General features: G+C 41.3%; 1 protein-coding gene and 1 long non-coding RNA gene across 3 annotated transcripts; both read right to left on the minus strand.

Moving 5' to 3' along the window:
* Positions 1 to 18,703: 18,703 nt before the first annotated feature.
* On the minus strand, positions 18,704 to 26,151 carry NPY (neuropeptide Y). Its single transcript, XM_006201810.4, has 4 exons — positions 25,968 to 26,151; positions 24,871 to 25,058; positions 20,759 to 20,839; positions 18,704 to 18,905 (listed from the first exon to the last, which is right to left on the minus strand). Exons 2-4 carry the CDS (start codon positions 25,056 to 25,058, stop codon positions 18,881 to 18,883), a joined length of 294 nt encoding a protein of 97 aa, XP_006201872.1. The 5' UTR covers positions 25,968 to 26,151; the 3' UTR covers positions 18,704 to 18,880.
* A 46-nt stretch (positions 26,152 to 26,197) lies between these two features.
* Positions 26,198 to 36,414, minus strand: LOC140697564 (uncharacterized). Of its 2 annotated transcripts, none has more exons than XR_012074715.1 (3): positions 36,341 to 36,414; positions 33,399 to 33,623; positions 26,198 to 26,264 (listed from the first exon to the last, which is right to left on the minus strand). It is a non-coding gene; the product is annotated as an uncharacterized lncRNA (long non-coding RNA). The 2 variants fall into 2 exon arrangements; XR_012074714.1 differs by lacking the exon at positions 36,341 to 36,414 and adding an exon at positions 35,466 to 35,533.
* Positions 36,415 to 72,089: the final 35,675 nt, after the last annotated feature.

The following is a 72,089-nucleotide window of genomic DNA, read 5'->3' on the forward strand; positions in this document are numbered from 1 at the left end:
TTCTTATAATCAATGAAATACTGTAATGATGATGATGACGATGACAAAAAAAAAATCTAGGATCTTTACATAGAACATTTTCCCCTTTAAGGCCAACCCTCTGTGGTAGATATTATTCTACTCTATTTACAGGTGGGGGAACTGAGTCTCACAAATGTTACATACATTGCTCAGGACCACAGTGGCAGAGCTGGGATTCCCAGTCAAGTTGATGTAATGCCAAAGCTTGTGGTCTGAACCGCTTGCCTACAAGGCTTTTCAGCCCCCTAAAGGTGATGAGAGAGCATGGGGCATTCAATAAACACCTAACAATCTGGCTGACCCCTCTGGTTCCTTCCAGAAATTTCCAAGAACTCCCACCTCAATTTTTGGTCTTCTTCTTTAATGACTTTGTGATCTGCTCCACCTAACAAGCCATCTATGAGAATAAAGACTGATGTGGTCCATGACACCATTTACTCCCATGAAGTGGCAGCTCTCACAGACCCTTCAGTCAATGGCGGACTCTCTCAGACCAGATGGAGCCGGGCATGCTGCTGCCTTCCAAAGTGCCTGCAGTATTTCCAGCTTCCATAATGGCAAAGCTTCATTTCAAACAGCCAGCAGGGAGGTAACTGCCCGCCATGAAATCATGGAGCAATAAGGCAGTAGAAAGACACAGCAAAGCTCCAAATGTGGATCACTGACATCAGCTTCACATATAATGTCTCTGAGTTACACGTAGGGGAGCTTCTGCTCCGGAAGTCACAGTGTGGGTTCCAAGGAGGTAATTAATTAGCACTGAACAGAGTGAGTACATTTCCCCATCACTGATGGTACTCAAGCATCACACTTGAAAACTGTTCTAGTCTCAGTGCTTCTCAGGTCCCCTTGAAGGTCCCCTTGACATCTCCCTTTTCAGAGAAACTGGATACAGCTGTGTTACTCAAATTCAGACCATGGATCAGTAGCCTCAGCCTCTCCTGGGAACTTGTTACAAATGCATATTTTCAGGCCTGATCCCAGCTCTTCTGAGCCAAATTCTGAGGGTGAGTGGGTCTGGCCATCTGTGTTTCACCAAACCTCCAGGTGATCCTTGCCTACACTTAGTTTGTGAAGCAAGGATATTCAGTATCTTGTGAAAATCTGGGGGTCTATCATGACCTCAATGTACTTGCAACTGGGATTTAATTATTGGATCAAGAAGAAAAATAATACATATTTATTTTTGCACATCAAATGTTACAAAGATGTGTAAAATTTATCATTTCTCCTCTCTAGTTCTGATTCTCAGAAGTAACCAAGGTTAACAGTATGGCAAGAATTCATTCCCACCAATTTACATTTATTCACACATACACCAATGTATATATTTATGAGTTTTTCCCCACTTTTTTTGGTTGTTGCAAAAATGAGTTCATATCCCAGTATACACACTGCTTGGCAATCTGCCCTTTTCACTTAATATATGATGGATGACCTTCAACTCAGTACATGGGGTTCTCATTTTTCTCCCTTTGGGAGTTGTTGGATAGTTCAAAGTATAGATGCTTCATATTTTACCCAATCATATCTTTATTGATAGACATTCAGTGTTTTCAGTTTTTCACAGAGGATAAATTAGAGGGCTAATTTAAAGTCATTTAACTGTGAGAATAATTTCTGTCCTCAGATCTAATCATAGGCTGAATTTGAAACTGAAAAGGTAGATACATGGGAGTGTTCTTGTGCATTAAGAAGGGTCTAAAAAGACTGCCTGAGCTACTCAATCTAGGCCCCTGTCTTCAAGCTTTCAACAAGCACTTAACTGCCTTGTGGGCCAGGCATTGTGCCACTTGCTCGGGAAGCATCAGTGGACAAGATAGACATGAACCTGATCCCCATAGGACTCACTCCCTAGTGAGGGAACACATAGGCACAAAAGCCAATTACAATGCAGTGTGATAAGTGTCAACAGAGGTGACAGTTTCCTGGAGAAGATGCTAGGTAAGCTATGACCTATTGATTGAATAGGAGTTAGTCGAATGAAGAAGCAGTTGAAATTCAAAATAGAGGGACCAGAATGGTGAGTTTGGAGGAACTGTGAGTAATATGAGGAGAGGAGAGATAAAGCTAGAGTTACAAGTGGGACCCTAGTCATGAAGCCACTTGAAAGTTTCAACATATTTCTGCCAGGGAAAAAAAGGAGTCCTTTTCAGTACAACAGAAGGGTACCTGCCCCTTCTAAAGTATAAGCATCTCTCATTAGAAATTGGAAGAGCTGCATTAGATGGACAAATGAGGCAGGAAGGAGACCTGGACACTTCAAGATGAATGTTATGCCAGACGTGAACACACAAAATGAGGGACATTCACTAAACCCAGCACGGAGCACTCCAGTCAAGGCGGTGGGTTTAGTTAATGCTGTGGGTGAAATGTGTGCTGATATACCTGTGGATTCTTTCTCTTTGAAAATCCAAAATCTGTAACGTGGGAAAAGTACTTCCTACCAACACTTGCTGGGTGTTAGATTTCAGGGATACAATGAGGTGCAGGTTTTTATTCACCACATTTCATGGGAATATGGCTTTCCTAAGATGGACAGATTCCATGTTCCATGGACCTGTGCCAGGTGTCAGCTGAAGTGTATGGGGAAGAATGAAGAAACTGCCATACCACCATGTCTGTGAGGTACCCTATGAATGGGACAGAAGAGACGGATTTCATCAGCCACCATGAATGACAGAAGGTAAGATGGGTTTCCACAGGAAGTCTTTTGTAAAACCCTTATGCCATCACTTTGCCAACAAGCACAGTAAAAGATCTCTGGTGTTTCTCAAGACTTTTTAATTGGACCACAGTTTGTTTGCATGAGAAACTACTGAGCATGGGCCATGAAAGTGAAAGTTATATCTGGGTTACACATCTGTTATCTTAGTAAACCCCAGCTAGAAATCTTTTCAGTGGCCTTAGGCTAAGTGCTCTGTCCCAGGGCCCAAGAAGCCATGCAGCAAGGAGAACTACACTTATAAATAAGATGTGCTCTGACCATTTCATCCTTATTATCTCCCATCCATGTGACAGCATCCCCAGGTGAATGTCTGTCCCCACCCCAACAGAGGTCGATGATGTGGCCTCAAGCACGGTACACAGTGTGCATGTATTCACAACCCACAGGACAGCTACACACCCTCCCTCCTCTCATCTCTGTCCCCAGAAAAGTGGCCACAGAATTCCCTAACTCTATGCTGCACTTTCCAGACTTCTCAGTACAGCCTCTTAGATCTTTCTTCTATTTAGCTTATGTGCGCTCACTAAATCATTCAAGCAATATAGAAGGGTATACACTATGAGAAGTCACTCCACATCTACCCTTGTCTCAGAAGTGAACAATTTGATGTCTATCTTTCTAGAATCACATACACACACACAAACACACACACACTACACATTGTTTACAACAAAAATAAGACATTACTATTGATCTTTCTTGACTTTATGATAAGGTTATGTTCTGATAAACTCAACATAAGTTGAAAATGTCATAAGTCAAAATGCATTTAATACACCTAACCTACCGAAAATCACAGCTTAGCTTCACATGCTCAGAACACTTCCATTAGCCTACAGTTGGGCAAAATCGTCTAACAGAAAGTGGATTTTATAATAAGGCAATGAATAGCTCACGTAATTTGTTAAATTCTGTACTGCACATGAAAAACAGAATGGCCATATGGGTACAGAATGGTTTTAAAGTGTGTGGGTTTTTTACCCTCACGATTGCGTGGCTGACCCGGAGCTGTGGCGCACTGCACCCCCACCCCCAACCCCAGCCCAGCATCACAAGGGAGCATCTTACTTCACACACTACTGCAGGGAAAGTCACAATTCAAAGTCTGAAGTACAAGTGCTGCTTTCAAACCATTGTAAAGTTGAAAAATCATATGTCAGGGAGCATCTGTATACACTCCAGAGGTGATTGCTTTTTTTTATCTTTCCATGTCAGTACATGTAGAACAACCTTATTCTTTTCATGCTATGCTATGCTAGACATCGTATAGGTCTACCAGAATTTAATTAAACCTCTGTTAATAAACATGTAGCTTATTTTCAACTTTTTCTATGCACAGGTCTATGGAGATGTAGCCATATCACTGTATATGGATGTAAGCTATATTATACGAGAAATTCCTTATAATGGAATTAATGACCCAAAAGGAATGCATTGGAAAACCTTTCCCCACACTCTTGCCCAAACTGGGTATTTCCAATTAATTCTTTTATTTCATGTCTTGCTTAAAGGAAGGATTTTCTCATAACAATGTCATAACAAATTTTCCTATATTTTCTATTATAGTGTATATTTTCAGTGTTTATGGTCTTTTAATCCAGGGGTCAGCAATCTGGATTACTGTCAAATCCAGCCTGCTGCCTGTTTTTATGAATAAAGTTTTATTGGAACAAAGCTACACCTATTGTTTCCATCTTGTTGGTGACTGCTTTTACACTGTAAAGGTAAAGCTGAAGATTAGTTACAGAAATTATATGGCCCATAAAGATGAAAATATTTACCATCCTGCCCTTTCTAGATTGTTGTCCAACTATTACCTAGAATTTATTTCATAGTTTCTTTTTATGAGTCAGGAACTAACTTTATCTTATCAATTGACATAAAATTATTCAATGAATGGTTCACCTTTGCCCTACTGATATGAAATGCTATTTCTGTCATATAACAAATTCCCTACCATCCATGGGTGGGGTTCCTTCAGGCTGTATTCTGTGTCACTGATCAATTTGTCTTCCTGCACAAATACCACACTCTTCATTTCTTTAGTGTTATAAAAATTTCCCCATAGTTTTATAGTTTAAGTTTTTTTTATTTGGTAGGACAAGTCCTTACTTGCCCTTTTTCAAAAAAAGTTTTTATATTCTTTTTGTTTCCTCTTTCAAATAAATTTTAGAATCTGCTTATAAAGATCCTAATGGGGTTTGTAAAAAGTATTTCACTGACTTTAATTTGGGAGAGAATTGACATTTTTATAATATTCTATGGACAGTGACTATTTCCTCATGGCTTTACCCATATTAAACATTATTACCATTTTTCACCTTTGCCAATTGATAGGTGAATTGAGGTTTTCTTCTAATAAGTAAACAACGGATAAAAGTTGGTATTTTTAGCGTATTGTGAAGTTTCCTCAGCTTTTTCTTACAGTATTTTAAGATAAGCCGTTGCTGTAATCGATACAAGTGAGAGACAGGAATTTTACTACACCGCCGGTAATGCCAATTCTTCTGCCGTAGAAAACAGTTTAAGCGATTGGTCAATGGAAAAACATTGATCCCTAAACATAAGCTCGTTAGCAAACATCCTCCCAATTGACTCAACACTGCTGCTACTCCAGAAGGCTCCACCATTTCCTGTTGCCTAAATGAATTTTTAATCAGCTTCATGCAGAGTGAACAAGGACAAATCACCCCCCTCCCGCTGCCGGCAAGGCCCTGGAAGGGCAGCTGAGAGCAGCCGCGTCCACTCGCGCTAACAGCCCTCAGCCCCGCTCTCACCTGCGTTCACCAGCGGCGCAGCAGGGCCGGGACGTCGCAGGCTGGTCCCCGGTACATGGTCTCTGGGACGGAGGCTTGCAGGCACGGAGTCCCTTGGGCAGTGCGCTCGTGGATGGACAGAGGAACTACCGCGCCGTCACCGAAAAGGCCTCCAGCGGGAGTTCCGGCGCTGGCAGGGCCCTTTGGAGTTGTCCCAGGTTAGGGCGAGGGCCTGCGGCTTTCCGTGTCTGTGCTGCGCGGTCGTGGGCGGAGAGCTGACCTCGTGCTAAACAGCTCTCCCTGGCGACGACCGTGCTCACTGAGAGACTCAGCTGAGCGACATTATTCGCCAAATCTCCCAACTCCCGGGGAACTGAGGGCCCCGTCCTGACGTGGGGGTGTGGGCGGCACCCACGTCAGGACGTCAGGGCGTCACGGCGTCAGGACGTCAGGGCGTATGTACGTCGCGCCGCTTCAGGATTTAACCTTTCACACAAGACTCTCAGGTCACGCATACCTAGGTAATATTTCCTTTCTTTGAAGCACATCATCCAGATTCACAAGCCAAATATTAGGGAACATGGCTGTAGAATTACATTTTTACCAAAACCCCAAATTGTATTATTCAAATAAGTTAGAAAAAAAATTCACGTTTTTCTTAAAAAAGAAAACCTTATGTGGTCGATGAACTAACATCACACGGTGTTCCCTGGGCACTTTTTACATACAGTATGTGAAAAACGTTTATAGATTACAAGGGCATTTTGCAATGAGTCAAAAAAACGGATTGTAAAATTACTCATGTAGTCTTCAATAATAAATAAGAGCACCAATAATAATTGTGACTATCATTTGTATAGTGCTTTAGTGTTTACAAAGTGTTTTCATATCAACAACCTGCAGCGTCTTATCAGAGGCAGGAATTGTGAAGACTCTGAGGTTTAGAGTAACTAAACCGGTAACTCCTGCCTCAGTCCAGAGCCTGCTGGCTTGTCCTCGAATGTGTGACAGGGACAATATCATTGATGTACCTCCTGAGGCGTTTCTCCTCTCAGCAATCCCTTTATTAAATGCAGTCCCTTCTGTCATGAATGGTATTTTATGACTCTAGGGAAGGGGAGGGCAAGTTATTCCCAGAACAAATAAGGTAGAAAAAAAGAGGGGATATGATACAGGGGTCCTTTTGCCAGGGAGAGAGCAAAAGATGGATGAGGTAAGACTAGAGCTCAGACGCTACTGCTCTTTGGGGTTAACTTAGTGTGTATGGTGGTGAGGGCTAGGGGTGGAGTAAGAATATAGAAAGTCCAGAAAGAGTAAAGAGGTTGGTAGGATGTCCTTCTCAAACACAGGGTGCAAAGTAGGGGAGAAGTGGTAATCTGGAATGTTTAGGGGTCAAGGGGGTAAGACAGTCCGCATTTTCCCCCCATGCTTCCCTGTGCTCTGAGTGTGGTACAGAGCGGATCTAGAAGTTCTCGGCCTACAGGGAAGGCAGCTGAGCATGCTGGCAGGCACTCAAGTGCTAAGGTGAAGGTAAATGTCCCTCTAGCAGAGGCCTGAGAAGGGGCTGTGCTGTCCGAGCTGCCTGCTGGGATTCACAGTCAGGCCTCAGTGGATCAGAAGCACAGTGAGAGGCAAGTGAAGGTTCAGTCAGACAGGACCCACCATGCGTGGGCCACACTGAGAGCGGGCATCACAAATCACTCCAGCCTAGAACACTTCAAGAGAGGATTCCCTGAGGGCAGAGGCCACTGCTGCCCACACACCACTGAAAATAAATTATAGCTTCTTTAGGGGCAAGAAAAAGTCCCCAGAGATAGATGGCCTTTGAGCTCAGAGTCCTGACTTCAACAACAAGCTTCTCCTTGCACTTAGATTATATTTTAGGAGGAAGAAGGGGAATTTTTGCAGGAGAAAAAGTCCAGATGTAGAGTTCAGAATTTATTATCTACCTAAAATGAGGCAGAGGAAATTGAGAGGCGTTCAACTGGCAAGTCTAACTCTCTTTACTATCAATGGGAAAGATGCACTGCGAGGAAACTCCGTTCCAGTAGGGTAGAATAAAGAAATTCCCATGACTGCTTTTTTTTCTTTTTAAACATCTGAGACACAGTACATGCCATAAATAGATTTCTTTACTGTAGATGACAAAAGCTGTCTACCTTTAACATTCTGGCAAATCCCAATCTTCAAAACTGCAGTGTTAACAATGTGGAAGATCATTTTTAGTTCTCTACTGTAAGCAGTTTCTCTACAGTAAGTTCACTGTACTCCTTTATTATTCATCATATTGTTATGAACAACTACCAACCAGGTCTGCTAGGGACTGATAGCAGGAACAAGATCAGACAATTCCCAACAGCTCAATGATTTCTCAAGTCCCTTCTAACTCCTGATCCTTGTGGAATTCTGACATAGATTTTGTCAGTGGGAGGAATGGCCAGGGAATGGCTGTCTTCTCCACTTGCTACCTCCCTTTACCCATTAACAGCTGAGATGTAGGAGAATAAAGGCTGCATCAAGGGGAGACATTCTACAGTTATACATGGGTTTCTACACCGAAGTCATTCTTTGATAAGATCATATTCAACAGGAGTTGAAAGCAATGACCCCGCTCAGATCTTCCAAACACAGTGACAGCCAACTGTTTTAGAGAGATCCCATAATATGAGACTCAGAGGCTGTGAATCTTCAATAAGCTGAGTACTGTGAGTGATGGACAAGTCAGGGTTTGCATCTTTATTGACCCTTTTTCTCCGTTGGACCCTTAAGTACTCCAGATTTCTAAAGGCCAGACTGACTATGCATGTAAATTAGCTGCTGAAGTCCCTTTTGGTTGAATCATCTCTAATCAATGATGTGACAATGTGCATGTCTATTCTGTCTTGGTGGAAGAGGGGAACTATAATCTATTGAGCACCCACTGTTTTACCAAGTATTTTATGTATTCTCTTCATTTAATTCTAACAGACAAGGTTAGTATTAAGTATTTTCCAGAGGCTGAAAATAAGAGAGAGATTGTGACTTGCTCAAGGTCATGAAGGTAGTAAAGACTGGCGCAGCCCGTTCTTTCTTCTATTTCCTACGTGTTTAGTTGGAGCTGATTTTCTCACTACTCTGTGGTTTCCTTAACTACTTGTGGCATAAATTTATGTGCATCTTTCTTTCTCTTTGATGATAGACTTTCTGATACACTTGTCTAAACATGATTGTGTAACTCTCACTCACACAGGTGCTGAGGGATGGCTGCCCTTTTGTACACACATGGACCATAGCAATGAGGAAACGATCAGCAACTGTGAACTCCAGTTCAGTGACAATCAAGTACTGAGATGACACCAACAAACAAGAAATGATGAATCAAATATATAATTTTTTAAATGCAAAACAGAGCTGACAAAAAGAAGGGAGAATTATCCAGGTACCAGAAATGGAAAGGAAACTAAAAAGCAAAGATCTAAGCAAACGTGCTTATGCCGCATCCTCTTTAAGATCATATTGGGAGTAAGTTCAAGGAATGCAGAAGCCTTGGTTTCAGTAGACTAGGCCTTCAGCCCCAAACTTCACTTGGGTGGCACTGAGATTTCAGCATAAATACAGGGTCCTTAAATAGCCATTTATTGCAGAAATAATAGAGAATGAAAGGATGGAATAGCAAAAAAGATGCCCACTGGCTTAGCTTGCCTGCCAATGCCTAGGCTCTGGATGGGAGAAGAAATCACAGGAAATTAAAACCCTATGTTGACCCTTATGTGAGTTGAAAAGTTAAATTTAGACTACCTCCATAATCCAGGACACACGAAGCTGAGAAATCAACATTAAGTGGTTGGTGATTCACCTGGTAGGTGCAGACACAAAACCACCTTGAAGGAAGAAACATTTCCTAATCCAAGTTTTATGGAGTCTCTATAGGGAATGGGGAAAAAAGAGGAGTAAGAGTGAGAAAATGGAACACACTGGGCAGTAGAGCCTCGAGGACTTGAAATACAAGCCAACAATCTGGAAGAGCACATAACAGAGCTGTATTTAAAACAATTCAAATAATGAGAAACATAAAAATGAATCAAAGCCTTAAGTAAAGAATAAGTGATTGTGAAAAAATAGAAAAATTCAAAACAACAAAATAGAAATTCTAAATATCATTTAAAATGAAAGCCATTAAAATTAAAGCTCAATGGATGGGTTAAGCAGCAGATTAGACTTGCTGGAGAGAAAGTCAGACACTAGAAGGCAGATATAAAGAAGTCATTCAGAACACAGCATCGATAAATAAACAGATGAGAAATAAGAAAGCAATTTTAAAATTTGGAATATAGAATAAGAAGGTTTAGTCAAGAGAATTTCAAGAACAAAAGAAGAGAGAAAATAAGAGAGAAGCAACATTTAAAGAGAGAGTGTCCATGAGCTGATACAAGACCTAAATCCTTAGAGTTAAAAACATGAACTCTTTTGTCTTAACATATCATTGTGAAATTTCAGACTACCATGACAAAGACAGATTCTTAAAAGCAACCCTAGAGGAAAAGGTAGATGGTCTACAGAAGAAAGCGAATTTGAAAGACTACAGATTTCTGAAAATCAACAGGGAGGCTAAGAGTCAGTGGAATTCCTGCTGCAGAGTGTCGGGGAAAAATAACTGGAGATGTAGAATACTGTGTCCAGCTAAAGTGAAGTAAGACATTTTCAGAAAAAGGCTGAAAGAATTTACCATTTCAAGACCCTGTCTAAACAAACTACTGAAGGATAAACTTTAGGAAGAAGGAAATGGAATGCAGAATGAAGAAATATACTGAAAGTAGAAACAGTGAACAAAAAATAGCTGGACAGGGGTACATATAAGTAACCATTGACCACATAAAATAAACAGAAATAATAATGTCTAGTTTGGGAGGACAGACAAGCAAAATGGCTAGAGGTTATTGGAGCTGAACTCATTCTAATGCCATTATTTTGTTCAGAAGAAGGAAAGAAAATATAATACGCAAACTAGTAGAGGAAAAAAGGAGGAGGAAATGACTTATTCCACAGAAGGCAAGAAACAGAAAAAAGGAAGTAAAGAAACAGAACACAGTAAGATGGCAGAAATAAATCAAAACACATGAATAATCATAGTAAATGTAACAGTCAAACTTGCTGGTTAAAAGGGCTTACTGTTTACTTTTTAAATTACTATTTTTTAAATAACAGCTACAACTAGAACTTGAAGGCTCAGAAAGGTTGAAGGTAAATGGAAGAAAGAAGATAGGTAAATACCAAAGTTTAAAAAGCTAGTGTAGCTGGATTAGTATTAGACACACTGGACTCTCAGGGAATGCATTTAGGGAGTAGAGGGGCGTCACTACATAATGATAAAAGAAGCCAGTCTTTTCTGACTCCATAGTCCACCTCAGCAGTTCTCTATGCTGCCTGGCATTTATGACCATGGTGATCATACATAATGAAACAGTAGGTTAGAATTCTACTGAGAGAATAATAATGATTTAAAATCCCCAGAGGTAAATCAAACTGGCCTGGGTTGGAGTTCCAGCCCCACGACTTACCAGCTTTGTTGCCTAGTTTCATTTCACCTTTCTATGCCTCAGTTTCCTTATCTGTAAAATATGTCCAGCCTTACTTTTGTTTCCTATTTTTTATGAGGATTTAAAGAATCAAAGTAAATAAAGGGCCAGTTTATACCAGCTTGTCTACAAATATTAGCTCCCTCACATCCTATTTCTTATCACAAAAAAAAACCTGCAAAACTTATAACTTCAGAAGGCAAATAGCTATTAAAGATTTCAAGTTGAAATCATTTTTCTTATAAAGAGTTAATTATCCATGAAATTAAATATTTATGCATTCACGGAAGCAATGTGTTCATACTGTTAGAATAAGAAAGTGGCTGGTCTAGAAATGAAAAGACATTCTTAATGTCTTCACAGCTGGTGTTTTCCTATCTTGGGAATATTTTTAAATCACCTTTCACAATTATCTAGAGAGAATAGGGTACTGTAAGTTCAGTTAGGAAAAGAACATGCAGTTGAACGTTTGTGTTCAGGCGTGTAAAGGCTGATGACTGGTTGAGATCCTCACTTGTAAGTAGTTTGGCACTCAGAACATATTTTCCCTTAAAACAAGATCACAAATAGGGGATTGTTTCCCAAGTCGGGTGATCCACTGCCCCGGTTTGCCTGGAACTGAAGGGTTTTTTGGAATGAAGGATTTTCAGCGCTAAACCTGGGAAAGTCCTGGGAAAACCAGAATGATGGGGGACCCTTCAAGGCCAGCACCCCGAAGTGATCTGCCTGTGTCAGTCATAGCTGCTGGAGCCCTTCGTGAGAAGCCTGCTCTGTCAAGTGCAGAGTTCGTTCCGTTACACCGCTGGGCTCCACACTTGATCTCTGACAGTCGCCTGAGGCCCCAGGGGCTGAATGTGGGAGAAAAGAGAAATATCTCCTTCCTGTTACACTTCGCCACTTAGACCCCAGTGTAGCCTGTCCTCTGCCTAGAATATCACTTCTTCCAAAAACATGGTACTTTTAGTTTTGTTGCCCAAACGAGCCCCTCATTTTCAAGGTGGAGATGTGAGTATTAACAGAGCATCAGATGCCATCCTATCCCCGCCGCCACCGTCTTCACTCTCTCATCCTGCTTCCCATTTGTATCAACTCAGACAATTGATGCTGACTCCAAAATGGATGTTCAGTCACCAGGTCCCCAGACAGCCCTCTCAGAATCCCACAGGGAGCTTGCTTGGGCACCAGCACAGCCTTTTTTCTAAGGATATAACGAACTTAATAATGACCTTGAGATCCACAGTAGTAAAGAGCAAACTATTGAACAACTGCCATTCACCAGAGTCCACTTCAAATAACACTGCCCTCTCTCTACACACACTAGTGGAAATGATTTCAGCCTCCCCTGTTCTCCTATGGTAATTACTTTATGCTTCTATTTAAACCTCAATTATGATCTGCCTTGTAGTATAGTCACTTAAGCATGTGTCTATCTCCTTCATAAATTGCTAGGTCTTTAAGAGCAGAGAAACTGTCACACTCATCTTTATATAACTCTTAGGATCTAGCAGAGTGCCTGTCACAGAGAGACTATTCAATAAATGTTTCAGGAATTGATAACATCCTTGGGACTCTAGAAACTCATCAGAGATCAGCTGGCTCCATTATAACTTGGTCAATAATTCAGTCTGTTAGGAGGTATGACTATATTAAGTATGTTCTTGCCAACATTGCTTATTCTTGCATGAAATTCACAGGCCAGTTAATTTAGCAGGTCATTATGATTTGAAAAGACTTGCCAGCAATAGAAAAGATGTAGAAATAAGAACAAATAACATTCAAATTATTCTAGGCAAACTTTAACTGAATAATCATTTGAACGATGCTATTCTCCCAAGTAGATGATATTCAAAGAGCAAGGTGTTACTGAGTGAGAAGAAAGAGTAAAATGTGGTTTTTATATTCTACCCAAAGGTTCTCATTTCTACTTTAAATTGCTTCATAATATCATAGTGAAGCAACCAAACTAATGAATCAAGTCAAATTTCAAACAAGTACATTGAACAAATCAAGTTTCAAACTCGATTAACTTTTGGGAAAACAAAGAATCCTGAAATTAGAATTAGTTTGGGAATTAAAGGAATCTGTGTCTTGTAGGTAAAACAGTGTATTTTTTTAAAGGACCAAATCCTTTGCAAGTTTAAATATCAAAATAATTTGCCTAAGGACAAACTAGAGTCACCCCAAATTAGAATCAATACATTAGTAAAATGTGTAATATGTCAATAGGGCATCTTTATAATATGTCGATAAATTAGCAACGCAAGTGGTAACAATTTGTGAGAACTCCAAAATTATCATTAAACTCAAAACCAGGGAAGAATTATTGGTGACCTAAAGGTATTTCAGAGAATATTAGAACCACAATATTCAAGGTTGAAAAGAAAGTTCTTTTTGAACATGATACTAAAGGTAATCTAAGGTGAATCAAATGCCTAAGATGATGAGAAAGAATACTCTATTAACCAGCAACTCTGAGAGCACCAGGAAGTTGTGGGTAATTAAAATCCTATACTTTTGTCAAGGTCCTGCATAGATGGTACCTACATCCCCCAAAGGATGGCGAATAATCCTTTGAGGTTGTTCACCAAGCATTGCATTGGTTCTGGCTCCTCCGGGATCACTCTCAATCATCATAATCAACCCAGACTGAACTGGCTCTCACTACGCACCTACTACGTGTCAGGCAGCAAAGCAGGTATCTGCACAATCACCCTATTCCCATCACTGCAAAGCGTTTCCATCCTGCAGCATTAGAACAAGCTCAAATTGATAGCTATTACTTAGCACGTTAAAAAATGAGCTGGGGTGATATACAATTAATTATGTGTTATTTCACTCCAATTTGAAAAAGAGAAAAAGATCGTGTGATTTCACACTGTGCTAATTAATAGGCAGAAAAAAAAGGCAATAGTTTCATTGTAACAATATCATAATCCTCCTACCCACAAAGCACAATGAAAGAATATTCCACTGAAACATCTCATTCAAAGGGCTGTTTTCCTTTATGATGATGGGAAAGGTATTTGTTGAATTCGGATGACATTGTAACTGATTTCAATGTTCTGCATAGAGGAGAAAAAACTTTCTGTTGGATACATAGTAATAAGTAACCATATAAGCATAATGCATATGTATTAGAAAGAAAGAAGGGAACAATTACTCACCCTCATATTGCTTTCCTGTCATCAGTATGGCATGTGGAGTCTGCACACAGGCCTGGCTTTGGACAGTCATCTTTACATAGTGGGAAGCCTTGTACTATGGTGTGGAAGTCCCAAACCAGTGCTGAGTGTTCCTTCTCCTTATGTCTGCTCCTCTGTCCTGACCCTCGTTTAGGCAGGAGAAAGAGGCTGAAAGGTATTTAGGAAACTAAAATATTGTAAAAAGAGATAGTGACTTGCCTCCTTCCTGAATTAGGGAGCAGAACCAGTCCTAAAACGTTTATTCTTTGAACTTGTAAGTCTGGCCCATAAGATCACGATTAAGATAGCTCAGGCTGAGAAGGTGAGTCCTGATTTGGCTAAATGAAGAATACTGTTAGAGGGGCTGGTTTTTCCCCAGAGCCAAGTCTATAGGAAGAGCAGTTGGGATTGGAGAGGGAGAAAATGCCTAGGAAAAAAGAGGTGGGGGCAGCTATGGGACGTGATTTCATCCTGAACAGGATTTTCCCTTTATAATAGTAACTCAGTGGTTCAAGCCTAGCATGTGATAACTTTCAAGCATAGGAATCAAGAATAATTAAAAACTACTCGAACTATGCATTGCTCTCTCCTACCCGCATGTTCTCTACCTCCTATCTTGCGTTCTTCATCTGGCAGTTGGTGCTCTGCCTTCAAACCTCAGCTCAAGCATCAGCAGCTCCAGGAAGTCTGACCTGCCTCCACTGCTCTACCTGCCTGGGGTGGGTGCCCCTTCACAGCTCCTGAAACACCTCACACCCATTTCCTGTTAGAGAGGGAGGAGATACCTCTGTCCTGAAGTACGGAATAACAGCCAAGTGTACTGAATCCAAAGGGCTTGTTTTAGTCTTGGCCAATAGAGGCTTCTGGACCCTTCCTCCTCTATTCTCTTTACGAGCTCCCTCTGAATGAATTGAAGCTGCTCTTCTGACTGATTCTTGAGGCCACATTGCACTGTGGGCAGGGACACTGTACCAGAAGGTAATAGGCATTCACGAGGGTCCCTTCTCTTCTTCCATCTGCTACTGGATGTGGCAGGCTGGCTCTTCTTGTCTATGTGGTTGTTTGGTTAAGTGGATTTGGGAGGCTGCCCACAGACCTGACTGTTCCTGCCACTCCCTGCCGGGATGCTGAGATCTGGTGTTGGGGCTGGGCTGCTCTAGAAGCTCAGGCCGCAGCCAGGCATCCTGACTCAGTTTAGGGCAGCCTTGCATTTGGCCTCTTTGGATACTTGCCCACCTGGTACTTTGTTCTCTGTTTGGCAATCGATTTTTAAATCTATAGCTCCTTTGTTAGGAGACTGCAAAAGGAGGTATGAGTGGAAAGGAGGCACCTAACACCAAAAACTCTAACTCTCCCTTCTCTGCACTTTCAACAATGCACTGTAATTACCTGCCTTCCTCACTAGATGGTAAACTTCCTGAGAAACTATTATTGAGCTTTATATCCCAGTCCTTAGTGCAGGGTCCAGCTTTGGGTGCTCAAATAATGGTAAGTGTGTGAATGAATGAATGGATGAATGAGTTTAGCCATTCTGGAACCTGCTTTGTCCGGCCAACCCTGTCCACCCTGCAAGTGTGCTCACCCACCTCTGTGTTGAGCTTAGCTGGTCACTCGCCCAGAATGTCCTCAATCCCAGCTCAACATTCACATTCTCCATGAAGCCCTTTCTAGCTAATTCTGACCACACTCACCCCCTTCTCTCTCTCTTTTTTGTTGTTGTTGTTAATGGAGGTACTGGGGCTTGAACCCAGGATCTCGTGCATGCTAAACAGGCACTCTATCACTGAGCTGTATCCCCACCTCTCATTCCCTTTTCTAAATGCCTTTCTCATGGTTTAGTATTTTGTTATTCTCTAATTTGTGCCACGATTATGTTCTTAACTAGGTTATTTACATCCTGATCTTGACTTACTTCTTCCATGAGACATCAGTGGGCAGGGCAAAGTTTGCAAATAGAGCAGCTGCTGTCAAGTTCCCCTAATCTGAATGAGGTGGGGAAAGTTACTTACTTTCCCTGGGCCTCAGTCTCCTCACCTGTGAAAACAGAAGGAATAATCCTCAGCTTGCATATTAAATCCCCAGCTCAAGTATTAAAAGGATCAAGATAAAAACACAGTGGCATCTGTGAAAAACTTATACACAATTTATACCTCTTAGAATGTAGAATAAAGCTAAGATCAGAGGAGAGCTTCATAAATTCTTACAGATTTACTTGATAATGACTATGTTGCTCACAGGCATCTCATTAATGAAGGTTGAATTGTTCTTACTGTAACTAGTTGGATTGTTATCATTATTTGCAATGATAGATGGGTGCTATGATGCCTTTAAACCTATTCCAGGAAGGGTCGTTAGGCTGAAAGTGTTTCTGAAATACTACTAGGGAATTTCGTGGAATATAGTTTTGCAATTTTTTTAAGTTTACTATTATTGAATTTCTTAAATCAAATTCTTGTTTCTTAGGGATGTCTTAGTCCACTTGGACTGCTGTCACAAATTACCATAGACTGAACGGCTTAAAAACAACACAGATTTATTGCTCACAGTACTGGAGGTTAGGAAGTCCAAGATCAGGGCACTGGCAGATTTGGTGTCTGGTGAGAGCCTGCTTCCTGGTTCATAGCCAACCATCTTCTGCTGTGGCCTCATATAATGAAAGGGACAAGGGACTTCTCTGAGGTCCCTTTTATAAGAGTACTAATCCCATTCATGAGGACTCTATTCTCATGACCTCATCACCCCACCTCCAAATACCATCACACTGGGGCTTAGGATTTCAACATATGAATTTGGAGGGACACAAACATTGTCTATGGCAAGGGATTTATAACCAAACACAGGAATCATCAAAACCATCATCCTTATCCATTCCCTTCTATTACTTACAAGTAACATTATCTTAACTTGAATTTTGATCCCAGTATAGACTTACATGGAAAGCTGGGCAGAATTGTCCCCATTTCATGAGTGAGAACTCAGGAGTTTAATGAATTTGAAGGTCAGAGAACCTGGGAGCCGCTGAGTCAGGGCCACACAGCTCACGTGTTGTGAAGCTTCAGTCCTTTTTCTAGCAATACGAGGGGAAGAAGCGAGAAATCGGGGCCTGAGTTCAAAGCAAAATGTAGGCTGTTTAATGGTTAGCCTTTCAGGCATTTAGATGTGGTGGAATAAGAGGTTTAAATTTTTGTTTAAAACGCAAGTCCTGGATTATCTTTCAATGGTTCGTATACATTATTCCTGTTTGCTCCGCTCCATATAACCAAGACTTCTTATCTGATGATGAACATTCGGCACATCTGTGTTGCTGCCAAATGAATCTTTGAGTCAACCTTCTTCGCATAATACTGCTTCCGTAAAGCCGGTCTCCAGATACGCTAGGTTAATAAAGAACTTTGATGTTGTGTGATACTGCATTGTGACTTACTCAACATTTTAGGATTAAAAAAAAAAACTTTACAGATTAGCATTCAGTTCAAATTGCAAAGAAACAACAGTAAGGAGAAATTTAGGAAAATCACAGAACAGTTTTATCTTAGTTTCATTAAAGGAAATGATATTTTGTAGTATCATTGACCTCACTAGCTGAAGAAACATTAGAATTCTTTTTGAACAGAGGATATTTTGTGTAAGATTCCCTAAGTCGTGATGTGTACAGGATTTTTGTAAACAGTTTTAAGGCATCGCATTAAAATATCTGTGCACCTTTTTTAGAGTGTGATTCAAAGGACAAATACAGGATGAGATTCATTTTCTTTGATTTAGAATTTACATGTAAGAATCTCATAACATTAAACTAAGCCCATGCAAATCGGTACATGAAGGCGGGGGAAAGCTTAATAACATTTAGCTAAATTAATTAACATGCCCCACGTTGTGTGAAAAAGTAATCATCCTACTCTGTGCTTCTGTTTATGCCTCAAATTCTAAAGGTAATGGCCTAAGAAAATGTATAGATGTGAGTCATCTGATACGGTAGCTGCTGGAAATGCATGGCTATTTGAGTTCAGGTAAATTAAAATTTAAAACTTAGCTCCTTATTTTTTCCTGGCTACATTCAAGTGCTCAAAAGCCACATGTGCCTAGTGACTACCACATTTGGCACAGGAGACACAGGACATGTTGCAGAAAATGCTATTACACAGCAATCCTTTCTGCTGAAGGCACAGGCTAACAAGGTTAACAAGGATGCCATATGAATAGGGGAAAAGTTCAGCAAATTGGTCCAAATTAGCATTGCCCTGTGCAATGTTTCCAAATCTTTCTGCCGTTCCACACAGAACATAGGACACCCCATGGCTGAGACTGGGTCACCACAAATCTTATCTTTATATCTTCCACAGCCAGCCTTTGAATATTAGTGATACAAACCTTGAATCTGCTACTTGAGGGAGACTGTGATTTAATGAGTAACTAAAAATAATTTTCACTATTGCAACAGCAGATTTTTCATTGAGGAGTGTACACTTTTGAATGCATGGTACTTTATTTAAACACTCATATATACAGTGATGACAAAGGGAAACTCTGTGGAGGTGAGCACAAGGGCTGCATGCAGTAGGAGAACCCGCAGACTAGTTTTACAGGATGAAATAAGGGTTGAAAAATAGGCAAAGACCGGAGCGTGATATTCACTTCCCATCACCACATGGAAGGGTCTTCCAGCCTGTCAAACACAAGAAGCAAACCTCGTAAGAAAAGCTTCCCAACTTCCTGGGAGGCTTGCAGGAGTAAGACATTCAGTTCTGAGCTGAAAGAGGATCAGAAACTGTTGAAAAGTCTCCTGTTGGCATTCTAAATAGGAGGCCAACATGTGAATATCAGAGCGAGAGACATAGGCATAATGTACAAAGACCCAGCTGAGTAGCTTTCACTCATGTTAAGGGGAGTCTCAGGCAAATCTCAGAGGGAGTATTTAAAAGGCTCTGTTTTTATCAAAGAAGTGGAAGAACTCTGCAATATTTCTGAAGATCAAAATTACAGGAATCAGACGAAACTGTAATAAGAAAGTTACTGTTATTCACCTCTGAATATGCTTCCTGTGTTTTCCTGCAAGGCTTTTTATGCGGTAAGATGTTCTTTATTAGACTATAAAGAACACTTTTAAATAAAATAGCATTCACAGGCAACTGCAAGGCTGTCAAGTTTTATCTCCTTCTGAGTGCACATGATTGAGGCTGTCAATCAGGGTGCAATTAACTCTACTTCACGCACCAACTGTGTCACAAAGCAAAGAGCAGCGGCAAGGCTGTAAGTTGGTCTGGGTGATTTTATTTCCAACCCTGAGTGGATACAGCTTATCCTAAACTTTTTACGGTGGTAAACCTCATATGCATATTCATAAAATATTAAAAAACACTGACTGCTTAGTATTTAAAAACTACCCTTAGGAGTTTTCCACCTGCATCTCTTGCATTTGCTGTTTAAGTCTGGGCTGGGGCCTCCAGGGACAAGAGCCCTGGAGCTTTATTCCAGTCCAGATTGTTGCTTCCTTCAGAGAAAACAAACCTGACAACTCTAGACACCACCTTCTCGATGGCTGGCGACTTTACAAGAGAATGGAGGAGGGAGGGCAGGAGGGAAGTGGTGGCATCCTAGGGAGAACCCCAATGAAAAGTGACATGTCGGTCACACTCGCTGAGCAAGTCTTCTAGTGACCTCTTCTGGGGAACTTGTTTCTTGATGTTGTAGAGCTCTGGGTTTAAGGCGGACAAGCCAGCACAGAAATGGATGAACCACATGCCATGTGATCTTACAGTGGGTATGGGACAGGAGAGCCAGTTATGAAAACAGAGGAGGTCCAGGCAACTTTTCACTAGCACTCTTTGTTCAGGAGGCACTAGAAGATCCCAGCCTAATGTTTGACACCTAGATATTGGAGGGCGCCTCTTCCTAAGGCAGCTCCACACTCCAAGAAAGCCTCAGGGCTCCAGACAAGCCCCTAAGAAGAATGTGTCATTGAATGTTCATTCACTGAATGCAGTAAATTATGATGTGATATCAGCTGAACTAAAATATGTCAAAAAGTAAATGGGAGCATTCCTCAGTTTACCTACAGCTTCATGTAAAACCAGGAAGACTGGAGTGAGACCCATGTGGGACATTTCCCAGGCAGTTGAGATGCTCCACATAGTGTATAAGAACTAAAGATGACCTCGGCCAGATACGGACGCTTGGTCATTTCAATGCAGAGATGGGGGCTTACTCTGTGCTCCCCCAATCTAACCCAGTTAGAAGTTCTTTATAATTTATCAGGTAAAAGTCACTTATATTTAAAAATTTTAAAGGAGCATCAAATAATTTGAGATAGAAGTATCACCCCACAGAAGTTTAGAGATTTACAAATGAGTATGTGAAAAGAAATGTCCTTCCCACCCTGCTCCCCATCCCTATTTCTACCTAAACCTTCCCTGGTCTGGAAGATCCCATCCCAACGCCTCCTCCCAGCAGCCCTCTCTGATTTCCCTTCCTTGGGCACTTGCCCTCTGCAACAATGTCCCCATACAAGCTGTTTCATACCTAGTTCTGGGACCGTTTTCTGTGTTTTCTCTCATCAGGAGGTCTGCAATCAGTGTCTCGGGGCTAGATCGTTTTCCATATCTAAAAAAGGGAGGGCAGAGGGAGTAAAAATCCTTTAAAGCAAGTTTGGAGGAACCATAAAAACCTTTAGGGAAAAAAGAAAATTTGTGGTATTAAATCTAAAAGAAGTTTTCAGTCCATCATCTGCTAATGAGTAATCTAGGTGAATGAAGCATATAATGATACAGAAACATAAATACGGTTTCAAATTTTACATATATATTTAAACTTTGCTTAAATACTTAGTAAATAACTTAGCAGATTATATAACTTAACCAAAATTCCTAGTCAACTTCTTACCTTTCTATACCATCACAACAATACATATATATACTTTTATAACTAGGTGACAAGAAATAAATTAAAATACACTGAAGTATGATTTTAAATGTTTCCATAATTAGCTATTGACATAGTCCTAGTGATACACGTCAGTTTAAATCTTAACAAAGAGACTGGATGGTATTTCAGAAACAGGCTTAGAAAGACTCAGCAGACTGAAGTTCTAGACTCACCTGTGTCTTTGAATCTCAGTTTTCCCATTTGTAAAAATAAAATCATAGCTCCTGCTTAAATTAGAGCCTGGATGAATATAATGTCCGATGTAAGTCACAATGCTATGAAAGTGACAGAGTGATGCACAAGACTGCACATTACTGCTGTTGAAATGCACCCATTCTTACAGCTGCGAACAGATCCTCGGTCCTACATTTTCTATATGTGTTTGAGGTGCCGAAATCTAAAAATCTTCTCCCATGCTGTGATTTTAATCTACCCTGTAAACATAAAGGAATCCTGCTGGTCTGTGGAAATGTTCTTGGTCTCTTTTCTCTCATAGAAGGATGTAGATAAGACAATATTTGAACGTAAGGTTATGTTTTCTTGCTAGGGTATATATGTTGCCGGCTCCCAGTGAGTGAGGACGCCGGGGTCTCTCACTCTTCCTGATAAAGGGTCTGACAAATCTGTACCAAGTAGTATTTTTTGAAGAAGCTATTTTCCCTTTTCTCAGAAAAGGCTTTGGAACGCAGCAGCTGCTTTTTTTCACAAGTGAAAAGTTAGCCTGGCACAGATTGATTAGCAGTGGAAACAGTGGAACAAAGCTGACAGAGGGTATATGTAACTGCCTATCAAGCACAATTAAGTCTGAATTTTGGGAAGTTTTTTCCTGTTATTGCTCCTTGGCTGGGACTCAAGGGATGCAAAAACAAAGCCAACTCTCCCGCCCCCATCATTTGTAAGATTTCCTCAGAGGTTTTCTGGAGTTGTGGTATCAGGCTGCTGCTTATACGGATTTATTCTGTCCATCAGTTGATTTTACCAATCTTAAATCTCTTGGGCAACCTTAACTCATTTATCTTCATCCTGCTCCAGTAAATTAAAGAACTGAAGAATATTTTCTCCAATTTACTAGTAGAGAACCTAAGTCTGTAAGACTGGAATTTGCAGTCATAAGAGTCAGTACCCAGAGAAGCACTGATGACAGTTCTTCCATCTCTAATTAATTCTGGATTATCCTTCTTCTCGACAATGCTTTAACTTTCAAAGATAGCATCTCTAGGAAAGATTCTCAAACTTGGCTGCACATTAGAACCAGCTATGAAGCTTTAAAACCCACTGTAAAGCCCAGCCCCTTCCCCACAACCCAGGAGACTGATTTAACTGGTCAGGGGCACAGCCCAGCATCGGTATATTTTAAAAGCTCCCTGAGTGATAACAACATGCAACCAGGAGGGAGAAACTCTAATCTAGGGCTGGGTTTCTCAATGTTGGCACTCTGAACATTCTGAACTGGATAATTCTTTGATGTGGAGGCTGTCCTAGGCTTTGTAGGACGTCTGGCAGCATCCCTGGTCTATACCCACTAGATGCCAGTAGTACCACCCCTACATTGTGACAACCAAAACTGTCTCCAGATGTTACTCAACGTCTTGGGGAGCGTAAAGGCAGTCCCAACTGAGAACTGCTGATTTAGGGGATTGTAAAAGCAAAATGTGGCAGACCTATGCTCTAGAATAAACGATGCTGTTTTTGGAAGCAATGAACCAGGAGTATGTAGCTTTAGAACATGAACTGAGCAGAAAAATGGAAGAAAAGAGAATGATATCAGAGAACCATTTATGCCAAATTAAAACGTATGTACACAAATGTAATCTTCAAAAATATGAACATGTGCATATGAGGGGATGTATGTGGCAGCGAGATGATAAGAGTACAGAATGGAGGTGATGGGGGCAGGTCATAAGCCTCTGATGGTTTCTAAGTAGGAATTTATATGAAGATGAGACAGAAAACTGCTTCAGGACCAATTCCTTCCCAACCAACCTGAATCCCTTCCCATGAAACTCAACTCTCTTTCCCTTATTTTCTCCTCATCAAAGGGGCTGGAGAGCACCCTGACTGCCGGTGGCACTAACACCCAAGGAAGATCAGTAGCAGGGCTCCAATTTAATCACCCCTAAAAAAAGCTTTCACGAACTATCTTAGTTTCATGATTTGTAAAACGGAGATAATTATACTCACTTCAAAGCTTTGTGGTAAAGACTGAACAAAATAATACCTAGGAAAACACTGTGAAATGCCAAAGCTTTCTACAATGGTAAAGCTTTACAGGGATCATCTTTGCAAAGTAAGTTCTACTGCATGCTCTAACAAACTAAATAACTAACAAAGGCTTTCCTAGAAAAAAAATATCTTTTTTATTTGTACAAGTTACTTTCTCTGGTCTGTATGACAGAGTAAGCAAGAATTTGAAGCAATTAACTTTCTAAAAAGTCTATTAAGATACAAAACATTCTTGCCTTTTACGATGATCAGATGTAAAATGATCAGACTTCGGGGATCATAAACCAATACCACTCAATTCTGCCACTTTCGTGTGTTTCTGATTCTACAGAAATTGGTACTTTAAAAAAAGATTTTCAGGGTGAAACAGCTTTTGATGAAACAGAAAAAAGAAAACTTTAAGAAAGATAAACTCCCCCTCCCCCCTTTGGATCCTTTCCAGCTATTCCCTGAAATATAATAAAAATAAATAAAAAAATAAAAAACCAAAACACGACACTTTACAAAACATAATTTAAATGTGTTAAATGACATCAATGATTGTAAAGGGCTCATTGCTTTTGTCTTATTAAGGTCATTTGATCTCAGTAATTACAATAAGATATTGAATGATTCAAAACTGAGAAGAATCCGTTTGGAAACAAATTTTTAAATCCTATGTTATTTGTAAAATAGTTCGGATTTGATTTTGTACTTAAGATTTGATGTTGAGAGTGAAATGTGGCCTTTCATTTTAGTTTTCTAGGGGTTCAGAATAAAGATGATAATTTCTCAAATTACATGTAATCCCTCGATTCACCCTAGAGTGAGGAGACCATTGTAAGTTTCTTCTTAATGAAGCACCAAGTGGGCATTTCCTTTTCATAATTCATCCTCTATGAAATGAAAAATGTCTCAGCATTTTAGACCAACTGTTTTCATGCTAAATCTTTACTAATTAGGACCAGGGTTTCACGTAAGGGGCTGAGACTGCAACAAAACATTGTACAGGAGGGAAAATAGCTCTAATTGTCTTTTCCAATCTATTGTCTTTCAATTCGGTCTGGACAGGTTGAAAAATCTGGCGACCCAACTGTTTCTTCCCTGGTTTGTGCTTTGTTTTCCCAGACACTGCTTGATCTTCTCCTTCCAACCCCTCCCTGGCACCCTCCTGACCCCTTTCACAAGGTACTTTTCCAACCAGGTTTCCAAATACTCCCTCAACTGCCCTAAGAACAAAAAAGACAAGGGGGTGGGTGAGAAGAGATGGTCAGCTACACCACCTGGGGAACCTGAGTCTGGGGATTAGGATTTTGTGACTGTAGTTTTAGAGGGAACGCATTCAGTGTCCCGCGCAAACATTTACTGAGACCTGAGTATGGGCCTGATACAACCTGCCCTGGGATACAAAGAATAAAAAGACAGGTTTCCTGTCGTCTAAGCTCCCAGCATCTCTGGGTGTGTAGGGAGAGCGTTCTGGAGTCGTTGGTCCCGCGTGGCCCACCTACCTCTGCCTGGTGATGAGATTTATGTAGTGTCGCAACGCGGAGTAGTATCTGGCCAAGTCCTCCGCTGGCGCGTCCTCCCCAGGATTGTCAGGCTTGGAGGGGTACGCCTCGGCAAGCGCGCCCAGACACACGAGCAGGGACAGGGCGAGGGTCAGTCCGGACAGCCCCAGTCGCTTGCTACCCAGCATCTGCGGGCACCAAAGACGCAAAGGAGGCGGGTTGGGATTCAGAGGACACATGCTCCGCATCTCCTTCCTTTGCTCCCCGGGCGCCCATCCCCTTGCTACCACCTCCCCACCCACAAACTGGCACTCGACCCAGTCACGCAAAGGCAAGCGGAGAGTGGCGGGTACCACCCCGCGGATTCAGGTCAAGATCTGCTCTGGCCCGGCCCCCCTGCTCCGCCCGAAAACTCTGAGCAACTTCGGTCAAGTAGCAGAGCCGAATCCCGCGGCAAAAGGCGCAGAGTTCGGGGAGCCCGGGCGCAAGTTTCCACACTTAAAAAACCAGATTAGAATTTCCTCCCGCTGCGTTAGGACTTAATGCTTTTCTACCTTCTTCCCCAGATAGGAAAAGTTTCTTCTTCACTACTTTTGGTTTGCCCGGCTGCAAGAACTTGACAGAGATAGTTGAGCGTAATTTAGGGTGGCAATTTGGGGGAGATGGAAGAGAACTGTGCTCGGCCAGTCTCAAATAATGGCAAGGAGCCGGTCTTCCAAGCTCCGAGAATTCCTCAGTCGGGGGCGGGGGGTGGGGGCTGCCTGGGAAACCACCCTCCAGGCGGAGACCCCCGAGGAAACTGCAAACTGCCCTGGTTTGGGGGGCGTGTTCTCCCTCCATATCCGCCAAAAGATAACCCAGAGGGACAGCCCGGAAGGTCAGGGAGAAGAAAAGGGACAAGGAGAAGCAAGTGAAATTCAGCCACCAAGAGGGGCTGGCGCGCTTCGGCGTGGGGAGGGCGCAATGTGTAGGAGTTGGGGAGTCGGCCCTCCCAGCGCCGCAGGGCTCTGCAGAAGGTGAGATGGAGCCCCGGGCAAGTTCACAGGAGCTCCCCTACCCACTTCGCTCCCGCCAAGCGTGCGGGTGCTGGCACTCACGGTGGCGAGGTGGCGAGCTGGCGCGCGGGCGCGGCTGAGCGACGAGTGCTCCGCGGTCCGGCGCGTCTCTCCGACGGGTGAGAGCCGGTGGATGGGTGTCGAGAGCAGGTTGCAACAGGGCTTTTATGATGCTCCCTCGCCGAGGCGGGAGGGGCCTCGGGCAATCACGCTCGGTGACTCCTACTCCGCAGCTTCCCGCCCCCGAGTGGCGGGGGTTGGGGGGAGGGGGCTGGAGCGGCTGCCGCACGACTGTCGGCTCCGGGAGCCACCCACACCGCAACTCTTCCGCGCCAGGCCCTGCCAGGGGAAGGGAGGGCTAGCACGAGGCGAGTGAGGCAGCGCTCTCCGAGGTCGCTGGACCACGCCAAAGCCCGAGTTCCTGCCATCCTGCTACGGCCAAACCTCCCTGTCCTTCGCGCCCCCTCTAGTCCTGCCAGAGATAGGAGCCGCCCAGAGCAACTCTGTCGCCTGTCGCCGGGGCTACCAACCAGTTGGGCGCTAGATTCGGGGGGCACCTGAATCCTCTACTTTGTGGAGCTTCTCCAGGATCTGCGCAGCAACGGCGCTGGCACAACTTTTAAGCTCTTTAGGGGTAGAAAACTTGGTGCCCGCCCGGCTTTTCCTGCACTTAAAGCAGGTCCCAGGAGCCTGGCCTAAGTCCTAAGGGGCTGAGAATAGGCTTCTGTGGCTTCGCCTCTTTTCCCAGCTTGTTTTTCTTGGAGATCAGCCCTCACCAAGAACTCCCCCAAACGCGGGGAGCCCGGTCGGTACCTGAAGAGTGTAGCGACTGAAAACTCCGCTCAGAGGCGGGACACTTTCTGTTTTTGCTGTAAAAGAGCGGAGTTTGAGGAGCGAAGAGACCCCTCAAAGCACAAACGAAAATTTTTGGTACAAAGCAACTGGGTAGTTAAATGAATAGCGATTTCTCTTTTATCTGCGCCCCGTTGCATAGTTCTACTTAGGTTCACTCAACGTTGATTGAGAATGTGGGTTCTGATTGAAATGAAAAAGGTATATATATATATTTAAAAAGTCACCATTAGTTTGCACATCGCGTTTAATTTGTTGAATGAATATGTAAGATACATAAACTATTTTTGCAGGATCAGGATTTCATGTAGTGGACTTAGGTCTTAAAGTTCCCTGAATGAATGCTTCTGAAAGTCTGAATCTTTCTGAATAAACGGCATGTTAGGAAATTGAAGCGTTGAGTTTACATTATTTTAATGTTAAAATGACAAGTGATTCTGTTAAACTGACATTTTGTTTTTGTGCTGTTTTGACAGTATTGAATTAAATATCAGTTACTGTACAGCAAGCAATCCTGAGTGTATGTATGTTAGAAATTTTGGAGACCAGCCTCCCTTTCACTTAGGTGACTGCGTCTTTCCATATTGCACAAATATATGCCAGGGACACAAATACCAGGCTCTCAGCATTGCTCAGGGATGCTTATGTCAAAGAGCCCTTGGTAAAGTTACAGCAAAACACTTTCTAACTTTGATCCCATTTTTGATAATGGGAGAGGCATCTCTGGCTGCTGAACCATTTCTCTCCTATGTTTAAAATCAAGTGTGTTTGTTTATATGTTTGTTTATTCTTAACAGTTTTGTTGAGACACAATTGAGATACACTAACCTACACGTTTATAGTATTCCACTGTGTATATTCTTACACATAGATGCCCATGAAGTCTTCACTACTATCAAGGTAATGAATGTATACATCGCCATCAAAAGTTTCCTCACATCCCTTTGTAATTCCTTCCTCCTGTCACTCCACACTCCCCTCCTCCATTGGTCTGTCTTTATAGATTTATTTGCATTTTCTGGAATTGTATAACATACAATTTGTCTGCCTTCTTTCATTCAGCATCGTTATTTTCAGATCCACCCATGTTGTTGCATGTATCAATAACTAGTTTTTTATTGCTCAGTAGTATTTCATTATATAGATGTATTTTAAACTTAAAAAAAAATCTGTTCAACTGCTCATGGACTTTGAGTTGTTTCCAGTTTGGACTACTACAAATGAAGTTTCTATAAACATGTGTTACACATTTTTGTACGAACATATGCTTTGATTTCTTTTGGGGACATAACTTGGGGGCAGAATGGCTAGATCACGTGGTGGGTGTATATTGTCCCACAGTTCACTGATGGTCTGTTTGTTTTTTTATGTTTTGCGCTTTTTTCCTGTGTGTGTTTTATTGGATACTTTCTGTTGCTATGTCTTCCAGTTGACTAATCTTTTCTTGTGCAATGTCTAATTCCTACAAAGACCATATAGCTACTATCTCTAGAATTTCAATTTGGATCTTTTTTTGTATGTCTCAGCATGTCTATTTTTTTCTCTAGCTTCTTGAATATACATTAATAATTACTTGTCTACTACTTCTATCATCAGTGTCATTTCTGTGTTACTTTGGATTGATTGATTTTCACCTCATTATGGCTTATATTTTCTTTTTTGTCTGCCTGATAATTTTGGAAAGAGTATCAGTTGTTTGTTGGATGTTTTTGTAGTCCTAAAACTATTTTTGATCTTTGTTCTGGGACATAGTTAAAAAAAATAACCACTTGGGAATAGTTTGATCCATTTCGGGTCTTGCATCTAAGATTTGGAGGTGGGAGCAGGTTTAATTTACCCCTCTTCTGAAGCAGGCACCTTCTTCTTACTTTGACTTATAGCTGATGCCCCTGAATTGTGAAACTTCCCCTCTGGCTGTTGGAATAGTCACTATCTGCATCCCTTTGTGAGCACTGGACACTGTTCCCTCTCATTCTTTTGTGCAGTTCTTTTCCTGGTCTCAGGTTTGCACGATCTGATCAGCAATCCATTAAATATTTGAGCTGGACAGTTTGCAGGTCTCCAGAGTGATGTCTTTCTTATCTAGTTCTCTACCTGTGGCTTCCGCTGACCCATCTTCCCACATTTCCAGCCCCATCTCCTCTGCCAGGCTCTGTTTTAATTCCTCCCTCAGCACTGCAGCCGGGATGATTTCTTCAGGCAGTGGGCTGAGACGCTTGTAGGGCTCCCCTCACCTGTTTCCCATTCCTAAGAGATCACTGTCCTTTGTTGCGTGATGTCCAATGTTTGGAGTGTTGGCTCATGTATTTTTGTCTGGAGTTTCAGTTGTTTCAAATGGCAAATCCAATTCCTCTTTTTCTTAACCAGAAATGAATCTCACATAGCAAGGCTTGGAGAAAAAACACGTTTCTAGTCATTGTCTCTTCTTTCACCTTTAATTTGGTCATAAAACCACAGCACCATAGGTTCTGCCTGAATCTAGCTGTGAAAGCTCTGTTGGTGAGACCTCCTAACTGCAAGCTGCACAGACCTTTACTAGTTATCTGACTTCTCCTGACTGTTGCCTACACTGGTCTCCTCTCCTTCACTTCCTTTCTCTCTGAACTGGCCACAGTCTCCTTTGCTAAATTTTCCTTCTGTACCCAAAGCCCAGCCTTAACCTTTCTAGTCTGCACACACTGAACAAGAAGACTCACCTACTCCTGTGGCTTTTGAGTCTGAAATCTCTACCTCCAGCTAAGGGCTCATACCTGAAGGGCAGTATGTCCAACTCAGATAATCTTGATCAAGCCTCAAGTTTAGAATCAAGCTACCATTAACATACATGCTTAATTTTCTAATTCCTAAATTCCACATAAAGTCCAAAACATTTTCAGAATCCTTAAATTGAACTGCAAGGCTCACATACTTTGAGCCTTACCTACGTCGTAGGTGATCTAACATAACTTTTCCCTTCATTCCCTATATTCTTGTCCATTGGCTTTCTTTCTGCTCCTTAAACAAGCTTTCAATAACCTTCCCCTCTTGGGTCTTCATTGTGCTGTGTTTTCTCTCTAAGACACTCTGTCAACTCTTTTACCTGGCCAACACTTACACATCATTCTAGTTTTACCTTGAAATGTCACTTCAGATTTCCCTAGTCCTCTGAGCTAGATTAGATCCTTTATTATAAGTTCTCAGAGGACCCTGAACTTTTCATTAATTTTCCGTAGTTACAGTTGAATTTTGGATGTATTATCTAGCTACTGTATTGATATTTGTTAATATCTGTTAACTCCATAAAAGAAGGGACAACACATTTTTTTTATTTACTTGTGTATCCCTAGTGTAATTCCTAGCACTATAATAGATCCCTAATAAATGTCTCGATCAGAATATTTTTATGAAACAGGTTAATAACTGAGTTTTAAAGGGGTCTGTTACAATTTAGAACAGAGATTGGCAAACTACAGCTTTTGAGCCACCCCTACAATAAGTTTTCCTAGAACATCACCATGCTCATTCATTTACATATTGTCTATGTCTACTTTCCTGCTGCAATGGCAAAGTTAAGAAGTTACAACAGACTGTACAACAAAGATTGTAATTTTGGCCCACAAAATTGAAAAATTTACTCTGGCTCTTTATAGAAAGTATGCAGACCTCTAATTTAGAACTTAAGTATTTTATATTAATCACAATTTGAGGGTCCTAAATAGGCCAGACTACTTCCTGCCCCAGGGCCCTTGCACATGCTCTCTCTGCTTGACACTCTCCTTTCCCCCTGACTCTTTGCCTGGCAAACTCCTACTTATCCTTCATGTTTTACTCTGCCTGTCATTTCTCCATGATCCCTCAGTCTACAATAGGTTTCTCTCCACCTCGCCTCATTGTGTGGTTCCATAGCTCCCTAAACTTTCCCTTTAAGGAGGCTTCCATAGCTGTAATTGTCTAGTTAGGTATACAGTCATATATGTTATTTGCTTGGTGTCACTAACATTTCATACGTATAAGGTCCATGAGAGCAAGGATGTGTGTTTTGTTCACCATTATATTCCTGATGTCTAGAATAATGAGTTCTGCGGAAAAAAATAATTGGCAGAGAAGAGAGATTGAAAGTGCCAATGGGAGGTCATAGGACAGCTGGGTGATAAAAGAAAGAACACTTTCTTTTACTCCACTCACAACACTTCTGAAAAGTGTGTGGGTTTTTCTATACCAAGCCCTTCTTCATTTCTCAGTGGACATCGACTGTATGTCCTAGCATTTAACTCAGTTCTGACACTAACTGCCTGGACTTCGTGCAGACCTCACAAGTTAAAGGTTCAGTCTCACCAGACTCCCTCCAACATCAGTTTGAGACAGTCTTGAGTCCGAGGTTGTCAACTATTTTTCTGGCCAACCAGCCATAAATTGGGGGTTCCCACAAACTCATCCACAGGTTCAGTAATTTGGTAGAATGGCTCGTAAAATTCATGGAAACATTTACTTATGTTTATTGGCTTATTAGAAAAGATGTTACAAATGATACAGATGAACAGCCAGATGAAGGGATCCATAGCATACAGGGAAGAGGCTCAGAGCTTCCATGTCCTCTCTGGATGTACCACCCTCCCAGCACCTCCAAGTGGTTACCAACCTGGAAGCTCTCTGGACCCCATAGTTTAGGGCTTTTTTTTTTTTTTTAATGGAGGTTTCATCAGAAAGATATAATCAATTAACTCAATTTCTAGTTCCTCTCCCCTCCTTGGAGGGTAGGCTAAAAGTTCCAAGCCTCTAATCATGGCTTGGCTTTCTGTGATTAGCCCCTATTCTGAAGCCATCTAGGGTCTCCCAGACACCAGCCATCTCAGCATATAAAAGACACTCTTCTTCCTCCAGCGATTCCAAGGGTCTTAGATGCTCCTGTGTAAGATTATCAAGGAACTGAGTAAAGAAAGAGACAAGAAGAGCCCCAGGTTGAGTCCTGCCATGACCCAACATTGACAGCTCAGGGATGAGAACAGGTGAGCAAAGTAGCCTAAGATGGAGAGGGAGAGGAAACCCTAGAGTCTGATATTTGATGTTCTTGAAGCCAAGTACAATTTTTTTTCCCCCAAGGAAGAGAAAATGAATATCTGCATCAAATGCTACTGAAAAGTAAAGTAAGACATGGGCTGCAATTGACTGCAGTTTTGAACAATGTAGAAGTCTTGACCAGAGTAGTTTTGGTGGACTGGCAGAGTTTAAAGGAGAAAGAGAGGAAAGATATTGTAGATAACTTTTTCCAAGAGTTTCACTGCAAAGAGGAGTAGAAAATGGGGGCAGTAACTGGTGAGGAAAATACAGTCAAGAGAAAAATCTTTTAAGATGGGAGGGAAAGGAGCAGGTTGGCCTGCTGAAGGGAATAATGTGGGAGGAGGAAAAAATGACAGGAAAGGAGAGAGTCTAGAAGTTGCATATATTAGGGATTGTATATATTCCTTTGTGAAATGAATTGCAAATATGCATTTGTGGTTTGTCATTTTATCTTTCGACTTTGCTTAATGTGTTGTTTTTGCCTTGTAGAAGTTTTTAATTTGTAGCTGCCTGTAGCCAATCTTTTCTTTTGTAGCTTCTAAGTTTTGAGTCTTAGTTTCAAAGACCTTTCACAGGCTTCCTCAGGGGTTTAGGAGATGTGGCTCAGGGGCCAAATCTAGCCCTTCACTTGTTTTGTAAATAGAGTTTTATTGGAAAAGAGCCACACCCATTTGTTTACATACTGTTTATGTCTGCTTTCAAACTACAGTGGTGGAATTGAGTAGTTGCAACTACTATTTGCTGTGTGGCCATTTAAGAGAGACACTACCAACTCCTATAGTTTAAAATAAGAAAAAGGAATTTGCCTTTTTTTGGTTTTTCTTTTGTTCCATTTTTCCTTGTAGTTTTATAATTTCTTTCTTTCTTCCTTTCCTTACATTCAGATCTGGAATTTATCCTAGTATGGTGAATAAATTAGGATTTCAAATTTATTTTTCTCTAGATTGAATACTATTTTTCTCATACCACTTATTGAAAAGTTTGTAATTTCCCCATAGCTTTGGGATGCTACCTTTACATATACAGTAATACATTTCCTTGTCGAATTCTGGACTTTCCGTCTTATTCCATTCATCTTTCTGTCCATACAAGTACAACTACCAGACTTTAATGATATGAGTTAATATGTAGTCACAGCTTGTTCCACATCCTCCATTATGGCTCTCTTTTTAGAGGCTTTGACTTACTAATTATATATATTTTGTTGTTATTGTTGTTGTTGTTGTTAAGCTAGATACATATATAACGTTCTATCATCTTACTTTACATTGTGTGGTTTTTAATTTTTTTACTGGAGCCTTGCCATTTCCTTTGCTTTCTATCTTTTGCTTTATGATCTGTGATAATTTTTTTATATCCTATTTCTGGCAATTTGGGAAGTATATGATCTGTTTTATTTCTTCTAGTGACTCTCATAACAGATTTGAATAATCTGAACCGAACAATGGCTGTTATTTCACAGCTGCCCCCACTCCCCCATCTCCAGTTGCTACTCCTGCCGCCTTCTTTGCATTTAATAGACCCTGATCTGGCTCTGACATCAACATCACCAGACAAGGGACTGAATTATGATAATTCTCTTACCTTTGCCAGCGACAGATTTCGAGGTGAATGTGTGATCCATTTCTGGCTGATGAAATACCAGGATAAACAAGCTGGGACTTTTAGGAAAGTGTTTCCTCTCTCAAAACGAAGAGGCATATCCTTTGCTGTGATTCCTCTCTCTTCCTCTCTGCTTCCTGGATACTGCTGAGTGCAGATGTGAGTATTAGAGCTGTGGCAGCAATCTTGTGCTCGTGAGGACCAATACTGCAAATACACAGAATGTGACAAAATTCAAAGGTCAGAAGGGCCTAGATTATTGAAGAGTCAATGAGCTGCCAAACTGATCTTGGGACTGCCAACCTCTAGATGTCTCCTTAAGTAAACAGTAGATGTTCACATAGTTGAAGCAACAGTTATCTGGGTTTTCTGCTACTTGCAGCTAAAAGCATTCATGATTAGAATTCAGCATTAAATTCTTGATTTTCTTTACTTTTTTTCCGCTATGACTTTTGTAATATTATCCTTTTTTATTTTTAGATATTTGTTTTTTGACAAGGGAAAGCCTCTATTTGTGCCTTATATTTATTTTTCTACTTGTAATGCATTTTCTTTGACTCCCCTTAGGCCTAATGTAGGCCTGTTGTATTTGTGGGTTGTGTTCCATCTGCTTTTCTGTTGTCTGAGAAGGTGGTGAGGATGGGACTGGGTGGGGTCTGGGGAGGAAGAGGGTACCAGGGCTGTGGCTATCACAGTTGGAGGACTTTGTCACTGCAGACTCTTTCTGTGACTTAGTTAAAAGTTCTGTACTGAGGTTTACTCTGAATGGATAAGGGTGTATCTGATCCACTGAGGAAAGCCTTTGGTTTTCAGGCTGTTCACCAGGTGCCAGGGAACCCAAAGCCTCCTCTTCTCTCATAGACATGCTGCCTTAGGTAGTCATTTCCTCTCCTCCTGTCCCTGCTGGTCTCTCCTGCTCCTCTCTGGGTGGAAAAGGCATGAAGATAGGAATTCATCATATTTGTCCCTTCCCTGCTTATATCTTGTTATGAAAACAAACAAACAAAAAATGCCAATTCTTTGTAGTTCTTCCCACCTCTGATGAATCTGTTTCTCTCTCATGGTGAGAGAGGCAACAACTTACAAAGACTCCTGATACTTTTGAGCTTCACTTCCAAACCCCATCCCTCACACCATCAGCCTACTACCCCCCAAATTAGAGGTATCAGTTCATCTTTTCAGAACTTTATTTCTTCACAGTTTTGTTCATTGTGCTTCTTCCAGAGGAGTCAGGTAGATGCTACAGTCAAATTCCAGAATCTTCTCTCTATGGATACTATTTTTAAACTATTACATTATGAGGCTGTGCTTCTTCCTTAGTTTGGATGCTTCCAATTTTTTTTTCTTTTTATTTCTTTTTGTTTTTCTTTTTTTCTATTCTAATTTTTGTGCATTTTATTACATTTGAGAGAAGAGAGGTTTCTTGATCCTGTATTTCTTTCCCAGCTTCTCCGTGAAACTGAAACAGGGTTTACCGACAGACAGCACTACCTCTATTGCTATGTATTTTTAGCAGTGTCTAGAAGTACATGTACTAGAGAATTGGGGCAATTATGAAGATTATTTGGACCAAACTTACCCCCAAATTTATCTGAAACATCTAGATAATTGCAGGAAAATATCATTTTTAAAATTTGAAAGTATTCTGATAATAGCTACAATTCTCTCCTCCACTCTTCCATGTGCAGGAAAAAACTGAAGTTTCCAAAACAGCACTCACAGTGCTGAGTTGAGACTGGCTTGTGTTCTTCTGACCAGTCACAGCTTTTTAACAAATTGTTGTTATATTATTATTATTAGTAGTAGTAGTATTAATCTCAAGTCCCATGCTTCTAGTCACAACAACTGATAGCAGAATGCTTTTTTTTTTTTTTTTTTTTTGCTGTGAATAGAACCTTAAATGTGATTGTGGGAATGACAAGCACTTTTCACCACACTGAAGGCAGACTTTCTAGGAAGATATTGATTTCCTTCTAGGTAGATGGTTTAAATGCTGTGTAGAGTAACCTGCAGCTCAGGTGATACCACTGACTTACTGAGGAGTCTTACCTTCATTTCTGATAGGGCTGAGTTTGAGGAACGTCCAGTTTTCAGTGTGAGGCTACATCATTTCCATGTTAGGGGGTGTGGATACTGGAATTGGCTGTCCCACTGCAGGACACGTTCAGCCTCCTAGGACTCCAGAAACTGGCATGTGGCCATCAGTTTCCAGGCCTCGCTTGCTTCCAGGGTTCAGATGTGACTTAGTTCAGATCCAGTTGTTTGAGATCTTGATTCAAAATTGAGTTATAACATTAAGATGTCCCCTATTCTCCAGGTACGTTATTAACTGAAAAAAAGAGGTCTAAAGAAACTGAGTTATGAAAGAACTAAATTATGTGTGAATATCCTCTTCCTGACCCGGACAGAAGCAGAAGCCACGTGACCTGGAGCAGACAGCCCTGATGGAAGAGTCCAGATTCTGCAGCTTCCTGACTGATGCAAAGATAGCAGCGTTCTTGGTGGCCTGGCTCTGTAGTGAGGTTTGGGGAGTTGTTTCTGGAAGCTCAGTCTAGAGTCTGCTTTTTTAGCACTTACTTCCAAAGAGTCTACCATTTAATAAATCCTCTTCTGTGTGAAGTAACTGGAACAGACTCTGAGACCTGACACTAAGAATTCTGACCACGCCCGGGACCATGGCAGAAACAGTGCTGGTCAGGGATTCTGCTGCCAAAGACTGCGTCTCTTGAGTCTCAGAGACGGGAAGCGCAGGCCTCTGTGAGTTATTTCCCCTCATCCAGCCTCTTCTACGGGTCCATTTAAACTGATAGAAAATGGTCCCATGGGAAATGAGAGGCTTGTTCTCAGAGATACAGGTTGTTGAAATGGCAGCTGGTGTCTCAAAATACATACACAGAACATGCATACAGAGCCATGGAACTTACCTGTGGGGCCATAATCTCAGGGCATTTCTCCAAATCTCCCTTCACAAAGGATGCTCTTTTGGGATGGTATGTCCGAAAGCAATAGATAATTCAGGCTCAGTTGTCTAAAATTATGAAAATTTATAATCTCACAGAATAAGAAGACCAAAGATGGAGCATCTGTATTAAAAGTTAATTCCACAGCTCAATTATGTCAATGAGGCCCAGGTTCTTTCCATCATCTGCTCCACTATCCAGGTATGATGACTTTGACTTAGACACTAGCCCTAACTCTGGTTGCATCCAGACATATTGACACCCTTTTAAAGAAAATAATTTATTTAGTATCATTTCGTACTGAACATTTACTCCTCCCCCCCATCTCCTCGTATTACAACAACTATAGCAATGAGTAACTTTGGATATTTGTCTTTACCCATGTGTGCAGATGCAACTGTTGCATTCCTAGAAATGGAATTTCTTGGTCAAAGAAAGCTTGCATTTGAAATGTCAATAGCTCTTGCCATATTGCCTTCCCAAAAGATGTGTCCACTAGTAAGGTATGAGAGAGTGTGTTTTCCAAAAGAGGGTGTGTACTTCTATGGATAAGGCGGAGGGGCTGCTTCTGTGAATGGTGGATCAGAAGTGCCTGAGACTAAGCAGAGGAATGTGCCTACTTAAATTTCTGGTCCCTCCATCTGGCCTCAGGATACAATGGGACTCTCTTTCCAAAGTGAAAATCCATGTTTGTGCCCAAAGTACCTTTGCTCCATACTAGGACTGGAACCTAAGGGAAGTGAAAACTGAGCCACAAGGCAGAGCAGGTTAATGAATGGACCCAAAATGGGGCTAGAGGATTCCTGCTGTTTCTCTTGAGCTGGAAGGAGCTACCCAAAGGCTGTTTTTATAGACCTTACAAACTCTGATGAGCTCACCAGAAGTGTTTTCCAAAATACCCTTGGTTCTACTGGTTTTAGTGTTCAGTTTTTTTTTTGAAAAACAGGCTTTCCCCTTATGGAATTCTGAAGGTTTTGTACTATTGGGAAGTAATGGCTTAGGTCTTATAAACATATTTTGGCACCTTAAGTATGGGTCAGTTTGAGAGCTTTCCCAGGAATGTCGATACATAATATTCCTAACTTCATTTTTTAATTGCTTTTTTCTTATTTGAGAAATTAACATGGTTCTTGATTTTACATTTGGAAACATTTATTTTAATTGTTTAAAGTCTCTTTTTCAGTTCACATTTTTTTCTTCTTCTTGGGTCCTGGTGGAGATAATTTAAAACCAACTAAGTGAGGAGCCCTTCAGGAGTAACTGAGTGAAGTACATGCCATATGCACCTTTAGCTGTTCTCACTAAATCACCAGAGAATTCTCTGATTCAGAACCCCCCGGCAGCCTACCCACATGAACAGTACTCTTTAAACTTGAATGCTACAGCTAACATCACCTCATAAGATAATTGTCTCCAGCGGGATGAAATTAGGCTAAGAAACCAAAGTTCTCTAACCTCATTCTAAATCTTGACTCTGATGCCTGTGTTTTGTCTTCTCTTATTTCCACAGGCCGTAGGCTACCTCGGGCCCCACTGTGACAGCATTCCTGGAACAGTCTGGTTTGCGCATGTTGCCTCAGTGTTTCCTTTCCCACACCCTCTGAGGGCCATGTTATTTTATTTTTATGAGAGAAACTAGGAGAGATGGCTCCAAATAAAGTAATGCTACCCTTGAATCATGGTGCCTTGATTAATTAATGTTGTTGAGTCATCCAACTAAAGCACATCCACAGGTCACATTCTGGGTCTTCAAAACCACCCCACACAAACAGCATGTCATGTCTAGACAGTTTTCTTACCTTCTTTAACTGGGCCTCTTTGCTAGTTTGTATCATAGCTTTAAACTCAATTGGCCTGTAAACTTACCCTACTGAAGTCTGTTTTATCATGTATTTGCCATCCTTGAGTTCCACTTTTGATTCATAGACTGAAATATAAGTTAGGATTACGTTTCACAAAAGTACCGTTAAACCTAACGAACATGGACTTACATGAGGAAGGGATTTATTACTCCATGTGAAAAGAAGTCTGGGTTTCAGCAAATTAGGGCTAGTATAGCACCTCAAAATGCCATCAAGGGACTGGGCTCTTTCTCTTCCTGCCGCATCATGCTGGGGATGACGGACACACCTCCAGTATGGTGCTCACAGTCTAGTCAAGGAGAAAGGAAAGGCAGAAGAGGCGGAATCAGCTGACGTGAGCTTATGTCTCATTCACCAGATCTCACATGGTCTCTCCTAGCTGCATGGGAGTCCGGGAAGGAAAGTGTTAGCTTTCCAGCTTCTGTGCCACAGGAGGGCCCGGGAGGGTATGGGAACTGGTTTCGAGTAAGTCGGTTTACCATTTGCATCCAGTAGGTTTGGGCTTTCTGGCATCTGGTCCCACCCATTCCAGGTTGGTCTTTGTCTTTCAGCACTGAGAGAACACAGCTACCACTTCCCCTTCTGCTGCTGAGCTAGGGCCGTGAAGGTCAAGATGTAAACAACGTTTGTGGTTTGCTTAGAATGTTTTCTCAGTGATGGAGAGAGCACAATGATCTGAGGTCAGAAAACCTGCATTTTGGTCCTGTATTATTTATCCTAAAATGTCACATCGCAAGTGACTCACCTCACCTCTCTGAGTCCTGGTCTCCCATCTATAAAATGGAGACCCTTTTGTGTACGGTCTCAAATGTCTATTATCAGACCAGCCTTCACCCATGTTGCCAGAAGGACGCAGAGACTAGGCCGAGAGAGGAGGCCTCAAAGTGCTGACATCATCCGCATCTCCCCCTCTCTCTCGGTCACCTTAGGGGCTCGTAGGTAGAATTCAATTCTTAATAAAGGGCTCATAGAAAGGACTGCCCAGCACTTGGAAAGGGAAAACTGAGGGGAATTTAGGACCTGCGTAGTAAACTACATTTCTCATTGCCCCTATGTGACTTTTGCCTTAAAGGTATGAACACATCCAATCTTTGTTATTAGAATTATAATTCCCCCTTCAGATAGTTGTGGCTTGTCTGGGATCACAACAGTGAGTGAGAGGTCAAGCCACTGAAATAGTATCACCTACCAGCTTCTAATTTCCTCTTGGCCCAGCATGGCCCAGGAAGCTGCCTTGGAGCCATGGCCTCCACTCTTGATATAACAAGACTCTTCCAGGCCCACACCGATAAGCACAGAACCTGCTTCAGTCTGTGAAATATTCCTGCTATTTTCTTGACTGTCCAGAATCCTGCAGTATTATTGAAGCCGAAGATGTCCACGTGTGCAATTGAATCCTACTATTATAACTCTTCTAAACAACTTGACACCCATCTAGAGGTGTGGGGTTTGTGGTTAATTTTCAGATATTTTCTGCAACTGCTGTCAGTAGTGTCTCCTCTAGACTTCATTTTAGCCCAGGCATCTTCACCTATATCACAGGTACAAAGCAGTTGGTCACGTAAATTCTGTTAGGCAACTTTGGTCAGAGGGTGGGACTTTCCTTCAGGCCATGACTATCCTGGAATACGTTCAAGCCATCTCTTCTAGTGGGTGGTCCGTGTGAGAAGAGGGGTGCACAAGGCAGATTATTGAGGGACTGACCAAAGAATGTGTCTCCAAAGACTGCATGCTCAGTGGGTAACAGGCTGACCTTGTGGGTGGGTAACGAGGTTCTCCACTGTTGTGGCTTCAGGAAAAGCTTGGGGCTGACTCAGCTCTCCAGGACTCTTGGAGTCTCCCAGGACATTCTTCTCATATCAGTATGGGGTGGCTCCATCTCTTCCTCTCTGACCCATTATTCTTTATCTAGAATTTTCCATGATGGGAGAGGAGGAGTCAGGAGGTGAGATATATCAGACTCCCCTGAAACTAAATGTCTGAAAATGTTAGTCTTATGCTGCCTTTGTTTTTGTTTTAGTTGTGAGAGGGCTTAGGAGATGAAGAAGAGACGAGATGCTAGCAGGAGCTCTTAATAAGGGGCTTGTAGATAGAATTCAGGACATCTATGAATTGAATAAAAAAATACATCTTGGTTGCCACTACTCTAACTAAAATTTAGTAATTCCTTCATTTATGAAAGTGGGCAGCGACCATGGCTGTGTTAGCAGTACCTCTGACTTTGACAACAGCAGAAATTACAGTAAGTTTCACATCACACTAAAGTTGATGCAGAAACCTCAAAATAGCTCTACATTCATGAAACTTCAAAAGTGTGGTGATTATCAGAGCCATCACTAGATCTTGTAATCTAATGAAGGCATTAATTAAGTGTATATCTCATATCACATTAAAAGATTTCATAACTGTATTTTGATATTAAAAATTTTTTGGAATTCTGTTTATTGTTATGCATTTAAAAACATTTTTCTCTGGAGGGGTTTCACCAAACTACCAAAGCAATTTGTATCACAAAAATAAGTTCAAGGACCTCTACTTGGAGGATATAATTTATAAAATACATATAGAACAGATACAGGTGGAAAACACTCTTGAAAATTTAGGCAGATTACCATGTTGACTACAGTACAAAAGAACTCACCATAAACCAACGTACAAAAACTAGGTCACTCTATCTTGTATTGTTCTGCACCTCACAAGCCTGGGGGTATAAGTGGGGTCACGTTAATGCTAAGAGCTACATTTCCTTTGTACCTAACAGCTAATGCAGTGTCCCACACTTTCCCTAAAACCTCTGGTTTTATGGGAATTTCTCAAAGTGTCTTATGTGAATTCATCCATAGTATTCTCATTTTCTTCCTCTCTAGCTACTCCTGTTAATAATGTCTATGTCCCAGAAGACCCTGGGTAGGGGCGTGGTGATTCAGCACTGCCACCACTCTGTTTTTGAGAACTCAAGGTCGTCTCCTAAAGTTCCTAGTCACAGATCCCCATTTGGCCGGGGAGTGCCTCACCCCCTGAAATTCTCCATCTCACTTCAGTGAATAGGGAGTGTGTTCCTCTCCTCAGTCTGCACCTAGGTCCAAAAGCTGGGGCTTCCTGGGCTCAAAGAGTCAATTTGGGGTTTAGGGATCAATAAAGGGGGAAGGGGAGACTGATGAGGGGAAAGCAGAGGAAAGGATGTTTTCCCTGTGAAAAGTCACCTCGGCTTCCTCTGGCAGCCCCTTCCTTCTTGAGGTTCAGACTTGAGTCTATTGGCGGGACCCCAGGAAACCACATGCAAGACACCATGCTGTTCCATCTCCCACCCCTTCCTCCTCATTCAATGTCACGTCCTCTTCTCTTTGAGCCCCAAATATTAAATCAGCTCACTCAAAGCTATTCTTGCCAGTCCTGTCCTGCTGTGCCAGCAGACCCACTAACACCTAAACTAGCAGCCATCACATGCTAAACATTTCACCCTGGTCCCTGCGGGCCCAGCTGTGTCCTTCCCTACTTCGCTCTGTGCCTGAGGACATGAGCGGTGTTGACAGCACCCAGGCATCCATAGATGCCTTGTCCTCTGGCTTCCATCCTACTGGGTTCAGCTGTGGGGAAGCACCATCAGGAGATGCGTAGTGGGAGGAGGAAGAAGCCAGCTTGCTCTGTGCCCTGTCACCATGAGCTGCAGACACCTCTACTGAAGACAGGATGCCTGTTAAATGGCTCCCTCTTAGATCGACTGATTTTTTTCTCTGGGTTCTGGTGACATAGTAGTACCCCCTTATCTGTGGGGGATACGGTCCAAGACCCCCACTGGATCCCTGAAATCAGTGACAGCACTGAGCCCTATATATACTATGTTTTTTCTTCTATGTACATACCTCTGATGAAGTTTAATTTACAAATTAGGCACAATAAGAGATAAACCACAATACCTAATAACAAAATGGAACAATTATAACAATATACTGTAATCAGTTACATGAATGTGGTTTGTCTCTCTCACTGTCTTATTGTCCCTCTACTCACCCTTCCTCCTGTGATGACATGAAATGACGCAGAGGATATGTGATGAGATGCATGAGGCCATAACTTTTGCAGTTTGAGGTGCAACAGCAAAACCAGCAGGGATTTCTTTTTCCTTTTCACAATCTCATGGATCGAAGACTCATCTTTACTGTACATCTTGGCTACCTCAGCATACTTTTTTTTCCCTTTCCTTATTAAGTTGAGAACTTTCACTTGTTCTCTTAAAGGGAGCAATTTATGGCTTCATTATGGCATCCATTTATTTCTAGAACTTTCCATTTAATATTTTCAGATAGCAGTTGACTGTGGAAAGCGAAATCACGGCTAAGGGGGCTACTGCTCCTCCTTTCTCGTGCTCTCTGGCCTAGCAGGTAAGTGCTCTCCCTGCTGCTGGCTGGGGCTGTTGCACCAGCCCTTGCCCCACGTCACCCTGCCCACACCTCTGCCAGCAGTTCCTCTCTCAGGCCCCATCCGGGTGTGCTGTCGGCTGCTGAGACCCCAGTCGAGCCACCCGAATGCATCATTCTGGTCCCGAATGAAAAACCCTGCATCTTATCTCTGTCGTGTTGGAGGGAAACAAGAGAAAACAGTATTGGCTCACCAGTCCTGTGATACTGCCCTGTCCTCATGACAGACCTGCAGTCCAAAGGGAAGGCACTGCAGTGCACCACCTGCCAGTGACCCCGAGCACATGCCAGGTAGCACCTGTGCAGACTGACTCCTGGTGTGAAACCCAGTGACAACTACACAGAGTTTTCTGTACCTTCTGTCTGTGTATATTCACCAGCACGGGAAGGACAGAACAAGACCTCGGACAGCAGCCTGACTGCTGAGACCACACAGGAAAAATTAGAAAGAATAACAAATCTAGATGATAACACCACTAAAAAGGGGGCATTAGGCTGGGAAGAAGCCTGCTCAGTATTACTGGGACAAATTTACCAGAACCTAAGATGATGTAGAAGACATCTTTAGACTTTGTGTGCCTGAGTCAACTCCAGCAAATGGTCATGCTGCTCGGATAAGCTTATTTCTGGAACCATGTTGCTTGAATCATTTACCTTCCAGAAATCTGGTTGCAAAAGTGATCGTTCTTATCCTCACTTCCATTCTCATTCGTTACTGAGATCCTCGCTGCTGGGAAGATGCCGTGATCAGTATTCCCACAGGGGTGGGAACATCTAGGGAAAGCTTACTGCCACCCAGCTGGACTCAGGTGTCATCAATCGAGTATTATCCAAAGCAAGACAGGAAAATGAAGGCACCGGGAATATACTCTTATTTTAAAGCAGTAATCTTTGTGGAAGATGCATGTCACGGCTAGCCTGTGGTATAATGCCTACTGCAGATATTTCCCTGCCTATTTGCAGACTCGTCAGCCACACTGTGAAGTTGCACTGTGGGAAACACAAAAAGGAATAATGACGAGTAATTGAGGCCCACTGTGTATTAAGCATTGTACCTGGACTCTTCCAATTCTAATGCCAGCCCTATGAGAGGGAGATTATTATCCCCACTTTACTGAAAAGGAAACAGATACTCAGGGAGATGATAGAATCTGTCCAAGGACACATAACAATGAACAGGGCAGAAATATAACTGAGAGCCTTAAGCTAAAGTGGACATAGCTAAAGCTTTAAGCTAAGGTGTACAGATTGGACATACTGGCTGTGTATTTGTGAAGGTAGGACTGAGTATACCTACATACTGATATACAAAGTGGATAGTCAGCATAAAATATGACTGAGCCAATACAAGGTCCAAGTAGCGGGTGAGGAAAATAAATGTAAGACTACTAGAGAGACAGGCAGTCCCCAGGGATGTGAGATTTGAGCTCAACTTTGAATAGCAGGGAAGGCTTGGGGTAGATGGGGCAAAGGGTGTGGTCAACTTACAGACATGGAAAAGTACCAGTTCTGAGCAGGTGTTGCAGTTTGTCTGGGGCCGAGGGTTCATGAGAGGGAGTACTGAGGAATGAAGCTGGGAGAGAGGGTTGAGAGAGACCAGCTATGAGGGAAATGACAGTAAGGTGACAGTGATTAGACTTCATGCTGTTAGAAAGGAGATACGAAATCATCAAGCCAGGTTTCAGAAAGATTGACCAGGCAGTCACATGACATGCCCGGAGGAGGAAAGCACTGGATTTATGGAGCAGGAAGAAGGCTTCAGTGGTGGTCAGGTGTGGAGTGAGAGGGGCCTGGATTCACATGGTGGCAGTGGGTATGGAAAGAAGGTACAAATGAGGAGATATCTGAAAGGAAAAATCAAGAGGCTATGGCAAGTGACTCATGATAATATCAATAATGATAATAATAGCTAACAATTACTCATCTCTATACATTATTTAAGTGCCTTCTTTGTACCAGGCACAGTTCTGGGCCCTGGGTGTATAGCAGTGAACACGACAGACAGGCTGCTTCCCTTGTGGAATTTACATGCCAATGGAAGAGATATATAATAAATAAATAACAGAAACAAAATAAACAGATAAACAAATGAAATATAACTTCAGGTGGGTGAGTAATTTGTGCAATAAAGATATACAAAAGAGGGTTCAGGGGCTAGATAGCAGTGGGGAGCTTAGGTCAGAGTAGGTGTCTCTGAGGATGAGATACCTGAATGGAGACGTGAACAAAGCTGGGGAGTGGGCCAGATGAAGAACTCTGAGAAAAGCGTTCCAGGCAGAGGGGGCAGGAAGTGCAAAGGCCCTCAGGTGGCTGCATTCTCCCTGGAATCGGAGCAGCACAGCCAGTGTTAGCAGAGGAGAGTGCGGAGGAGGAGGAGAGTGGGAGTGAGGCTGACAGACAGCAGGGGCTGGAAGGTAAAGGGTATTCCAAATGAGAGAGAAGTTGAAAAGTCTGGAGAAGGGGACATGATTTACATTTTAAAAAGATCATGCTGGTCACTTCATGCACACAGACTAAGGTGGAGCAAGAGTAGAAGTAGGAGACCACTTAGGAGGTTCTTACAATCATCCAGGTGAAGTTGCTGGTGGCTTGGACCAGTAGTGAAGGGGATGAGAAGCGGCAGGAGTGGGGATGTGTTTTGAAGGTAGAATATACAGGACTTAGTGATGGATTGTATGGAGTATATGGAGTAAAGGAGAGAAATCAAGAAGGCACCTCTGGGAAGATTTCTGCTCTTAGATTTCTTAAAACTTATCTTGGGGTGGAGATTTTCTTGATTCTTCGGTTCTTTGACGTTCCTGTGTAATCCATCAGTAAGTATAGTAGTAGATTCTGCCCCAAAACATGTCTTGAATCTGTCCTTCCTCACAACCATGCTGGTCCATACTCTAACATTTCCTTCCTGGACTATTGCACATGCCTCGTGGCTAGCCTTCCTGCTTCTGCCTTACCTCTTCCCTGACAAACAACTCTGTAGAGAATCTACCGATTTGATTGGCCTTTGCTAAAGCTCTTTTAGTAGATTCTTGGAATAAGAAGTATTTAAAATAAAATTCAAATTCCTCAGCCAGGCTTACAAAATCTTACATAAACCGGTCCCTTGTGGCTTGGCTGACTTATCTCATCCTATTAGCCACTGTTCTCACTGCACTCCCGGTCACTTGCAGTTTCTCAAACACACCAAGCCTTTGTGTTCTCTTGTCCCTCTGACTGGTAAGCTTTTTCTTTGTATCTTCATGGTCCAATCCTTCATATTACTCAGCTCTCAGCTTAAATGTGACCTTCCCAGTCAGCCTTCCTCATCACCCAAGTCATTATTTACTTCAAAAGGAGGGTCTAATTTACTTCCCCTGGAATATGCGCTGGCCTTAATGACTTGCTTGACTAATATAATGCAGTGAATGTCACATGGTGGGATTTCTGAAGCTAGGGTCCTTGCAACATCTACCTGGGCCTTTTGAAACACCCTCACTTGGAGCCCTGAGCTGCCACGTAAGAGTCTGACCACCCAGACACTGCCAAGTCGGACAAGCCACGTATAATCTCTCCAGTCAACAAGTCCAGCCTCCAGTCACCCCTCCAGGCACCAAACATCTATACAAGACCAGCCGTCAGCTGAACACCCAGATAACACCATGTGGAGCAGAAGACTCACTCAACCAAGCCCTCCCCAAATTTCTCACCCACAAAAGAGTGAGATAATAAAATGGTTGTTTCATGAAGCCACTAAGCTTTGTGAAGGTTTGGTATACAGCAATAGATAACTGCAACACAAAGCTTGATATTTCACTTCTTCGTATAACATTTATCACTACCTGATATTTTTCTTACTCATTTTAATACTCTACATGTCATCTATCTATCTATGTATCTATCATCTACTTATCTATGCTCTCTATCTAATTCCAGTCTTTTTTCCCTCCGCTGGAATATCAGCTCCATGTGAGCAGGAACCTTATCTGTCTTGTTGATTGCTATATTTTTGGCACCTAAATCAGCACCTGTGCACAGATAGGAGTTCCATAAACACTGTTGAACAAATGAAACTCTGCATTTCTGAGTATCTCTCTCTTAAGGGTAGTGAGGTTGAAATGAGTATAACACACACCCACACATACAAATGTAAAGAAAACCTGGGTAAACATCTCAAAACATTATCCTCCAGGTTCCCAGAGCTGGCAAAAGACAAAGCCTAGATTTAAACCCAGATCAATTTTCTATCTCTACTCTGAAGTACTAAGTTAATCACACTTCCAAGTTTACATACTTTGATTGAAGAGGAAAGGGGGGGGAGGGTAGGAGGAAAAGTGATTCATAGGGTCTCTCCTACCCCTCACTTTTTCATTTCTAATTCATCATTTCTAGGGCAGATAATTGCTATGGATTTTTAAATTTGCAATTTAATTTATTAATATCTAATTTCTAAATTATATTATTAATTTTAATAGATGTTGGCTTTCTGATAGCTTTCTTAGTGAATAATCATATTAATAATGAAAATATAATTTGGGAATTTTCCTGTATGTTTACTGACAATTCTGTTTCTTGGCTTATTGTATTAGTCAAAATTTCCAAAAATAGTATTGAATAATTGTAGTGATAGCAAAGATACCTATTCTAGTCTTGATTTGAAATTCCCTCATTCACTATGACATTTCCTGCCAGTTTTTGGTAAATGATCTTCTTCTTTTATCCTTTTTTACCTTTTTTTTAAACTAAGCACAGTTCCTAAAGTGAATCAAATATCTTTTTAATATTTATTAATCATGCAGTGTCTGTTCTTTAATTTGCTAACATAATGAATTATATCAACTGATTTCTTAACACTATTCTTACATTCCAGAATAAATAATTTCAGAATAAATTCTGTTTTATCATAACTATTATTCTTTGATATGACAATATTCCATTTTGAAATCCTGTATTTCTGTTCACAAGTGAAACAGTTCTTTGTTTCCCTATTTATGTTTTGTCTTCTAAAGATTTTAATATTAAGATTATGCTAGAGTCCCTGTGGTTCGATTTAAATATTTAGAATTTTAAATATTGAAATAACTTGTCCTTTAAAGATTAGACAGAGTTCAGCTATAAAACCTTCTGGTTCCAGTTTTTTCAAATAAATGATCTTAAATTATTGTTCCGGTCTTTATTGGTCTGTTCATGTTTTGTATTGCTTCTTCGACCACTTTTAGTAGATTTTTTTAAACTAAGAAATTAACTATTTCCCCTAGGTTTTTAAGTTTATTGCCTTACACTAACACGTACTTTTATTTTTTAATTTCTATAATCTCTTTAGGATCCAGGATTCAGTCTCAGATTCTCATTTCTCAGATAGTGTAATTTTGCTCTTTTTGTCCTCAATCAGACTTAACAGAAGATTATTTTATGGTTCTTTCCAAGGAACCAACTTTTGGCTTTATTTTTCCTTTCTACTATATTTTTCTGTTTTTTATTTTGTTTATTTCTGCTTTTATCTTTATTTACCATATTCTAGTTTCTTTTGTTTCATTTGGTTGTTCTTTTTATAACTTCTTATGGTTGAAACATTACTTTATTTCCTCTTATTATTTTCTTTAAAATTTTTTGCAGCTCTAGAACTTCCTTTGACTAGAACGTTATCTGTGCTGATAGTCTTTTCTATGAGCTATTTATACTTCAACTCTTTCTAGACAATATGCAATTTTACTTTTCACTTTCTTATTGATCCAGGGGTTATTTCTTTTTATTCTTCCTTCCCAAATTAATTTAGAAGTTCTACTATGTTTTTCATTTCTTCTAGTGCATAATTTTCCTTCTTAGCTGTCAGGATTCAACTTTTATTTCTCTATTAATATATCAAAAAAACTAATAACTCTGTTTCTCTTCAAGATGCTTTACTTCCTCACTCCTCCATACCTACTTCAAATCATGTTTGGGCCTCTCTTAGCAGAGCCTGTGAGTTAGCTTTCAATGGATAGCTAATGAAATCAAAACAGTACAATACTGCTTCCAAGAACATAGGTTAAAAAGAATTGTGAGTTGATATAATTAACCTATAGCAATTGTCTGCCTTAGAAATGATAAACGATATATGAAAAAATGAAGGTGAGGGAGAGATTCTATTCAAATTGTAAAAACCTAAGTTTTAAGACGTGTAAAAAAATTATAAAATCTTATTGAGGAACATAATGTAAGTTCTGAATACATGAAGAGGCATCCTATACTTCCCAAATTAATAAATGAATTTATTGTAGTGGCTATCATAATTGCAAAAGGATTATTTTGTGAATGATATAAAAATGATTCAAGAATTCATATGGAAGGACAAATGACTGAGAGTAGCCAAAAACTTTTCTGAAAAGGAAGACTAGTTAGGAGGAACTTTCCTCCCCAAATATTAAAATGTAATAGAAAGCTAATGAAATCAAAGCAATATGATACTGGCTTAAGAATAAGCAAGGAAATTAGAGGAACAGAACAGAGAATCCATAAATAGGTTCAGAAACACATGGGATCCTAATATAGGATAAAAGTCATAATACATAAATTATAGACTAGATACATCTCAATTTAAAAAGTAAAAATATTAAAAAGAATTTTGAAGAAAATCCATTTAACAAGGCAGGAGTTGGGGGGAGGTAGTTCTTAAGTAAAGCAGAAAACCCAAAGGCCATAAAGAAAAAAATACTTTTTTTTTTTTTTAATCTTGGGTGACACGTTCGATGGGAGCCAGAACTCCTAGCTTCACCAAGGGAGCTGCCCATGGCCTCAGCCTCAGCTCCCTACACAAACAAGCCGGCCCAGCAGGACACTCCTTCCTGGGCACACAGGTCCGAGGGCATAGCCACAGACATGCTCAGGGCCAGAGCCAAAAGTCACCCTGGCTGCCCAGGGAAGGACCACCCTGGGCCCACTCCGCAGGAAGTGGTCCCAACTCACAAGAGGTCCAGGTCCCTGGCCTTGCCACCTTTCTGGGGCAAAATAGACATATTTGATTTTATAGAAATTTAAATATTTTGCAGTCCAAAAGATACAAGGAACAAAGGTTAAAGACAAAAGAGAGATTAGGAAATAAATTCTTGCAGCACCTATGATAGGTCAGTATGTTTAATATCTAAATATGTCTTACAAATTAATAGCAAAACAATCCCCCAAATGAGCAAGCAAGATACATGAGAAATTCAAAGAGAGATGAAAATGACTGGCAAACATATGGAAAGAGGCTTGGCTTTACTAGTGTCACAGAAGTGTACATTTAAAGAAGTTTCATGTCAACTTGTGAAAATTACATACTTTGTTTTCACTTTTGTTTAACTTTGTTCAATAAAAATTAGACGGACTAGTATAATGACATCTATATCCATTGCTTAGATTTAATAATTGTTAATATCTGCCATACTCCTTAATCTGTTTGCTTTTTGTCAGAATATTTTGAGTGAGGATATCATGCTGTTTCTCCCTAAACACTTCAGCATGTCCCTCGTAGAGAAAGGACATTTTCCTAAATAACCACAATATCATTTCAACTAGCAGAATTAATAATAATTCTTTCATATTCTAATACCCAGCCAAAATTCTAATTTTCTCAGTCAAACTTCAAATATCTTTTACAGCTGATTTACCTAAAGTGAGACCTAATAAGGATCTCTTACTGCATTTGGGCATCATGTCTCTAGAATCTCTTTTAATCTGGAATGGAATCCCCACCTTTGTCTCTTTTTCCCTCTGGTAGTGATCTGTTGAAGAGATTGGCCAGCTGAATTACAGAATGCCCAACAGCCTGGGTTATTTCTTTGTGGTTTTCCTGTCTTCCCTGTAAACTGAAGTTATCTCTAAAGGCTTGATTAGATTTAGGTTAGACACTTTGGGCAGCAAGGTTTCACAAGTGATGCAGGGCATTGACAGAACGCACCACATCCAGGGACATATAATGTCTGGTGCCCACTATTACTGGTTTTAGGAATGTTCGTTGGATTAAGGTGGCAATAACTTTATCCTACGCTGCTGTCAAGTTGCGTTTTCCCAGCTATGACAACTACATAATCTGTGAAGTGACATTCTGGTGACATGTAAGCATACAGTTCTCTGTTCACCTTTTCCCTGAATTGTTTTAGCGTCTGCTGATAATGTTAGCCTGTGAATTTTTTTCATCATGGGTTGTAAAAGGGCGACTTTGTAGTTTTAGCATTTGTTCCACATTTATCACCTGGAATTCTTCTCCAAGAAGAGCTATGTCTCACCATCCAAGTTTTCATTATACAGGTATCCCCCATTTTTCAAAAGTTCACTTTAGGCTACTTCGCTTTTATGATAGACCTATGTTAGTACCTGTTTTCCCTCACCAAAAGAGGGGTGAAGAGGATTTTTGCTCTTAAGAAAAAAGGCAAAAAATGAAAAGAGCATTGAGCGTGTTTCACAGCCACCGGTTACAGAGACAGCACACACCCTGAGCTGTGAGAGTGGCAGCATCACGCTCCTTCCCTGGGAACCAACCTCAGCCTCTCAGCATCAGGCCACAGCTTTGAGCCACGTCTGGGCTTGATCTCCATTTACTTTGTGCAACAGTTAGCAAGATGTATCCTAAGGCGATTGCTTCTTCATGCTATGCCATTTCAGCTTAGGAAAGATTTCATGGGACGCTGTATTTTCTAATAGCAGAGGAATCCTAATAGAGTTCATACTGAAAAGGCAAGATAAGCTGCTAATTACTTCTGCTTCATAACCAATTTTCAGAAGAAGGAATAAGCCTAATAAGTAACTCCAATGAAGACTCATGAGATTCCTCTTTTACTTCTTACTTTAAAAAAAAAAAAAGGCTCTCTCTTTTTCTGTACCTAGTTCCCTCACTACTGGCCTTACCTGTCTGTATGGGGAGCAAGCATCCCTGACGTGTGAGGGCTTGCAGCCAGGCCTCGTGCCATTACAGGTGGACCTGTTGCTTACAGCTGAGCCCTGGGCTCCTGTTGGACATAGTCTCACAGAGCACCCACGTCAGACAAAGTGGCCATGCTACCCACCAAATACCAAATAGTCTTCTCTGGCGGCTGACAGGGTGACTTCTGCTTCTTGAGCAATTTCAGCTTTATCTTTGCTCTCTCTGCCCTCCCTGTAGGTAACATTTTTTGATATTTTTTGATATTCAGTCATAATGTTGTCTCCACTTTCTGACAACACCCAGTCTAGAACAAACTTCCTTAGGCTTGCCCCTGAATTACCCAACCAAAGCCCAAATTCCATAATAGGTTCTTTCTCACACCCTCTTTCTGAGATGCTTCCTTCACTGCCCCCTCCCACCTTGCTTCCCAATGGTGTACAGTCTTTCTTGCTGCAATAAGTGAGAAAAATAAATTCAACTTGTTCAGTTACAGTGTTTCTGATGGCCTTTTGATGAAGGCCACACACACACACACACACATACTTGAATGTATTTATCATATATTGTGTTTCAGTCCATTACAGTTATTATTCTTTTTTGATGCTTAAATTGTCCCAATTTTGTTAGTGAGAGATCCTTCTAACCAGCTTAAGTGACTCTTTGGCAGGACACCATTAGTCTCTGAAAGCATCCCTGTGTTTTGGCACACAAAGATGTCCTAAACTCATCAGGTATATTCCCTGCCCCAGACCTGGATAAAAATTAAAAGAGTAATAGGAACCAATAATTTTCAGGAAATGAGAAGTACTTTCACAGCATGCTGGTTAAAGTTGAATTTTTATAATTTCTTGGGAAAGAACTATAAGGCATTTACTAGCATTTAAAGTATTCATACTTATTGACTCAGCAAGCCAATTTTTGAGAATTTAACAGAAAAAAAAGAAAAGCAAGAGAATGTAGGAATTTGATACATGCATCCCAATGTTCATAGCAGCACTATTTACAATAGTCAAGGCATGGAAGCAACCTAAATGTCCATCAACAGAGGACTGAATAAAGATGTGGTACACACACACACACACACACACACACACACACACACACACACTCACACTGGAATACTACTCAGGCATAAAAAAGAATGAAAAATGCCATTTTCAGCAACATGGATGGACCTAGAGATAAAAAAATTAAGTAATTAAGTCTGACAGAGAAAGACAAATATCATATGATATCACTTATATGTAGAATCTAAAAAAATGACACAAATGAACTTATTTATAAAACAGACAGAGACTCACAGACTTAGAAAACAAACTTTTGGTTATGGGGGGAAGGGGGAGGAAGGGATAAATTGGGAGTTTGGGGTTTGCAGATACTAACTACTCTATATAAAATAGATAAATAACAAGGTCCTGCTGTATAGCAGAAGGAACTATATTCAATATCCTGTAGTAACCTATAATGAAAAAGAATATGAAAGAGAATATATGTATGTATAACTGAATCACTATGCTATATACCAGAAACTAAAAATAACATTATAAATCACCTATACTTCAATAAAAAAAAGAGAGAATGTAGGAATTTATGCACAAGGATATTAATTGCAACATTGTATTGGCAGAAGAATCAAAACTGAATATTTGCCAAAGACTAAATTATGGCACATAATACAGAGTATAGAATATTAGGCAGCTACTTTTTTAAATGAGGTAGGGCTATAGCTAGAAAATATCCATGAAATACTGATAAACAAAGGAAATAAGTTGCAATGTGCATAGTCTAATTTGGAGGGGAAAAAAATCACCCTATGCTTGTTTTATTTTTGTTTGATCATGAATGGTTTTTATTACACTAAACTCAAAGGAGTGAGAACAGATCCAAACCATCTATGATTCAGTCTAGTGTGCAGCACATAACATAGTTCTTTTTCATTTACCAAAATATATATATATATGAAAAAAATAAGTAACAATAATCAAACTAAAATGGAATTGGATTTAAACAGCTTTTCATTCATAGCCTATCTCTAAGACAAAAGAGACATTTTACAGAGAGTTAGCCAGTTTCTTAACAAGGGCCTGGGTTTCTCCCAGGAGGCAATGACATCAAAGCCTCCTGTCTGCTGTATTGTGTCCCAGGTCTCATATTAAGAACCCTCATAGTGGCTTGGATCTAGCTACTCTTACTTCTTCACCCCGGGTAACAGAGAAAAGCACTTGACTCCTTAATCAGTGAGGAGAGAGAGTTAACCTTGGAGAATGATAGACTGCCTGTAATTAAAGTTTGCATTTGGCCGTTCACCACAAAAATGTACATACATATGGAAATTTTATGGGACTGGGGACAAAACAACTCTGGGAAAAGCACCTAAAGTCATTATATTTTGGTGACTTAAAGATAAATTAACAGAGCTTTTCAAAGATATGGGCACAAAAGCTAAATGGAAAAGAAAACTGAAATGAGAAAAAGGTTCATCCTTACCACAGCAGAAGGACTTTCCGCCCTAAGTTATTTCCGTTTTCCAAGTGATTGGGTTTGCATTCCGGCTACACTAATGCAATAGTTCTATGTATGAGTAATTTTAGAGTTCCACTCAGCAATTCTATCTCCACTGATAAAGCCTTCTTGTGGATGAAACAGTATGTTTACCTTTATCAAAAATGCATTCCCATATGAGAGTAAATTGTGACAAACATTTAAAAAAAATAAAGATGCTATAAACAAACCAAGGCTCTGCTCCTGGCCATGAGAGCTTTCAGTAATCACATATTACATAGTTTAAGTATAATTTTCTGATGGTACAATAGCCCCAAGCGGTTTTTTTGTTTGTTGTTTTTAAGACATGAGGCATTATCCAGAAAGTACACTGCCTGCAAGCCTATCGTTATAGGAACAGGAAGGCTAATAATTCGCGTCTTTCTCCGAATACATTTCTCATTTATCTTGCTGCAGTTTCAACAGAGCTGAGAGGAAGTCACTCTCCCCATGTTTAATCCCATGATGTAGCTATAAAGTCTGTAGGTTGCGGCTAGTCACTAGTTCCTGATTAAATACCTTCAATAAATTAGTTGCCTGGTGGGGGAGAGTTGAGGGATGGTGACCACTGAATCTTCTCCCCTAGCAAAAATATTTAAAATTACAGGTTTCTCCTGAGGCTCAAGTATTCTCGATAATTCACTTAATTTCTTCTGTTGGTGACTGTGGGGTTTTTGTACTACTTGCCTTCTTTTAAGTCTTAGAGAATATCCTTAGTCAAATAAGTTTTGTTTTCTGTCAAAAAACAATATTTCTCTAACTTTACTATCTATCCATGGGGAATCCCACTCTCCCTTCTGTTTCTTCACTGCCCTGCCATGGGGTTGACAATAGCATTGGACTATGCGCTCTGTTTTCCTTCGCTGCTAATGTAACCCTCCTCCTGCCTGCCATTGGTTGGATGGAAACCTCTACTCTAGGCTTGGCAAATACCTGGTGGATACTTGAGGCTATACTTTCTATCCATAGAAGCTGGCATATTAGACTTAATAGGATATTACTTCTTTTCCATTTTAAATGATTTTCTTAGATAAACACACTTCATATAATATAGCATAATGCCAAGCACATAGGAGACAATAAATATTTGTTATTAACTAAATAAATTTGACTCTTACATACAAAGCTTGGGGTGATGTTGCCAGCTGTGAATAGATGAAAAAGATGTGATAGAGTGATATGGATCTATAGTCTAGGTAACATGCAGGTGCTGCAATCCATGAGCAATTTAGCAGCACCTGAATCATTTTTCTGCTGGATGGAGATTTTATCCAGAAACTGATCCCTACAGGTTCCAGCTACGGCAATTGAAAGGAATGCACACTTGAGATAATATCTCTCAACAGATTTTAGAGTCAGTTCTATACCCAGAACTTATCTAAGTATCTAGAAAATAAGTTGGGTATAGAAATAAACTGCTCACCTCTAGAAATGGGTAAAAATATATTCTAGACATGCAGAAGAGAGCAGTAATTTCATTCATTTCATTATGAGTATATTTCTATAGAGCATGGCTGGCTGGTAAAACATTCTTACTTTTTGAATTTTGTATTGATTTACATGGATGTTTGAAAATAATAACAACAGCAAATAACATTATTTCCAAAGGTCCAAGGGCCTTATATAGTTCACAGTGTCAAAATCATATTATTTTAACTGACATAATCTAAACAGAATGTGTTAGAACGAAATCCAAATGTTTTGATTTAACTAAAAATGTTGGAGGTAGAGGATGAAAATGGCTGCAGCCACTTGAGTTCCAATTTCCACAGTGTCCAGGGAGTCGCACAAACTGTCAGAGCCTTGGTTTCTAAATCAAAAGACTTAGTCATGAGCTTCCACTGTGCACTGGTCGAGCTTTCCTCTCAAAATCCTTCCCAATTTAGCAAGACCTTCCTACACTCCCCAGATGTGCCAGATGGTGAAAGAGTGGGAAACTAACAAAATGGCTTCCCTGATGCTAAAGCCCTTTGCTGATTCATTCTGACTTAAAATTCTTGCAACTTGTTTTTCTCTTTTTCTGACAAACCCCCATCTCTGCTTCACTTGCTCAACTGTTTTTGTGTTAAACAGCCCCTGACCTCTCCATTACACCCTTCACTCCCTATACATTCTTTACCCAGAATGGTTTGTCCTTTAACCCAGAAGCTGTGTTCCAGGAAGGTGGTCACAGGCTGATAGCCTCAGAAGAATGGACAGACCCTCTGCAGTTTCTTGGATTCACAGTCCCTAGGACATTAGCCTGCTGTGACACACCTTTGCCTGGCAAAGCAAAGCTGTCCTTTTCTAATTCTCCCAAAACTCTGCTCAATTTGGCTGTCAGGGTTCAGAGGCTGGTTTTTCAGCAACAATGGCTCAGGATTATAGACGTTTCCTTCCTGCTTTTCCATCTTTCTGCCCTTAAAGCAGGAGACATCTGCCTCCTTTATTTTTTAACTTTTATTTTGAAATAATTGTAGTCATAAAAAATAGCAATTACAAAGAATGTCTCAATACCCTTTTCCAGATTCTCCAAATGTTGATATTTTACCAAAATTTCTTTATCGTTCTCTCTGTATACATATAGATGTAAAATATATAGATATATATTTCAACGAATGTTTAAAACTAAGTTACAGACATGCTTTCTGTTTACTCCTAAATACTTCAAGCTGCATTTTTCTAAAAACCAAAGACATTCTTTTATAAAACCATAGTATAAATTATAAAGTCGGGAAATTATCATTGATACCAGACTATTCTCTAATCTATAATACATATATAAACTCAACATTTTTTCCCCACTAATGTCCTTTACAAAAAGAAAAAATCCAGTCCACGTCTTTTCAGACTCCTTTAATCTTTCACACATTTGACAGTTGTGGTGAGTACTGGTGAGTTATTTTGTAGAATGCCCCTTAATATGAGATTGCTTGACATTCCTCATGATTACATTTAAGCTACGCATTTTGGGTAAGAATACCACAGAACACGTCATATCAGGGGGCATGAGATTTGTGTTTGTTCCGTTACTGGTGTTATTATCTTTGATTACTCAGTTTAGGTGTCGTCTGCCAGGTTTTTCCACTGTAATTTTGCTGCGTTTTTTCCCCTTGGAATTAATGAATAATTTGTGGGAAGATACTTTGAGACTAGATAAAAATCCAGTTTCTCATCAAATTTTCATCCTTAGCATCCATGGATGAGTATTTTCTGCTTCTTTTAAAGTCTTGTCTTGCATCACACAGTATTTTCTCAAAATAAATCGATAATATCCTTCTTTTCCTTATATAAAACATTTTGCAATGGTGTAGGAAATTCTATACGAATGCAATTTTTGCTGTAATAACTTTATTCATCAGAATGTTGTGAGAATTTGGTAGAAAAGTTAAGCTTTCTATGTCTCCCTTTTTCTATGTGTAGAATTATAGCAGATAATTCTAGTATAATTAAACTAGTCCCATAATTTAGCAAAACCATTGAGATTCAATGATTAAAATGTAATAACAGCAGTTACTTAAATAGACATGAATTTGATAAATCTCAAAATGGGCTTCCAGGGAAGCGGTAAAAGTGAGAAAATCAGAGGTGACATGCTAATGCTATTATTATTTAAATTCACAATAATAAAGGCAGGCCTGAATTATTTTGGCGTATTTGAGATATAAATTTCCTCCAGCAAAACAGTGAGTGAGAAAGGCTCTCTATTTGAAATTAAATGTTAGGGATAAATTGAGAGTTCGAGATTTGCAAATACTAACTAATATACATAAAATAGACAAACAACAAATTTATACTGCATAGCACGGGAACTATATTCAACATCTTGTAGTAACTTATGGTGAAAAACAATATGAAAACGGATATATGTATGTCCTATATGACTGAAGCATTTCGCTGTACACCTGAAATTGACACAACATTCTAGACTGATTATACTTCAATAAAAATATATAAAAACAAAAAAAAATTAAATGTTGATGACTAATTACTTTCCACACTCTCCTTCCCTGAAGTTGCTAGAGTGACTGTTTCTTTGTTTCACAAATGTTTATTTGAATCATAGTGCTTTCTGTTTTATTCTGCCTCATCTCTCTATCTCTCAGGATGTTCTTCAGTGCCTTCCAGTCTGGGACCGTAAAATTCACCCATGGGTGGCCCGTTGGAGAAGAGTCATAGAAAAAGGGATGGAGCTCCTACTGGGCAAGAAATGTGAAACTATGCACTGCAACCAGAAATATATTCATTCGGCTATCTCGAGATCACTTGCAAACTATCTGTGGCTGTATTTTCTCTGAGGTTCCCAGGAGGGTGTGGTCTTAAGGGTCTTCAGCAGTTGAAAGAATGTATCACCTCAGTGACTTCCGTGGAAGCTCTTTAATACTGCGGTCCATTCCCGTAAAGCTTCAATCCATCAGCAAAAAGCACGTCATACCTGGAGGGCACCAGCCTTCAACCTTAGCTGTACATTGTAACCACCCGGCTTCCATTCTGAACTTCTGATATTATTAGTCTGGGCCTGTGTTCAGGGCTTTTAAAAGCTCCTCAGATGATTGTAACGGGCAGCCAAGGTTGGGAATCTCTGCCGTATAAAGTTTTTATACTTGCTTTTAGGCCTAAGAAAGAAAATTTGAGTCTCCTTATTTATGCAGATTTCTGTGACTCACTGTACTTTCAAGATCCCCTGCTAATGCATTTCTATACATATAAGTGGACAGAAGAACAAATCTGTTTTGTACACCAGGGGTTGCTTAAAAAATTCAGAGACTAATGGGCTGCAAATATTTCATTTGGCTCTGGTGTATCTCACAAAGGTTCTTTTTCCCCTTCCTCTGCCAGAGACACAAGGGGATTTTTCTCCCTCATTTGCTGAGGGAATCTGGTCAAGCTCTTAGAGATAAATCTCACAATATTGTGGGGGCCTCATATGACAGGGTCCATCAGGATTCAGCTCAGACTTGTCCACACTGAGCCTCCAGCAATTTGTCAATTATGGTTAGGGTCCTTCTGCCCCAGGCCTAGTTCCCGTGGCAATCTTTGCTTGCAAAGTCTCTGCTCTGGAGCTGTGACTCCTAGTTATTCTCCTGTCTGCATTCTCGGGTGCTAGTTATTCTCCTGTCTCTGCATTCTCGGGGGCAGCCATTTGCCCTGTGTCCTCCCTTCTCTTACAGATCCAAGAAGAGTTGTGCTGTTTCACTCTGTTTGGCTTTTTACCTTGTTAGGACGGAGTGGAGGCTTGCCAGCTCCGTACACTGGAAACTGAAAGTCCCAACTGGAGCCTCTAAAGGTTCCGTCCAGGTCCCCAATTCAAATGGCACAAGAAAAAAAAACTGATCCTCTGTGGACATTCCTATGGCCCACCTTGCTGAATCCCCAGTCCATTTGGCTGGACCTCAAAACAGCAAGTGGACTCAAATGAACTGAAGTAGCTGATCTTACTACACACATTTATTTTTCAGTGTTTTAGAGGGAAAATAGTAAGAGAATGAGCCTGGATTGTTTCCAAACCCTGAGGCTGCAGATTGTTGCTCTTTACTCTCCTTTGTCAATGATACAATGATACCATTACCATTCTCTCTCCACCCTGTGTGTTTTATTGCTCCGTATTTGCATTTGCTAAGAAGCCATCATTCCAGCTGCAAAACTATCTTTGTAGTCATGTCACGTTTCTCTTCATTAACTCATACAGAAATGAATATAAACAATGCAAATCACTCAGATGGATGCGGAGGCCCCAGTTCAAACATCAGACCCTTAAATTCTACATTTTGTCACAATGATTCAGGGAGCATACTTCCAGCCCCTCAGTTGTACTTGGTTTTCATCCCTTTCTTAGTGAAGATGAACAACAGGGAATTCCCCTACTTTTCCTTCCAGGAATCACCACATTTTTTCCTTCAGTATTACAGCTCTGTAATTTGATCTGTCATGGTTGTGATTATAAGAGAAGAACTTTGGGACTAGTTTCTGAACATTTGAAGAAGCAAATTAAAGTAAACCTACCAACTGGAGAGGTCCTTTTGTGACAGGAGGGAAAAGAGCAGTACACAAACCAAACGCTAGATAAATGAAGAAGCGGTGCAGCTGTTGGGATGCGATGAAGACTGGCCCGAACCAGCTGAAACCAAGGTGGCTTTGAGAATAGCCCGGTCATTGACCTTTATTTAGTTCATTATACCTTCATCGTAATACTAAAGATTACTCCCCCTTACACCATGACAGTTTCCAAGGCCAAAAGCCAAAAAATGGGTAGTGGCCCAGTTCCTGGCAAATCCCCACCCTTCCCCAAAACAGCAAGAATACCCCTCCTGCTCGTTAGCCTATGAAATTACTTAACCCTTAAAAACCTTTGACTCTCATGCTTTGGGGCTGCTCTCACTTTTTGAGCCAGTCTACATTCTGCCCACAGAATGTGTATCTCTAAATAAACTTGCTTTCTCTTTGCTGTGGCTCACTCTTGAATTCTTTCCTGTGCAAAGTCAAGAACCTTCACTTGGCGGTCCATCCTAAGTACTCCTGCAGGTCCCAGGACGTGACATTTCCCTCTCCTGCAACACTTTTTACCACTGAGGTAGTTTATGAGAACCACTGTACACGCTTTATCCTTAGAATACCAATTTTCAAGAATTTGAACCCAGAAAAAAACTGAATTAAGCCCTGTAATGTTTGTCAACCTCATTTAAACAATCTTGGGTGATTTATAAGTCTCTCCTGAAATCCTACAGCATCTTCACCATAACCATCAATCACATTTTGGGAACAGATGTGCAGAAGTGACAGTTTGTAGCGAATTCTGGTTAAAGAAATGTCAGCTAATCAGAAGTTCACTCTCCGGGCAGTGTTTCAGGCACCAGGAAGAATTTATTTAAATATTGACACACATGACAATCCCTTCTTCAGACCTGTCTGAAACTTCTCTATTCTGCCTGCAGTCAACTCCCAGCAGCATCCCAGCCACAGATTGCCACCATCTGGATCATAATGTTGGAAAACATGATCCTTAGTGAAACTGACATGAGTGTGATGCCAGGAGCTGTCCACATGATAGTATATATGTAGTGGGAAGAGACATGAGCTTACCTTTCCCGGAGAAGCCCTGATTTCCTTGCCAATGAGTCTCTTTCTGCACCACGTGCTCAAGTAGTAGCATGGCTCAGCTTTTTCTTGTCATCCAGGCATGACTTGCTGAGAGCCAGAGATAACTTCAGTGTCACAGATCCTAAATGATAGAAGCAGAAAAGTCTATAATCACTAGTATTCATGCTTACTGGGACCGTCACGTGATGAGCCTACCATGCCTATTCATCAGGCAGGACGTTCCCTGCTAGACTTTTTTTCAGCCTTTATCCCTACTCACATCAATTGCACATACCCATACATAGCTTCCACCATCCAATGTCAGCATAATTTTAAGAGCTTGGAAATTGGAGTGTGCATTCCTTGGGAAAGTTACTTACTCCTTCTGAGCCTCTGTTTCCTATAAAATGGGGATAATGACTCCTAACCTGCATAAGTGTTGTGTCTGGCACCGAGGTGCCCCAGTATTGGAAATTATCATTAGCAGCGCCCCTCTCCCTTGAGTACCTGATTGTTCTAACCACCAAATAAATCTCCCCATGTGTCTTTCTTTCAAGCTGTACCTGATGAAGTGGGGCCATACTAACTCCCCCTGGTTTCATCACACAGGACACACCAGAACATGCTCAAAAGGCTGTAAATCAGGAGGCCTGCTCTCAGAGGTCAATCTGTTTAAAACTTAATGAGCCTGTTTAGGACAATGGTTTGTGGGATCTGTTCAAGTTCAGACGGAAAAAAATCACTTGAAGTAACATAGAATTTAAGGTAAAAAAGGGAGGGTATTCACCTGATTAAAAGCTCAAAAAAAAAAGATTTTCAAGGGATGTCACTGGTTTTAATTAAACAGAAACAGGTTTTAATAATGATATTATTTGTCGGCTGGCTAGCTTGCGAAGGCACATAGTTGTAGATGTACCTCTTACATAGACTTCTTTTCCTGTGACCACAGGCATTTCTGTTCAAGCACGATATTATACAGCTGAAGGGCTCTTCTAGTCCCACAGCCAAGCAGAGGGTTCTTTCATTCCTGCTGATGGTTTTAATGCTACTGCCCCACTCCTCTCTGGCTCCCCTGTTCTGGGAAAAACACCCAAAATTAATGCAGCCTCCATGTCATGGTGCCATCAAGCTCCTGTTTAGGAATCTCACTCGAGCTAACTAGTTTATAAAAACACATGTCATGTTGAGTCAGGGTAGAATGTATGTAACCTTTTACACAGACGTGCTAATCATTCCCTGTCTCTTTCCCTAAACCCACTCTTCCTACTCAGGAAGTAAGATCAAATTATTCTGTGGTCTTTCAGCCTAAGTTCCTTGGTGCAGGTTTTGATGATCAGTTTTACAGATTTAGAAACTTTAAAAATAAATTGACTTAAGGTGTATTAGTCTCTGGAAGAGGGGCCCACCTAAGAGATACTAACAACGGACAAATTTATATGCTGTATCACTAATGTATCAATTTCTAGGGGGATTCAGATGCAGCTAAGGAACAGTGTCTGATAATCAATAAACGGCAATCCTTCAACCAAGGGCCAGTTCTACTAGGGAAAAGTCTAAATGGAACAGAGGCCATTTGGTGATGCAGCATCAGAACAATCCACATTAGATGCCCTTAAGGCAGTAGTTTTCAACCAGGGGATATATGGCAACATCTGAAGACATTTTTGGTTGTCATGACTGGGTAGGGGGCGATACTGGCATCTAGTGAGTAGAGGCCAGGGATGCTGTTGAACATTCCACAGAGCACAGGACAGCCCCCCAGCAAAGCGTTGTCCTCCCCAAAGCATGAACAGTGCTGAGGCTGAGAAACCTGTTTTAAGAGGCAGTTCTTTCCGAGTCTTAAACCACTTTTGTCATCTCTCTCTTCTTGGCGTATAAGTGAAACACAAAACTACTCAATAAATCAAATCAAATAATTAACTTCCCTCTGGGGCTAAAAAAAGTGTTAGCCATCAAATGTCCCAGCTGTTCCCCAGAACAAGCAGTGAATGCTTTCTAGCACACTTTTTGTTCCTCTGAGTGAGAGGGGACAGCATCATTTAGGAATATGTTCGTATGAGAGGAGGAAAGTGAGCTGGGAGGAACATCTTCAAGTTCTGATCAAGTTCACACAAGAGTAAAAAGCTCACACCCTAGGGTGGAGGAATGTATAGGAAACTGTCCATAAACAATGATAAATTATTGTTGTTAAATAGCTCATCAAAGCTTCAGGGGATAGAAAGATAAGCTTACTTAAAGAGAGCTCTGCTACAGAGAGGAAACACAATCTTCTCCTGGAAGTTTCTGGATTGGGGTGAGGAAGTGGGGCATGGGGTAGAGGTCAGGGCCTGGATAACACAGCTGTCGGTGGGGGAGGCAGCCGGTGAACCCAAAGAAGAGAAATGGGAGGCTCTTTGGGATGTGGGGGGAGGGAGGGTGTGCAGGAGTTGGAGATCACATGGCACTTGGGTAGGATTATTGCGGGCTTCCAACCAACTTTCTGAAACCCTGGTCCATTCCCTGAAGTTCCAGGTCCTTCATGAGAGTAGAGCAAGTTGATCCCAGCTGACACAACACAACAAAGTAGCATCGGCTCCTGGCACCTGCCCAGATTTCCAGGTGGCAGAGGAAAGGAGACGCACAGAGCCATGAGGGTGGAGCTCAGGCAGGCAATGCTGACAGCAGAGGGTGGCCTGGGGTCTGGGCAGCAGGTGGTGCGGGGCTGGGAGGCTCCAGATGAGACCTAGTTCCACCAGGTGAGGCTGCGGGAACTCTGACTTCCATCTCTCATTTCTGTGAAATGAGGAAGTCAGATATGATCGTAGACGAGGTTCTTTCCAACTCTGAAAATGTCTGGTTTTATCACTCATTTCTACTACCTATTATAAATCAGCTAGTACCTACAGGTTTTTTTTTTCCTTTAATGTCAACTTCCTTTCACTGGCTTTGCTCTGTCCCTAAGTTAACAGTCAAATTCAGAAAACATTTTTGTGTCCAAAATTGTTTAGAAAAAGTAATAATGCAGTTTTGAGGCAGCCAATTAGTTAACAGCCCTTGTCTTGGTTCAGGCTCCCCCAGAAGCCAGTCTTGAGCTAAGGATTTGAATAGAAGCACTTTACTTGAAACAGGGTAGGTATGAGGAAGTGAGACAGGCAGGGAAGGAAGCAAAGTACGGTACCCTGTGGGCAACTAGAGCTCAGCCCATGGCAGATCTCCAGGGAGGCAGGAACTTTCTCCCTGCCCCCTGACCCCATAAAGAGTAAAGTTGAGGAATTTATCCAACTCCTCCGATGTGTCCGAGTGCTGCTTCCCAGACACTAACTCTGGTCACTCACATGAGAATCAAAGCCTCAGCAGAGATAAGACCATCCACAGAATGGGATCCGGTCTCAGGGAGGTTATGCCCTATGGGAGAGAGAAGTTACGCACACAAATAACCAGCACACAAGGCCAAAGGACAGGGTGGGACTGGAGAGGCACAATATATTGACTGTAGGGATTGAAAAAGGCCTTATGTAAAGGGGCACTTGAGCTGGCACTTGAGCTGGCCCTTGAAGGATGGGTGGGAGTTTGACAGGAGAGATGAGGGAAGGGAGATCCTGGGCAGACCAGACACCATAATAAACAAAGGCTCAGAGTGCAGACAGGGGGAGAGAGAAGTGGGATCCAGCTGCAGTGTGGGATGTGACTGGATAAAGTCTGGACAACGGCTTGGGACCAGGTGCTTTCCCAGTGAGATTCTTTGTAGCCCCTCTAATAAGAGCCTGTGAATAAGGACATAACTTGATATATTAACTGATTCGTTTTTCACTTGCAGTATTTTCACCTGCTTCCTGACCCTCCTCCGTTCAATCATCTAGACATTCTGTACTATTCCCTTAGGAAACAGAAAGCAGAAAGCAAAGAAAACAACAGTCAATTCCTGGCTTCTGAGTTTCCAAATACCAGCGTTCAGGGAGGGACGGTGGCCAAGAAACGAAATAGAAATTCTACAGTAAAACACACCCAGAGAGAACCAGTCCACTTAGGATGACTTTGTCAAGTCACATCAAGGATTGGCGGCTTACTTTTTAAAAAGCAGCAGCAGCAGCAGCTGGCTCTGGCTTGGTGCTAATCCAGACGGCTTCGTTCCAGGCCACTTGAAAAAGCCGCTGACTTTGAATCCCATGTGGAGCCAGCTTATCAGCCACCAGCGTGAGGCAGCTCAGCCAGCAAGGCTCGAAGGATTTCCAGGAAATGCGTTTCTGAGCATGAAAAGTAGATCCTGACTATTGCGTAGCCTTCAGGAAAACTGTTTCTCTGACCTCTTCTTACTTGGAGTGTCCTCACTCACTTTAGTCCTCAGTGACCCCCGGACTCTCACCTTCAACCGTGCTTCACTCTTGACCCAACCTGGAGATATCTCAGGTGGCCTTTCCTCCAATGCCAGTGCCCAGCCCTCCACACCCCATATGTGCCTATTTCTGCTGGTTATCCTCTATTTTCAGCACATCCTATCCATTCTCCACCTGTTGTTGCCCTACCCTCTGTGCTGGAGGTGGACCTACACAAGGTGCCACTAAGGCTCCCTCACATTCTGGCTTTTGGTTGGGTTTGCCAAATAGGAGGGGCCAGGAGAAGCTCAGAGGGTAGGAAGAGAGGGAGATCAGGGTGTTTGGTCCCCCACACCCTGTGTCTTGCCCCAGACCTGGAACTTCCTATGATCCCCCCACAGCAGTCACTCTAAACTGCTGGTTCTTTCTCTAGGCCGACCAGCTCTCTCCAGGCTCCAGCAACACTGTTCTTCCCCCTCACCTCTTGAGGCTTGGGATGGTGACGTCAAACTCTTCACTAGGCTCCCTTTAATTCAACCCCTTGCATGGGCCATGTCTCTTGCTGGAAGCCTAAAAGCTACAGATTTCCTGCAGCTCAAGTTTGTCTCCTTACTGAAGGGAACCTTGCAGTGGTGATAACTCCTAACTAGATGATGCAACCCTGGTTGTTAGATAACACCCAGGGAGACTTTCAATTATGGGAAAGAATATGGTTGGGCAGAGATGGAGTTGATTGTGGGGATTCGTAGTGAGAAGCAGGAAGATCTGTTTTAACTGATAGAGCCTCTGATTGGGAAGCCAGGCACCCACATTCTAGCCCTGAAATCCACCATGTGAACTTAGGCAAATTCTTAAAAGTTAATGCTTAAGATCAAGTCTTAGGGTTAATCATCTCTATGTCTCAGTGTTCTTACTTTGGACCTATCTTCATTTTGGTGCCTAGCACCTGGTATTAATAGGACTTGTTTTTATCTGTCTCTCCCATTGAGCAGTGAAACAAAAAGCCAAATTGTACTCATCTTTGCAACCCAGCACCTGAAAAGTGCCTGGATCCAAGTAGGTGTTCAATAGATTTTTCTGAATGAACAGAAAGGGAATCCCTCTGCTTAAATTGCTTCTGACACAGAAGTTAAGATGTCACTCAATCCTAGATAGCTACTGAATCTCCCCCATCATCCTGACAACAGAGTAGGCAGTGCCCTGTGATAGCTGGAGTAGGCTTCTGGAGTTGGGTCAGTTCACATCCTGACCCCACCACTAACAAGTTCTGTGTAGTCTGGGTCAAGTTGCTTAACCTCTCCATGCCTTAGTATCTCAAATGTAAAATGAGGAACGTAATAGTACCTACTCAATGAGCTGTTTTGTGGGTTGAATGATATAAGTACAAAGTACTTAGTACAGAGCCAGGTACACATTTATCTCCCAACATTGTCAGTTATTGGTGTTGGTGGTTCATGGGGAAACCCTATGCAATACAGCACATGGCTAAGAAAATTATTGTAAAACTGGCCTTGTAAACTGAGATACACTAGGTCACTATTAAAATAGTAATGTCAGAGTTGTAAAGGAATCATCAAAGGATTTGAAAGGAATCAGGAAAGTAGAGTTAAGACAGTGGTTCCCAACTGGAGGTGATTTTGCCTCCAGGAGACACTTGGCATTGTCTGGAGACATTTGTGTTGTCATAACTCGGGGATGTTACTGGCATCCATTGAGCAAAGGCCAGGAATATTGCTAAACATACTACAGTGCAAAAGACAGCTCCCCCACCCCCATCAAACAAAGATCATCTGGCCAAAATGTCAATAATGCCAACTTAGTGAAGGACACTCAGTTTTGCACCTGAGTCTCCAAAGCTCCCAGGCCAGGGACACCTGAGCCTTTCTGTTATCCTGACTGTCTTATTTGGCAAACACCAAATGTGTACCTGGCTGTGCTCATGAAGCACGTTGTACCCTTGCCCTGTGGGCTGTCTTCCCTGACTGGAGGCAGCTCCTACATCAGGAGCAGGCTACTTCCATCAGCATCCTCTTAGGTAATACATTTTTAAATGTTTACAGAGCAACTGCAAAGGGAAAAAATCAGAACATTTAAGAAAACATCCGTTCATGTGCACTTGTTCTTGGAACTCATGACCAGCATTAGAGCCACGAAGAACAGGACTGACGTTCCGGGTACCAGTATAGACCCAGGGACATTAAGCACCTGCCTCATTGCTCACAGCATGTTGCTTTATGCACTGTCTTCACCAAGGCCAGGTTCTGTCATCATTGCCTGTTAGGTATTGTGGCCTGGGTCTTGCCCCCTAAAAGCTGTAGTCTCATTCTTCATCTCCTTGAAATCATCTTATTAATATGCATTTAATGCCCACTTTACTTAAGGTATCATTTCAGAAGGACTTTTTCTCCCTCCAGTTGATCAGTATTAGTTTTCACATTTCTGGCAGGAACTCTTATATCAATCGTTGTTGAACCAAATCAATTACCTTGAAAGTCAGTCACTAATTTATTCATCTATTCATTCGTTGATCCGATCCCTCTTCACTGAGCTCCCTACTACGGTGAGTAGGATTGCCAGGTCTTAGGGTATGCGTATGACAGACCTTGTGCTAAGCTTAAGGCTCACAACAGCTCACAATCTAGTTAGTTGAGAAAGAATTATTTTAAAACCTGCTGCATATCCTATGACTTAGTAATTCCAGTTTCTAGGTGCTATCTAGGGAAATGCTCACCTATGTGTGCCAAGATGCAGAAATACAATGCTTATGGCAGCATTGTTGGTCTAGAAAAAAACTGGAAACAACCCGAATGCCCATCAATATAATTACTGCTAAATAAAATGTGGTGTATGCATACCATGGAATTTTATGCAGGAGTTAACAGGAAGGGTCTACTTCTACATTTAATGACACAGATAGATCTGTTAAATATAGTGTGTGGAGGGAAAGTCCCCAGGGATAGACACCAAACTCGGAGTAGAGGTTACCTCTGGGCACACGGGATGGGAGGGAATGTGGATTAGGAGAGGTGGTCAGAGAAGACCTTAACCTTATTAGAAATAGCTTTATTTCCTAAAAGATTTAAGTGTATTGCTAATGCATGTTGCATATAAAACTAATAAACTCCCACAGGCCATTGCAACTATAAGGCAAAGTGGTAGTGTGAAGAAGTGGAGGCTTCACTCTGCTTGGGTGCATCAAGACTTTAAAGGAAAAGAGATGTGAACTGAGGAGCTCCACAGGCTGAATGAGGTGAGGAGGGTTATTACATACAGCGGGCAGCAAAGATGCAGTGATAGCACTCCCTTGGAGCATTTCCCCATGCATGGTCCATCGGGGGAGAGGAGTGGATTGGGGGTTGGGGAATATGACTCCGAAGGGGGCAGATACATCTAGTACCTAAGACTGCACTGGAAAATGAACACTTTAATATTTCTTGCTGAGGAGCTTTGAATTTTCTCATGTAAGCAATGGAAAGCCTAACAAATGAGGGGTGACATGACCAGATGTTGAGTTTCCAAAATCAATCAAGTAAGAGTGATTTTTTTTCTCTCCAGAGGTTGCAGAGGACAGATGTGCCCATTACCCAACCCATCCATGGCATCACAGTGAACCATCACGTGCCCATCCTGGTTTTCTTTATATCACCTAGCACATACGGACCCACTATAATTATTTTTTATAGAGATTTTCAGACATAAAGGGAAGCATGAAGTATATACTAAAACATATGCCCAATATCCAGATTTTAACAATATATTAAAATACACCCTATATATGGAAGAGTGCACAAATCTTAAGAGTAAGTTTGATGTGTATTTACAAAGGAAACATACCTAATTAACCACAACAGAAATCAAGATAAAACATTGCTAGCCTCCAGCAGTGCCTCTCAAGACCTCTCTCAGACATTGCACTTCTGAAAGATAACCACTATGCTGACTTCATCTGGAACTAATTTTTGAGTATAATGTGAGGTAAGGATCAAGGTATTTTTTCCTGTATTGCCATCAAATTGGTCCAGCTCCATCAATGAGTCCTGAAGTGAAAGCTCAACACCGTGTTCTCTGGGGAGAAAAGAGGAACTCTCAAAGATAGGATGCTTAATGAAGAAGGCTGGAGAGAAAGGGTATGTTTGAAAGTCCACGTTGATAGAGGTGATGGTTGCACAACATTGTGAATGTTCTAAATGCCATTGGACTGGACATTTTATGATGGTTACAATGGTTGTGTGGGGAGGGAATAAGGGAGAGAAAGTCCAAGTATACAATACTTAAATGCTGTCTGCTCAAAACAATTTGATTCTAACATTCTCTATGTATTTATTCCCCACTGAATTTTTTGAAAAAGAGATCAGATGTGGGCTTAGAGAGTAAAATTAAGTCCGAAGTGTGAAAAAAAAGCAGACAGTTTGGGCTCAATGCAAGGAATACTGTTTTACCAGTCAGAAATGACCAAAAGCAAAACAGGATCTCTTGAGGTAGGGGCAGTGAGTGGCCATTTGTGGGGTCAAGCACAGACTATTGATGCACTTGAAATTGAGAACTGCTGACAAGCTGGTAGGCTGCGGTGATTCTAAGCCTTTGCCAACTCCAACTCTGACTCATGTTCCTTCTCATTTGAAAATTGTCTAGGCCTTTCACCTTACCCATAAATACCTTCTTTACGTAGATAAGACATTATTTTGTTAAGGAGTCGAGGAGTCTAGGTACCCAAAGGGCTTTGCCATTAGATGATAGTGAGTCAGATTCCCCCAGGATTGGAAAGTTTTGCTTGAGCACACTTAGGTTGCTCCTCTGATGCCCATGTTTGAAAATAGTGTTAGAATAGCAAGAGGGGCAATTGTTTCCAATAAAAACTATGACTACTCTTTGTTCCAGTTATTTTTGCTGCAAATGAACCCAAACTTAGTGGTATAAAATGACAGCCACAATTCTGTGGGTCAGGAGTTCAGAAAAGGGAAAGCAGGAATGGCTCATTTCTGCTCCCTGATGTCTGGAGGCTCAGCTGTCTGGGGGAAACTCATCCGGAGGCTTCTTCACTCACATGTCTGCTGCTGCTTAGCCAGGGGCTGTTAACAGGATGGCCTACACATGGCTTCTCCATGTGGCTTTGGCTTCCTCAGAGTGTGGCATCCTCAAGGAAGCTGGATTCTAAAAGCAGGTATCCCAGCAGACAGGGCGGAAGCTGCATCACCTCGTATGACCTAGTCTCAAAAGTCAGGCAGCATCACTTTGGCTGCCTCCTATTTGTGACAAGTCAGTCATAAACCCATCCAGATTCAAGGAGAAGAGACCTAATCCTCTGCTCCTCAGTGGGAGAATTGCAAGGTCACGTTGCAGAAGAGCATATGGGCTGGTGGGTACTCTCACAGCCCTCTGGAGACTATAATCTGCCACAGAGTTAAATCCTTCTACAATATCATCAGGATATCCCTTACATCTCCCGAAACTTTTTTTTTTTAACATTTACTTATTGAGTTATAGTCATTTTACAATGTTATGTCAAATTCTAGTGTAGAGCACAATTTTTCAGTTATACATGCACATACATATAATCACAGTCACATTTTTTTTTCGCTATGAGCTATCATCTCCCGAAACTCTTTCTCTTCCTCCCATCATTCTGTAGCCGCTTGGCCCCCTGACTTCCTCATTACAGACAGCCAAGTGTACATGTTACTTCCCTTTTCTTTTTCCTATTTTCCCTCTTAACCAATCCCATCTCAAGGCATCCTACTCTTTTATCTCCTTTCTTATTCCCTTCCTTTCTCCATAATTCTCCTCTCCCTTTCTTTGATTTATGAGTTAGGCGAAAAAGCTCTCAGATCTTAGAACAAATGATCAAAATCTACTAGAGACACATGAAGGAAAAGGAAGCTGGATGTTTTGACCTGTGGTTGTACCTACGGAGGAACAGCTCCATGGGAGTCCTTCAATGTGCTAAGGAGGTCTTTTTCCAGAAGACATGAAGTCCCTCTCCACCTTTCTAGGTAAGCCAGATTTTCCTCAAGCACAAGGATTTGAGATAAATTACAAATTCTTTTATAATATTTTATTTCAACTATAGCTTAATAAATTTTCATGATTTGACCTGTTTTATTTACCAGTTTATGTTCCCACCAACAGTGCACCAGGGTTCCCTTTTCTCCACACCATGAAAGGCCCTTACAAGTACTTGCTAAGCTAAATATACTGGGTATTGGCTCTAACTAAAAGCAACCACAACACTCAATGACAGGATTACCAATTCATGCAAATATGACATGGCTATTGGGAAATTATTTTAAAAAGAAGAAAACAGCTGTGCCGAGCATACTGCCACAGAAAACGATCTCCAATTTACCAATGAAATAAAAGCATGGAATCATGAGATTCATTTCTTCAAGACTGTATAGAACTTTGAACATAGGGTTACAAAGTAAAATAGAATAATACTAAATTAAAACCTTGACAGCAATCTCTCATCATCAGGTAAATGGTTGCACTCCAGTGAAATGCGCTGGAGCCTTCAATTCCAAAGAAGCCAAGAGTCAGTGCATCAGTATTTCTCATCTTCATAATGTGTGATAAAATCAGTGATTGCCCTTGTCTGCTTCTTTATCATATGCATATCTCGTCATTCTATAGGTCCCTGTATGTCCATGTTTTCCCAGGACCCTATATTTCCTTTGCATTGCAGTCACGTCCAAA

Source organism: Vicugna pacos, chromosome 7 (genome assembly GCF_048564905.1).
Source record: "Vicugna pacos chromosome 7, VicPac4, whole genome shotgun sequence".
NCBI lineage: Eukaryota > Metazoa > Chordata > Mammalia > Artiodactyla > Camelidae > Vicugna > Vicugna pacos.

Excerpts from the sequence above, each read along its gene's own strand:
- NPY (XM_006201810.4), bottom strand. The coding sequence starts at position 25,058 with ATGCTGGGTAGCAAGCGACTGGGGCTGTCCGGACTGACCCTCGCCCTG. Across the intron at positions 20,840-24,870 it reads AATCTCATCACCAGGCAGAG|ATATGGAAAACGATCTAGCC; the intron begins GTAGGTGGGCCA and ends TCCCTTTTTTAG. Across the intron at positions 18,906-20,758 it reads GAAAACGGTCCCAGAACTAG|GCTGGAAGACCCTTCCATGT; the intron begins GTATGAAACAGC and ends TGTGTTTGACAG.